This window comes from Hibiscus syriacus, unplaced genomic scaffold, assembly GCF_006381635.1.
Source record: "Hibiscus syriacus cultivar Baekdansim isolate YM2019G1 unplaced genomic scaffold, ASM638163v2 tig00003721_pilon, whole genome shotgun sequence".
Lineage (NCBI taxonomy): Eukaryota > Viridiplantae > Streptophyta > Magnoliopsida > Malvales > Malvaceae > Hibiscus > Hibiscus syriacus.
In genome coordinates this window covers 1032605-1104693 of record NW_024061981.1, presented here as the reverse complement: position 1 = coordinate 1104693, position 72089 = coordinate 1032605, and the positions used below count along the sequence as shown (strand labels likewise).

General features: G+C 35.2%; 1 protein-coding gene, 1 long non-coding RNA gene and 1 pseudogene across 2 annotated transcripts; 2 read left to right on the top strand and 1 right to left on the bottom strand.

The window, feature by feature from the left end:
* Positions 1–16585: 16585 nt before the first annotated feature.
* Positions 16586–52896, top strand: LOC120182413 (annotated as a pseudogene).
* On the bottom strand, positions 17795–18903 carry LOC120181396. The gene is made up of 2 exons (XR_005521753.1): positions 18755–18903; positions 17795–18314 (listed from the first exon to the last, which is right to left on the bottom strand). It is a non-coding gene; the product is annotated as an uncharacterized LOC120181396 (long non-coding RNA).
* A 9581-nt stretch (positions 52897–62477) lies between the features above and the next one.
* Positions 62478–63097, top strand: LOC120182402. Its single transcript, XM_039187393.1, has 2 exons — positions 62478–62715; positions 62832–63097. Exons 1-2 carry the CDS (start codon positions 62478–62480, stop codon positions 63095–63097), a joined length of 504 nt encoding a protein of 167 aa, XP_039043324.1.
* Positions 63098–72089: the final 8992 nt, after the last annotated feature.

The following is a 72089-nucleotide window of genomic DNA, read 5'->3' as shown; positions in this document are numbered from 1 at the left end:
TTTTGCATAGGAAGGCATATGCACGATGGCTTCAAGTAGAGGTACATTGATATACAACTGATCCAAAACATTCAAAAATTTCTTGAACTGGATTTCCTCATTATTTTTCTTCAATCGTTAAGGAAAGGGTGGTGGAGATCTCACGTCATTTGCTATAAGTGGTGAGGAAACTCTGGCCTTGACTATAAGTTTCTCATTATCTGCTTGACGAGATTCTGAACCTTCATCATTTTCCTTCTCCTCATGCAATCCCTCTTGTTTAATAGTTTCAGCTTGATCCTCAGGTTGTGTAATGTCGTGGCTAGAATCTTCCGATTTCGTCCCCCTAAACTTGTTATTCTGGTTAATCTGGGCACCACTCCTCAGTGTAAGTATATTGCACTGCTTCTTTCCAATATGTTTAATGACTTATGTATCACTAGGGAGACTTCCTTTTGGGCGAGAGTGTAATGTCGTGGCGATTTGACCCACTTGGTTTTCCAATGCTCTCAAGGATGAACGATGGATTTGCAAAAGAGCTGCTTGACTTTGTAACAAAGTACCTTGGTTTTTAATTATTGATGAGTGTTCATGCATCAAAGTCTTTGTAGAAGCCATAAAATCTTTTGTCGAGGCCATAAATTCCTGAGTGAAACTTCCAAGGAGTTAGAATTAGAGTTTATATTAGAGGAAGATGTTATACCTTTAGTGTGTTGCCAGGGCATATGCTGATGTTGATTTTGAAAATATTGATGTTCCAAATTACTCTGCTTTTGCCTATTGTAATTTCCTGCCTGATTGTTGTTGGTTTTACCTTGATTACCCCATGAAAAATTTGGATGTTGTCGCCATCCAGGATTATATGTATTCGAGTAGGGGTTGTTATTGCTTCGGTTGCAGTTGCCCATAAAATTAATGGACTCCTAGTTTTCTAGACATTCAATCTCATGAGGGTTGTCGTGACAGAAAATGCATGCATTACTAGTTGCTTTGACGTGCCTCACCTCATTAGGACACTACAAATTTTTCAACATATTAGTATCGGAAGAAAGTTGACCAGCTATTGAATCCTTACCCACAATTTCATATGCTCCAGACAATTTTCTACCAATTCCCAACCTTGTAGTCAGGAATTGATAGTTATTATTTGCTATAATGTCGAGGTTATCAAAGGCTTCCTCGGGTGATTTATCAAGCAAAGTACCATTTGCTGAGGCATTCAAAATCATTCAAGTAGGCGCATTAACTCCATTGTAAAACATCACGACTTGAGTCCAGTCATGAAATTTATGGTTTACACACTTGCGAAGCAGACTTTTATATCTATCCCAACACTCGTACATGGATTCATCGTCGCCTTGGCGAAAACTTGCAATGTCATTACGTAGTTGTGTGTTCATATTGGGTGGATTGTATCAAAGTAAGAAGCTTTTACATAAATCCGCCCAAGATTCCATTGATCCCGAAGGAACTCCACTAGCATGTTAAACATCACCAGTTTAAGCTCAAAATGGGTTGCCTGTATTTCAAGTTCCTTGATGCCTGGATTGAAATGATTAAGAATTGGGTTATTGCTCGTGGTCTTGCAACTTCTCGAGGAAAATTATTTGCTGCTACGTCAGGATCTGCCTGATCTCCCATATTGTTGTTGCCTTGAAACTGTAGTTGGTTCATATACTCTCTGGCTCGTTGGTTACGTAGCCTTTGTCTAAACGATTGTTCAATTTCAGGACCAATTGGCTCTAATGATTTACCAGTAGATCTCAGGGTCAAGCAACGATAAAAACCTTCAAAAGAAAATAAAAATTAATAATTAAACGAGTTAAACTAACTAAGTAAAAGGTGACAAGAAAAAAATTTTATGGAAAAATTTAAAAATTTCGTCAGTTGCCAATCCTCGACAACGGCGCCAAAAACTTGATTGCTTGGAAATGTATATGTAAAGGAAAGAAAATCCGTGCAAGTATACACAGTCGAATCAAGTAATAAAGGGTAAGTGAGTTATCGTCTCCTCAAGGATTAGTAAAACTTTTGATATTTAACCACAACTAGAACTAGTTGTCACGAGCTAGTTCCTGAAGTCTTATCAAACTAGAAAACTATTAGTAATAGATTAAACAAAATAAAGCAAGAAAATATTATAAAGTACGGTTATAGAAAGGTTTGGTCGAGCCAAAGTAAATATGCAAAACTATCGAATTAAAATAAACAAGGAATAGACAAGCGTTGATTCAAATATATTCAAAACAACCTCACATATTCAAACTTTTCACAAAGCACTCATGTTAGCCTTTTGCTATGATAAGCAATTATTCTAAGTCTGGAATGATTTGTTATGATATGCTTAAGCTGCCCGACAGGATTATTTAGTATTCTTAGACGGTTGTTATGGCAGTACTACTCAGCGTTAACTACAACCCTTGGTTTATCATATTATTGTTGTAGCAATACCTCTTAGCGTGAACTATAATCATTGTCTATCATACTATAGCGTCTATCCCTTTTAGTTGATTGAAACCCTCTTCTTATCTCTAAGGTAGGCATGTTAGAACATCACCATCCCAGATCTATTCCATTGTTCATGTAGATCTATCTTAATTATATTGAATCTAAGAACCAATGTCAAGACAAACGTCAATCTCTCGAAGCTCTTACAATGTCAAGATGTGTTTCACCTAGACCCCACGCAATCTCTCGAAGCTCTTACAGTGTCAAGGAAAAAAATATTTATACAATGAACAAAACATATTTAAACAATGAACAAAACAATCATGAGCAAAATCATAATTCGTCATTCATAGAACATAAAATAATTATCTTGGCAAAACAAAGACTAACACCAAGTAAAGCAGTTCATGGTGTTGTCAAGAAGTCATCCAAAGTTATCATCGTTTAATACAACCTTAAAGTAAAGTAAAGAAATTAAGAACAAGGGAAGAACGACTCCCAAACAGGGGGCTATGTCCAGACATCTCTGACCAGCAACGCGTCTGCCCTGGTGGCCAGCCTCTCTTGAGGCCTAACCGCTGCTCTACTATAGCCTGGCTATGGAGAACACCAAGGACAGTCGGGTGGGAGAATGGTGGAAAAGCACTGCAGTTGCTCGCTTCATGCTTTAGTTAAAGTTTTTCTTGCTTCCTTGTCTCTATTTTTTTGCGGCTATGACTGGGTATTTATAAAGGGAGATCTCTTAGGGTTTCACATAATTAAAGATTCCCTAAATACTCATGTTTTCTTGTCCATGCTAAACAAGAAAAGGCAGCAAGCTGTTGTTAGAATCTTGGGGGCTTGGTTGCACGTGAGGGTAGTCGTACTGCTGGCAAGTGACATAAACAATTCGTCAGATCCGCTTCAGACTTGCAAGATAACCCTTGCCTTGGCGAGATAAATCTGCTCCTCATTGTCTTTGTCTTCTGTGTTCCACTAGCCCTTGCGAATTACATTGTCACGACTGAATTGTTCCTCCTTAGTTAATTTCCTGCATACATACAATCCACACAAGCCCTTTCTCCTTAGCAACACCAGTTAAACCAAATAAATATTGCCTAGGCAAAACTTATCCACCATATGCAATTATAACCTAAATGCAACTAAATACGACTAATATGCTATGAACACTTTGTTTAGATGAGCAATAACTTAAGTAAAAAGACAAGAAATAGTGTCTTTTTATGGAGTTATCAATACATAAGATAAACAACAAGATATTAGGTATTATAAGAATCAAATAAAACCTACCCTCATAGGTTGACTACCCATACATGGTATGATAAATCCTACCCAAACATGCTTTCTACCCACATGCTTTGTTATTCACAATAAAATCATAACCGCGTGATATCTAATCCGCATGTTTGTTTGAAAAAAAAATAAACCTAACCACATGATTTCTAGTTCTCATATATTTATTCGAAAAACAAAATTAAACTAGAGAAATCAAAAGACTCAAAAGAGCTTTTCCTTGTGTACCCTCCTCACCGGATTCTTAAGGTTCAGGTTAAGCTCTAACTAGGCTCGGATTTATAAGTTTACTATTTGTTGGGTTTGGCTCTAAAGTAATAGGTTCTTGAATTATCCTTGCCAGTGCCCCCTTGGGCTGCTAGACCCTCAATCCTAACCCATCACAAGCTTTCAGATCGAGTTCAATTCGAGGGAACACATCTACTTAAGTCCATGCGGAGGTGAATACCATCATGAGAACCATAAGGCATGAGCTCCAGGAGCGATTCACTATCCCATGCGATGGTGAAAACCACACGATGGAGTAGTTTCTCACTCCTACTTAAAATAAAAGAAGCAGAATTTTAGCTCATGTTATGATAATGTAATTGTGCAGTGCGTGAGGAAAAGCGAAAAACAATATATAACACACAAACTCGTTCCTCAAGTCCAAAAACACACAATTAATCTAAAAACATTAGCAAAAAAGTCAGTAAAACTATTTACTGGTTAATCAAATGGCAAACTAAAATCTATTTAAAACCAAACAAGGGATCAAAAACCAAATTAGAACGAACTTGTGATTTTTATTTGCAAAGACAATTAATTAATCAACTATCGGCCTGACTCTCCTAAAAAATCCCCAGTGGAGTCGCCAAGCTGTCGAAACGGTTTTTTTCTTTTCGAGATTTTAAAAATGCCACATTTTTTAATTATCACTTTATGATTAATTTTTAATTAAAGAATAATGTGATTTTTAAAAAATCTCTCGTTTCGAAAAAAAATTGAGATTCCCTTTAAAATAGAAAACGTATGGTTCGATGAGTCGTCACTAATCTTTGATTAGGGTGTGTTGGGCATCCAAAAACATATTTTGTTATTTTAATAAAAATATTAATTTTAAGTAAAACAACAAATTTAAGGTGTGTTACCAAAATTTGAGTTCAGGAGTCGGTTAAGTGTGGGAAAGGATTAGAACCCCCACAGCGCCCTAAATCGGTATCTAATCAATTAATTAATTGTCTTTGCAATGAAAATTACAAATTCGAACCTTAGATAAGTTTTAACAATATTTTCTCGAAGAATTTAAATGAATGAACATTTTTTGTTCTCTCATTTCCCAATTTTTAGGTATGGAATCATTTTTTTTGGGTTTCACTGTTGGGATACACTTTCAGTTTAAAATCATCGGAATCGACTTTCTAATAAGTTAAGACAATCACCTCACAATGATTTTAAAATGGAAGAGTATTACCCTTAATTCAATTATTTGATATGGGTCGAGTTATGCTTGTGAGTATATCATACAAATTATGCAATACTCTACCTATTAAGTAAATGATATGAAAATGCCAAAACTTATATGCATTCTAATAAAAAGGTAAATACCAATGTCCATAACACTAATTTGTTAAACAAATTGAATAAAATAAAGCAAACCACAATACTTATCCTATATCAATTAGTATATACATATATATATGCATGCAAATGACCATATTAACATCAACAATTAAATTATGCTTAATATTTATACATATGATTTAACATGGACATAGGGGAAACCCACTTAATCGAACCTAGAATTTTGTATACGAATATATGTTATCATAAAAAGGACATGGCATAATAAAGACTCACACGAATATATATATATACATCGCACGCGTGAAGCCCTAAAAGGACTATCTAACGGCAAACATCTAGTAGTCGACCCATTAATCAAGCAAGCAATGAAACCTGATAATCTATAAATGTTTATACACACATAAATATAAATAAAAAGAAAACAGAGTGATGGCCAAAATGAATGGGCATACGAGCCTAACGCTAAAACCATAGAATGAACAAAGATCAAGTCATAAAGTGCGAATGATCGCATATCATGTACTAAAATTGAAATAAACCCATAACTACATGTGGGGTTAAATTGCAACTTAATAAAAATTACATGTAAAAAACAAAGACAAGTGAAAATTTAAAATAACTCAACTTAAGTATGAAAAATATAAAACGCGGAAACAAAGAGATAAAATCATCAACACATACATCATAAAAGAGGACCAAAATGGAAAAGGGAAAACACCAACGTGGTTTACACAATAAATATCCCATCCCCAGGCACTGAATCGGTTTACCCTAACCCCTAAAATGCAGCCATTTTGGCGAGCATATATATAGGATACATCATGTAAAAACTTACCATAGCCTCATTTTGTTTTCTTTCTTTTCTTCTTCAGTCGTTTCTTTCTTCTCTCTCCCTTATTGAATCCAGTCGCGAAGAAAACCCTACATGGCCTCCTCTCTACAGCCTAGAGCTCTGACGAGGAGACTAATCAGTGTAAAACTAACCCCATAAATGAGTCCCAACTGAAACTCCCTCTGAAAAATCACAACCCTAACCCGAGACTTAAACCTAACCTCTTCCCCTCTCATCTATGGCTCCAATGAGGAGCCAAAACGATACCGACCTTTCCTTTTCGTAAACCAAACCCTAAAGCTAACCTAACCACCCAAACACAAGACCCTTAAGCTAAGATCTCTATGAGAATAACCACCATGACCCTAAAAATAATTGGAAACAAACAAGAGATTAAGGGTTTACTTTCGACTCGACGGGGTATTTGTTCCTAGCGACGACAGTGAAGACCTTTGGATCAGGAAGGTAAGCTTTTGTCTCCTTTGATTTCTTTTTTGGTGGATTGATGATTTGGTCATAAAAAGGAAACATCTTTTTTTTTTTGTTTTTCCCTTGCTATATTGGTACTGATGATAAAAAAGGATGGATTTTTTCTATTTCGTCCCTCTGGTTCCTTGCTCTGTTGTTGCTAATCTCCCCATTACTGATTTTTTCCCTTTATGTTGATCCAAAATTATGCCTTTTCTCTTTATTTTTTACTTTCTGTTTTGGCATGTACTGCTGGCATCTCTGTGTGGCCATGGGAATCTTCTCTCCCTTCGTCCTGGTTTTTTTATTGCAGGTACAAACGAGGTCGTTAAGCGGGTTCGACAGCTGGCCTGTGGGGAAGATTTGGAGGGGCACGCGTGCATCTTACGCGTGGGATCTGAACGGTCTACGTCCTCAGGTGAATATGGGTCGTTGGATCACTGATCGGATCTAACGGTTGGGCTCTTCAGGAGACAGCGGTTAATATCCTTTAGGGTAAAACCTTAAGGTTCACTGCATCTTGGCCGTCGATTCTTTTCAAATCCAATGGTGGATCTCTAGGCAGTGACGATTACTAAGGTTTGAGAACCCTAACTATGGTTCATGATCTGGGCCATTAGATTGGCAATAGATTGGAAGGCTCAAATCACTTGGTGGCACTGGATATAATCAATAGAAACCCTAATGGGTTTTGGGGTTTCTCTCGGCTCTTGATTTGATGTGCTTGCTCCAGCTCGGGTTTGACCAAAGTTTGGATCTCTCAACTGAACTCCCTCAACCGAGTTGGCACTGTTGGGTAAGGCTCTTGAGCCTGGTTGGGCCTGGACCCCTACTGGACTATTGACTTATTACCTTCTACCTGGAATTTGGACTTGGACCATTCGATCTTGATTTTGGACCCCAACCTGCAATTTGAACATATAATATAAATAAAATGAAAAATAATAACAATAATAATGATAATAATGATAATAAAACGTATATAACTACTATTATAATATAAATTTATAAACTTCGAAACCATGTACTATATTATCTTTATATTTTTAAATACTATACTACATATTATTCATATATATGTATACTTATATTTTAAAACTATATTTAAAAAACTAATATAATATAACCAAAATAAAAAAAAGCAAAATCCTCGGATAAAAACACGTGTCTATAGTTAAATTTAGCCAAATATTGGATGATCCTTCTATTATTAGAGAGGATGAGGTAAATGTTGTTATCACATTTTATATTGTTAAAGCTTGAGAGTATTTTGACTTCATGTACTAGAACTATATCTCGAATAGATTGTCAAATACACTGTATAAAGTAAATCGTATCCATAAGATTGATAAAGAATTATAGATAACATTGGACCATAGATACAAAATAGAAGATGTTGGTACTAGAGAAATTTTAATGACCAAGTTCTTAAAATTCGTAATGATAACACAACACTTGGAAGTTCTGAGTTGTCACAGAACTTATGGGGAGGGAGAAGTTGTTATGTTAACTAATTATCTTTTAAAAGAAAATTCCACGAAAAAAAGAAAATAAATCGTATGAGTTATAGAAAGGTCAAAAACCTTACTATAAACACTTAGAAATGAGGGGATGTCTTGCAAAGGTAATGACCATATTACCCAACAAATGAAAATATGCCTTGAATGATGGTGTAACCCCTAGACCCGACCTAGGTGTTACAACTGAATTAAGGTAGCCTTGTTGATCACTTAAATGGTTTACGAATGATCTTAGTTTAATAAATCGTCGTAAAAACATTTACTGATTATAAAATAAAAAATAAACTTATGCCTCAATTTAAAGAGGTTGAAAGAAAAAAAATTTAACCTCACACAATACGAAATCGAAACTACTCATCTGATAGCCAAACTGGTTATACATCTGAAAATAAAAACAAAAATAGAGTGAGCTACAAAGCTCATTATGCTCTCTAAATACAAATAATAATTCATATATCTCATGCATATTATAAAAGAAATAAAATAATCAAGTAACGATATAACCAAATATTTATTACCAGATAATCATGCAAAGTTTCTCACAACTTGACCTCTCGTTATAGACGAATAAAACGAGAAATATACTTGTTGAGAGGAACCTGAGATCTCCAAATTGGATCCAGCGCAGGAACATAAATCATGATAGGGATGTTACCCTTCGAAGAGGAGCCCGAGTTAACCTTAAAGGAGGAACTCGTCAGAAATCAACAACAGAATTGGGATGCCCTCCAAAAGGATCACAAATAGAACCAAGTTAGAGATTATGTCATCCGTAGAGGATCCAATGTATAAATAGGAATACATCAATACGCAAACTTAAAATTATGCAACAATAATAAGAAACCAGTCATAAATTAAATACACGTAACTAGAATACGTACATGTGCATAAATAATATCATATATCATAATAGGAAAAATAATAAAGGTAACAAATAGATCAAAGGGACACACATATATGATTTAACCTATATCGACTAAGCTTTATATTCCCGCAAACAATAGTACTAGGTCATACGGAACGAAAATACGTATCTCAAATTGAACGTGCAGAGTCAAGTGAGCTGGACATAGACACTTTAGACTTACTGAGGAACGATACTTAGACATGTGAATACCTTTAGAATATAATATCAGAAAATCAGTCCATAAATTACAGAATTTACTTAACATAACTATATTTTAAACTAATAAAATATGAAAAAAAAACAAGGCTTTTAGGTCAGAATTTGGCAAAACGGATTACGAAAATAAACTCAGGACATCAAAAAATTTCAAGATAAAGGTTTTCAAAAAAGGTCAACGATCAAAAGTCAAAGTCAACAATCAAAGTCAATGGTCAATGAGTAAACTGGTATGGTTCGATCAACCAGTTCAGGGCCGATTCAATCAAGCCAATTCAGGTAGACTGGTCTAGAACTGTTTCAGTTAGACTAGTTCAATAGCTTGAATATATAGTTGCAAAAACAACTCCCACACAAATAGCTGCGATGCGTATGGCGCGTGGGATTACCTTTGATGGTCGAAAAACTCCCAAAAGATTCCAGATTTGATATTTACGGCATAAAAAGTCTCATACAAATCTTATTTTATTATGATGAGTAGCAAACAATGATGAAAAAGGTTACACCTATACGACTACCATTGTAATACCCCAAATAGTAGGTCGGTGACTAATTTGAAAGGAATTAAAATTTGGAGGACTAAATTGAATAAAAGGTCAAGTATAAGAAATGACTTAAGTAAGACCAATGTGTAAGAGATGGATTAATGGAAGGGCATTTTGGTTTTTTTTTAAGTGAAATGAATTTAAAACCTATTTAAATTCTAGGGATTTAATAAAAAGTGAAAGAAAGCCAAATGAGCTATTTTTCTTCTTCTTTCTTCTTTCCTGTGGGTATTGCTCTCCTCCATAGCTCCCAAAGTAAACTTTAATTAATCAGTTTTTCCTTTCGATTATGGGTAGTTCTTGTAACCTTAAGTGCTATATAAGCTTAAATAAAGGTTATATATGATTAAAATTATGAGATGTAAAAAATAATAGAGAATTAAGAAAATGGGTTTTGAAATGACATGTTAAAATATGAGTGTTTATTTAGGTTTATTAGTAGAATTGACTTGTCATATAGGTAAATGAAAGATTAGAAGCATTGGATGAGTGTAAAAACAAGCTAGAGATTTTGGTGTGATTCTTAGAATCAAATGCTCTTGAGGGATACTAGATGTTTTAAGTAATTAAATAAAGGAAAATTAGTATGGATAAGTAGAGAAGAGTTAAATATCATTGTTGGGTGTAAATAGAAAGAAATTTGGCCCCATTTCATTGGGTTAAGAATTGGAAAATCTGGGCAAGGGTATCGGTACTGATAGAACAATACTAATACTATAGACTAAAACAGGATGCATTAGCTAAGTAGTATTGATACAGATTCAATCAATATCAATACTGATTCAATCAGTATCGATATCAAAAAGGTAGTATCGATACCATGGTAAGGGTATCGATACCAAGTATCGTCGACGCTAAAATTGGTATCGATACCAGAAGGGGGTATATGTACCATAGTATGGTAGTATCGATACCATGGTAAGGGTATCGATACCAGGTAACATCAAACCTAAAATTGGTATTGATACCGGAAGGGGGTATCAATACCATAGTATAGAAGTATCGGTACCAGGGTAGTAGTATCGATACTATTGAGCTTGGAACGACCAATTAGGTTGAAATTGTTATATAAATTTGAAATAATGATATTTTGAATATTCTTAAAGTACAAGGTTAAGGAGTATACTAACATTGGTATGTTATGTGTACTTAATGGATACTTGTGTAGATCGGAATCAAGCTCTTGAATCTAGCAAGAAAAGGGAGAAAGATAAAGATGCTGATTAATCAGAAGTCTCCACACTTTATTAGCGGGGATTACCAGGTGAGTATCTTGTTGTAAGTATGTAAGAGGAAGAACATTCAAATTAGAATGTTTAAATTTATATATGTTTTATAATAATGATTATGTTATTTTTATATGCATGAAAAGAATATTATGAATACGTTTTAAATTATGAACGGGTCTAGAACGAATGAATAAAAGAATAATGCATATGGGTGCATTATTGACATGAAATGATGCCATAGCTGAAATACATATGGGTGCATTATCAGCATAAAAGAACAATGCATATGGGTGAATTATTAGCATGAAAGGATGCCATAGCTAAAATGCATATGGGTGCATTATCATCATAAAAGAATAATGCATATGGGTACATTATTGGCATGAAAGGATGTCATAGCTGAAATGCATATGGGTACATTATCAGCATAAAAGAATAATGCATATGGGTGCATTATCGGCATAAAAGGATGTCATAGCCGAAATGCATATGGGTGTATTATAAGCATAAAAGAATAATGCATATGGGTGCATTATTGGCTTGAAAAGATGACATAATAAAAAAAAATGCATGAAATGATGCATTAAGGCATGAAAAGATGCCATAACTAAAAATGCATGAAATGGTGCATTAAGGCATGAAAGGATGCCATAACTAAAAATGCATGAAAGAATGTATTAAGACATGAAAGGATGCCATAAATAAAATTAACGAGTAATTACTAAAGAAAAATGAAAAGAAGGGTATGTTGGATAGACTAAGGATTTTTATGATAAGAATTATGAAAGAAGTTTGGTTTCAATAATAGAGATTTATTTAATCCTTATGGATGATACAAACTATCTCAAAAACTAAGAAATTTATAATAAGTTGATGAATTTTAATATTAGTAGTGGGTATGCAACTTATCTAAATTATAGTAAGGGTTAATAAATGACGGTATTAACACTACCAATGTAAACTATAGAATTTATAATGAGTTGAGAGATTTCGTTGGTATTATGAATAATTATTATAGTATAAACTATTTTAAAATACAAGATTATGGTCTAATTGTGCAATTGGCTGAAAGGTGGCAATTATGCCAGTTAGATAAACGGTTAAATATTGTTGAGTAAAAGATGAACGATTAAACACTGTTGAGTAAAAGAATAATGGACTAGCAGTAGGTTTGACTGAAAAGTGTCAAATATGTAAGTTAGATGAAGGGCTAAATACCTTTGGGTAAAAGAATAAAGGAATTATAATGTATTGTGATATGAATGGTGCATAAGTGATATGAAAGGATGATATATATATAATGTGCAACAATGCATAACTATTATGAATGGATGATATAAAGGAAAACGTAAACAAGACATAATGGGCATGAAAGAGTGCCCAAATGAAATTACAAAATGGTGTATTAATAGTATTTAAGGTTCCTCCATGTTGATTATAACATATACATGATCAATTGGTACCTTGGTGAAATACATGTATAGTACTTTCACATTTGATGTACACTTGGCCAATAAAGAATAAAGGGGGAAATTATAAAGAAGGATCAGTGTGATGGACATATTAAGAATAATTTCCATGATGGTATGAAAGAATTATGGTTTAACTGATGAGGTTTTAACTGGTCCTTATGAATGACAAAATTAAATTATTCATTTAGTAATTATAAGATATTGTCGTATAATTGTAATATCCTTGCAGTATTATGTCTCACTAAGTAAATACTTAACGTGTGTTTCTTTCACGCGTAGGTAAAGACAAAGATTAGTTGTGTAAAGGAGTGTAGCAGCAGTAACAACTTTCATCAATTAAAGGTTGACTCCTCAGTAACATTATGACAATCTTATTCATTTTGAGAACATAGTCGGTATGTAATCAGACTCTAGTGAATAATTTGTAATGTATTTAAGTGATAGTTTTAGTAGGTTGCTTTTACAAATATCATATTTTATAGTTGATCAAATTGAAACTAATTTTTATGGGATTTCAAATGAAAACAAATTTATAGCGTGATGTGACCTCTGTATCTCGTGTATGGAAAGGTATACGGGATATGGTTGTTAGAACCATCCTCATACAAACTCATCCGAGCAAATAGGCGCTCAAATCCGCGATAGCATTACGGCTCAATGCATCGGTAACCACATTATTTATCGGTTGATACTTAATCTCACAGTCATAATCCTTAAGTAATTCCAAATACCGACGTTGTCTCAAGTTAAGCTCCTTCTGAGTAAGGAAGTACTTCAAACTCTTGTAATCAGTGTAAATATAACACTTCTCACTATAAAGATAGTGTGGCCAAATCTTAAGAGCGAAGATCACGGCTGCCAACTCAAGATCATGGGTAGGATAGTTACATTCATGTGTTTTCAACTACCGATATATATACACCACAACCTTCCCATATTGCATGAGTACACATCCCAATCCTGTGTGAGACGTGTCACTGTACATTGTAAGACTTACCAGGATTGGGCTGAATCAAGACTGGTCCTTCAGTTAAGACGGTTTTCAACTTCCCAAAAATGGACTGTTGGTTCTCTGACAAGACAAAAGGAACATTCTTTCAAAGAAGCTTTGTTAAAAGAGCAGCAATGATGGAAAAACCCTCAACAAATCTCTGATAATATCTTGTTAAGCCCAATAACTCCAAACATATGATACATTCTTCAGCTGTTTCCAACTCATAATAGCCTCAACCTTCCTTGGATCCACCTGAATACCCTTTGTATAAACTATATGACCTAAAAATGTTACATATGAGAGTCAAAACTCACACTTACTAAACTTTGCTTATAATTGATTCTCTATTATAGTTTGCAGTACAATCCGCAGATGTTCCTCATGCTCATTTTTAAACTTAGAATAAACTAGTATATTGTCAATGAAGACAACAACAAATTATCCAAATATGGGTGGAACACCCGATTCATCATATCCATGAATGTGGTAGGAGCATTAGTCAGTCCGAAGGGCATCACAAGAAACTCATAATAGCCATAACGAGTTTGGAAAGTCATCTTAGGTACATCAGAATTCTTAACTTTGAGTTGGTAATAATTGGATCTCAAGTCTATCTAAAAAAATATTGGACCTCCACGAAATTGATTGAAAAGATCATCAATACAAGGTAACATATACTTGTTCTTATTCGTCATTTTATTCAACTTTCAATTATCAATGCACAACTATAGTGTCTCGTCATTCTTCTTAACAAACAGAACCATTGCTCCCCATAGAGAGACACTCGATTGAATAAAACCCCGATCCAATAACTCCTATAACTGAACCTTTAATTCTTTAAGCTACTTAGGTGTCATTCGACAGGGTGCCAAAGACACCGGAGTTGAACTCGGGTATACCTTGATACCGAATTTAATATCATGACGTTTAGGTGGTACACCAGGTAATTCTTTCAGAAAAACATCTATAAATTCCCTCACAACTCTGATCTTGTCAATACCCTCATCAGATTGCCTTGGATCCAAGATATAAGCAAGATAAGAAACTGCCCCTTCTTAATCATCTTTTTAGCCTTCATAACCGACACAATGTTAGTTAAGAAACCACGACGTTCCTTGATAAGGACAACTTCACGATCACCAGGATTTTTTAAGGTTGTCTTTTTCAGATCACAATCCAAATTAGCTTGATGAGCGGTTAATCAGTCTATCCTTAGAATAAGATCAAAATCCCCAAAAGGCAACTCCATCAGATTAGCTGGAAAATTTTCACCGTGAAGTTCTAGTAGATAATTTTTATAAATTTTGTTAAATTCCCCCAGAGCACCCGCATGAAAATGAAAAGAGAACACTGCCTCGGTATTCTCAATAGGAATTTTGAGACTCCCACCTACCACACTCGCCATATAGGAGTGAGTAGAACTTTTATCGAGCAAAGCAAAATATGGAATAGAATTGATAGAGAATGCACCCGCTATAACATCTGGCTCATCTTACCTCCGAGTAACATAAACCAACCCAGACTGTCTTGTTATAAATCTACCAGAACCCCTATTCTAAGTCGATCTACCCCTACTAGCCGATCTAGAACTAGAACCAGACGGTCTACTCTGATCCCTACCTCGAGTCAGTACCCGAATAGAAGCCTGTGACTGACTAGGACCATAAGAACCAGTAGCTAGAAGAGGGCAATCTATAAAGCGATGCTCCTATGACCCATATCGGAAACACCCTCCAGTCTTCCTCTAGCACTCCCCAGGATGCCTCTCGTTGCAGTACGAACACAACGGTACTTCATAACCTCCAGTCGAACACAACAATACTTAAATCTTGGTGACTTGAACTTGCTTCTACTGTAACAAGCATTAATATTGCGATAATGAATCCAAGCAACATTATAACTGTAAATTTTAACTATTGTTCTTTTGATCGAGCTGCCAACATGTTCCTTAATCTTAATACCCTTTATTATGTGTTTAAAATATCCAATTTTCTCGAACTCGACATGAATCCAAAACATAAAACAGACAGAATATACGATGTTTGAACACAAATTTAGACATTATATGCCCCATGTTTAGTACAACCAACACAAAATCATTAACTTCAGTGTTCTCTATAATATTCACAATCAGAACTATCTCAAGTAGAGATATTTATGGAAGCAGTTGGCACGATCATAGGCCAACAAATAAAGCTTGCTCTTGATTGGTTTTATTTATAAAAAAACATAAAAGAAAATGAAAAAAATGGATTTAGCTTTTCACCAATTTATTACTTTTAAAACTTAATAAGAAAAATAAAAAAATTTACTCATAAATTAGTACCCAAGTGTCCTTTTTAATTTTATGTATTCATTGTGTCACGTCACCAATCTATTAAAGGTCTAACGGCAATTAACCTTCAGTGATTACAACTTAAATAAAAATGAAAGTAACCAAATATTATATGTTCTTGAATTCATTGAGAAAAATATACAAAACTTAAACAAAAATGATCAACCATATAATTTACTCGAATTTTAAATAGATAACATTTTATGCAATCTTATTTAAATTGCTGGTTACAACCCTTATTTCCTGGGAAAGAACAAAAAAATAATGATGTATTATCAACGAAGGTTGGTATAAGTGGTTGAGATTTAGGAATTTAAACTTGTAAGGTTAAGTTTGAACCCTACCACCATCACTCTTGGTGGGCAATCTGTAAATTCCTATGTAAATCCCAATTAAGTCTTAGGTATACTCTAACCCAAGTTTAGGAAATCATCCCTTACCTAAATTTTTCTAGAAAAAAATAAATACAATATATTTATAGCAATCTATATAAGGCCTATGAATATGATATGTCCTATAAAATATAATTTATATTAATTTTTATAAGCTTTTTTGATATTATAATTTTATTTATTTATAAAAATAGCCCCTTAGTTAAAAAAAGAGCATATGAATGACAAAAAAGATATATATGTACAGCTAGCTTCCCTTTCTTGTACAATGTGTACATCAAAATCCAGATTGCTCTCAATCTTCCAATATTTAACCTCCATTGTCGTAATGCGAATTGTGATTATGTAAAGCAAACAGACCGCATAAAAAATATTTGCAGGATCCAACTCATCTATACAACACGAGAAAAAAACATTCATTCTAGCTGCCTCCAATCTTGTTTCATTGTACTGCTGTCGGACATGGCTGTTATGAAAGGACATGTTCTGGTTTTTGTATTAGCTTTGACCTTTGCTGGATTCATTGACCGTGTTGTTTCCTACGATAGTCCTCCTGCTCGCAGCGACATTTCCATTCCTCAACCAAAGAAATTGTCCTCAACAGGTAATCATTTTCATTTATCCATGTACATACATTTCATTTTTAAGTTAGTTGTTGTTTTGCATGGTGGATTACGATGTTCATTTGCTTGGAAAAAAGAAGATGAAAACGTGACCTGCAAGGGATTGCTTACTCTCCCTTCTTTTTCCCTAAAGCAAACCTTTTTTACTTGTACACAAATATATCCGATCCGATCAATGAAATTACATAATTGAAAATATGAGGGAATGATGCAAGGTTGCTTTTGAGTGGGGATTTAGGATTGTTAGGAACTGGTCCCTGTTAATCAGATGACCAAATGTGCATCTTTTTCGGATTTCCCAAACCTAATTTCCATTAATATAATTTTATGGGTTGGAATTTCTTGCCGTGTATAACTTATTCGGCAACCAAATTAATGAGGATAAGAGTTGGTTAAGTCAAAGTAGTTGGCCAGAGTCATTATAATTTGGACTAATATTACTTAATAACATGTTTCTTGGACTACTTGAGTTCATGGGGTTTTTATTTTTAATTTAAAATTATTATATTTCCTCGTAATCTTCTTCACACCTCATACTTTTATTGTCATTCTTTCGTCTATAAGGCTTTAAAATATGAACAAAAAAATTAAAACGTTTGTAACCCCTTTAAAACTTTTGTAACCCCTTTGCCCGACTTAAGTGGGTTAGGCCAGATCCAGGAGGCCCATTAAAATAAATGAAATAATAATTTAACATCAATAAAACGAATATCAAATCTCAAACTTTAAATCCATAATCCAAACCAGAATTTATGTCCAATGTCCAAAATATTTAAACACATAAAATTATATCCAATAAAATATAAAATAGAATATCTGAGAAAATTTTGCATACTATGAAATAATGAAATTTGAATATTATTGAACCCCAAATACCAAGTCTCCTACTTTTGAGTATATGAAAGAAGAGATTAAGGGGAATAATCAACAAGGTTTAGTGTGTTCTTAAAGTGCATATATAAGCATGTTCAAGCATAATCCAAAACAATCACAGATAATATTCACATACCGAATTATCAATAAACATGATAGTTAAGATGTTATGCAGACACACATACACTCACCCATACACCAATCTCACCCAGAAGAGTGGTTCCCCAGAACCACACTATATACCAACCAATCTCATCTCGTGTTTGGGGTTAATCACAAAGACAGACCACTTGTAGACATCCCATTTCGTCCCATTACATAGCCCAAATACAAATCTGGCAACCCACAAGCAAACAAAAGCCAAACAAATTTCAAAATACAAGTTGCCCAGAAGCCTAGATACAACACTCAGCAGCCCAGAGCCATTACACAAGACCCAAATAGTGGGTGGCCCAGCAACAAACAAGCAACCTGGCTGGAGCGACCCGAACCGGCCCGCAACCCAAACTGTGGTAGTTAGGGTTTACAAACCCTAACTCTCACCCCTTCCCTCCTCAGCGCTGCAGGCACATGGAGCAGTCAAACCAGCCGCTTCCAACAATCCGATTTTCCCGGTGATTTCCTCGGCAACAACACCACCAAATCAACAAAAAACAAATTAGTCACATGGGACTCTCAACAAATTAGGAACAATGGAGTTTTAGCACAGGAGTCTAAAATTAGCATAGTTTTTTCCTATAAATAAATGTAATATTTACATTTGAGGGGGAGATTTTCGCTAGTTTTTTTTAGGAGAAGTACATGCAATATTCTCAAGGTTATTTGTTTTTTTACATTTAAATTTATTTTTCTTTTCATACATTTATTTTCTATTTAAGTTCAGTATTTATTTATTTTTATTTTTTCACAACAAAGATATGATTTTTATTTTTTCCTTTAAAAGAAAAAAACACTAAAATACTCATGTATATCGAATATAAATAACCACCATGTTTTCTAATATCGAACGATCTCAGTTGCAGTAAATAATAAAAAATATAAAGGGGTAGATCGAAACCTTACCTGTGTCGAGGGAGCGTCGTCGGAGTTGGGGTGTCGTCGTCGTCGGATTTAGAGTCATCGGTGAGCCGTCTACCGTGGGGGTTTGAGTGTTGAACGAAAAAGAAAGGGAAAATGTTAGGGTTTCACGCGCATAATGAAGATAAAAAGTGGGAAAGGGAATTGGTTCACGTGTTCTGGAATTTAATAAGGAAGGAATTGCTTTTATTTTAACTTTAGGAAAACCACACGTTAACTCCTCCTTATTTCATAGCTTTTTGCGTTCTAGTCACTGATTTTAGTTTAATCCTATTTAGATCCCTTTCTTTCCCATGTGTTACATTTAAGCCATTAGATATAAGGTCAAATCACCCCTAAGTTCCCCTAGTCTAGCCATGTTTTAATATTATGGTCATTATACTTTCAAATACTTTATTTTAGTCATTAATTTACATTTGTCTTAATTATTGTTTGGTCTTTTAATTTTCTGTTTCGATATTTTAATACTTTAAATTTCTATTTTTTATTTAATCCCTTAATTTTATATTTTTTTCTTGCATCTCATTCCTAGAATTAATTTGATCCATAAATTTTAATTATTTCCAATTTAATTTTTAATTTGAATTTTCTTTCATTCCTTTTATTTACTCTTTTTTATTTCGATTTTAATACTAACTCTTTGTGTTTGTTTGTTTTTTTAACTTTATTTATGATCTTTTTTTAGGATAATTTTAATCAATCAAAGGTAAGTAATTTGAATCGAATCTCTAAATTTTAATTTTAATTTCAATTTTCGCAATTAAGACAACCGATGAATTAAACGATACCGAAAGGGCAGTTCAAGGGTGTTAATCCTTCATTGACTGTAACTGATTCCCGAATCCGAATATTTCTAGTAAAACGTAGATCAGGTAAGATGGTATCCGATTAACCAAATTTTTTTACGAAAAATAAATGATCGGTGGCGACTCTAATATTTTATTCAAGTCGAAGCCCAATTCCGGGCCCATCCAAAAGACGTCCGCGACAGCTTGGCGACTCTCTGAGGACTAGGTAAGTGAGTCAGGCCGAAATTAATTTTCGGTTGTCTTTTTGAGCGAAAATTACAAGTTTAAATTTTATTTTATTTATTCGATTCTTATTGTTTACTTTTGATTATCTTTTCAAATAAATAGTTGTACTGAACCCTGTTTAAATGGGGTGAAAACGACGCATTCGTGAAAATTTATTCTCCGTACAGGCCTAGCAAGTAGCATTCGGGATTCATATACCTTATGTCTTCGTGTGAATTTATTCACCGTGCGAGCATAAGGGAATGGATCCTCCCGAGTTTAACTTAGTCCACATGAGCTTGTAATGGGCTTAGGACTAAGGGTCTGGCCAGCCCAAGGGGCACCAGCAAGGAGAACTCGGGTACCACCTTCTTTAGAACTAAACCAGGAGACTACAGGAAATTAGAGCCTACCCCAAAACCTCATTTCAAACACTAGGTTGCTTTGAAATTATTTTCTACTTTATTTTCTGTTCAAAGCATGTGAACTAGAAATTTATGCGGTTAGGACTTGTTTAAAACCAACTTGCGGGATAGAGATCATGTCCGGGTAAAAAATAACAAGCATGTGGGGTAGATATCATGTGGGGTGGGATTTTTTATTTTCATTATTGTTTTGATTATTATCATTACCTCACTAACTCTTTCCTTTCATTTTTGATCTCTTTTATCTTATTTTTTAGAGAAAATAACATCAGTGACCAAAAATGCCTTATAATATACGATTTTAACCAACTTTTTTTGGATTTGCCAAAATGACCAACTAAATCGCAATGCGATCGATAATTCGCAACGCGATCTCCGGTATCGTAAATCAGTTTCCAGATTCGCAACGTGATTCTGACTATCGCATTGCGATTTCCCAAATTCGCATTGCGATTTTCCTAAATCGCAATGCGATTACGTAAATCGCAATGTGAATTAGGAAAATCGCAATGCGATTACGTAAATCGCAATGGAAAATCGCAATGCGATTACGTATTCGCATTGTGATTTACGTAATCGCATTGCGATTTTCCTAATTCGCATTACGATTTACGTAATCGCATTGCGATTTACGTAATCGCATTGCGATTTAGTAAATCGCAACGAGATTCTAACTATCGCAATACTGAATTTCAAATTCGCAACTCGATTTCTGAATTCGCAACAGGTTTTAATTTCGCAACACAAATGTTTTGGGTATATAACTACGCAGCAGCAGCAACTCATAACCTAAATCCCTAAATCACAACTCATTCCATCTCCATCTATCACTCTCTCTGGCGACATCCGTTCCTATATCCAACGACATCCTTCCCCATCCGGCAACAGGTTTTAGTTTCGCAGCTCGTTTGTTTAGTAAATTAATTTACAATAATGAAATGATCTAATGTTGATCATGTTTGGATAGATTTGTGTTTTGGAGGGTCATGGGAGAATGTTCATGGTGTTTTACAATATATGCTTTTACCCTTGAATCTTCAACTAAAACTGTCATTAAAAAAGTTAACTTATGAAACTCTAATGTTACGTGTTGCAAATAAATTAAATTTAGAGCCCCTAAGTGGATTTAGGCTATCTTATCAGAGAAATGGTAAAGTTTATTTGTTAACCGACAATGAAGATGTTGAACGATTCATTGCTTACATTAGTGTTTCAAGTGATGATGTTACATTGTATGTTGTTGAACCTAGAAGTAGTGAAGTTGGGTCAGTAGCGGGTAGTAATCAACTAAGTTTTTCAACCCCAGTTTATGGTGCTCAAAATTTAATGGTTCCACCACAATTTCATCACCAAGCAAATATTGTTTCACCACATTTCCAATACCAAACACAATCTCAAAACCCACAACCTTTCCCTAATCCAAATCCCAATCAACTTTCAACACCAAATTCCGGTTTTCGTATTGACCAGTTAGACGATGATGAGCCAACAAAAATAATTGTGAGTACTAGTCAGTATTCGAAATTTGATCTTGGTCAATACCCGGACTTTGATCTTGGTCAATACTCGGATTTTGATGATTTTTCAGAAGAAGAAATAGACCCTGCGTGTAATGATTTTGATATTGGTCAATACCCGAATTTTGATGATGAAACAGCCGTTGCCGAGGAAGATGTTGTTGATGATAATGAGGAGGAAGTTACGACTGTAAAGGAACATGTTGAACATCCATTCTGTAATTCATATAACACTGAAGAAGAAAAAGAAGAAGAAGAAATCCCCAAAGAAAAGTCCCCAAAGAAAATGCCACGGGAGTATAACTGGAATATGCCAGAATTACTTCAGATACCGGAAGAAGAGTTGGTAAAGATAGCAGTTGATTGTTACACAAAAATTATTCGTATCAAGAAAGATGATTGTTTTGATACAAAGGAAGACTTGAAGATAACTTTGTATATGAAATGTGTGGAAGATGGCTATCAACTAAAAGTTAACAAATCAAGCAAAGATCGTTTCGAAACAAGGTGTATGATTGACAAAAACTGTATGTGGCGTATGATTGCAAAGAGGATAAAAGATTGCGAAATGTTTCAAGTTAGGACTTTTATTGATAAACTTACATGTTCAAGAACCCAAGTTTTTCCTCACCATAGACAGGCAAACAAAAAGGTGTTGGGTGGTTTTCTGGCTGAGTTAATGTTTTTGAATGGTAGGGTATATCGGGGACATGAAATTATGACTGACATGAATGCTCGGTTCAAGATTAGTATCTCATATTCTCAAGCTTGGAGAGCCAAATGTTATGCCTTGGAATTGTTGAGGGGGTCGCCAGAAGCATCGTTTGCCCAACTGCCGGCTTATTGTCACAATTTAAAGCTGAAAAATCCTGGGTCGGTAACTCATATCAAAACAGATAGAGATGGACGCTTTGAGTTGCTGTTTATCGCCATTGGTGCTGCGGTTAGTAAATCAATATAATTTTGTTGACTCATTTTTGTTAGTTACATGCATTTCACATTTAAATGATTATATTTCTTGTGTATATGATTTTGTAGATTCGTTCGTTTATTAATTGCATGCGCCCATTTATTATAGTTGACGGAGCACATTTAAAAGGTCGATACATTGGAGTAAACTTATTAGCAGTAGCCATGGATGCTAACAATGGGATACTGCCAATAGCTTACGGGGTTGGCAAATCTGAAACCTCTGATTCATGGACATGGTTTATGGGGCATCTTAGGGATTACATAGGTCCTATTAGCAATCTGACAATCATATCCGATAGGGAAAACTCAATTGACAACGCTGTTAGAAGGTGTTTCCCAGATGCTTTTCATGGACTTTGTGGTGTTCATTTGTATAGGAATCTAAAATCAAGGTCTGCTAGTATAAAAAATCACAAATGGACATACTGGAAGGCTGTAAAAGCTTATCGGGAAGTGGATTTTAATAAGAATATAAACTGTTTAAGACGTGTTTTGCCTCAGTGTGCTCAAACACTAGAAGATGTCAGGTTTGAAAGATGGTCAAGAGTACATCAACTTGGAGCAAGATATGGTTTCATGACGTCTAATAGTGCAGAATCAATCAACGCTCTAAGTCGTCATTCCCGGAAATTACCCATTACTATGTTAATGGAGTTTTTTCGAGCCTCTATTCAACAGTGGTACTACAAGAAAAGAAACCATGCATGTATTATTTCTTTAAATTCGTAACTTATCATATATTTTACTAAGTATTATTTATTTAAATTTACAGGAACATTGGAACATCGTGTTACACCATGGACAGAAAAAAAGATAACGAAACGTGTTGTGAAGTCAACGTCATGGAGAGTTGAACCATGTTCAAACACTTTGTTTGAAGTACTGGATAATAACTTAAATGGCCTTGTCGATCTAAATGCAAAGACGTATAGTTGTATGAAATGGCAAACATCTGGTTATCCGTGTGGCCATGTTATAAAAGTTTCTCTTCATCTAAACCAAGATGATTCAAGTACATACGCTATAGATTGCTACACTACAGAAGTATATCGAAAGAATTATGGCGAGATTGTCTACCCTATTCCACATCCTTCTGAGTGAGATATACCAGATGACTTACAAACAGTTTTGCCACCAGCCATGGACAGAAGGCTACCTGGCCGACCAAAAAGTCATGATCGTATACCGTCTAAGGGTTAAGAGAAGAAGAGATCGACATGTAGTCGGTGCAAGGAAAGTGGTCATACAAGGTTGACATATGGATCACCAGTGCCATCACAATCATCTTTTCCTCTACCAAAATATGGATCCTCATCAAAATCCAAAGCTCATATGGTGTCAAGCAAAAGGCAATCAAAATCGCAATCATCTTTAAAATCCCAATCACAACCGGCTTCACCTTTTGGGACTGTTAACTTAGGTGATTTTTAAATGCAAACGTTGTATTATGTGGATTTTATGTGTGAACTTTTAACATTTTCAGTTAGGCATGTATTAGTAACTTGAGTTTGAAAATTGCTATGATCTGTTCAGTTGTTATCACTTATTAGGCATTCATTTGATTATCGCAACACATAAATGACGTTCGCAATCATCTTAATGTCTATCGCAACGCGGAAATTACTATCGTAATGCGAAATGAAAATCACAACGAGAGAATCGCAATGCGAAATGAAAATCGCAATGAGAGAATCGTAATGCGAAATGAAAATCGCAACGAGGGAATCGCAAAGCGAAATGAAAATCGCAACGCGAATTTAGTTTCGCGTTGCGATTTTGTCGTTGCGATTTTCATTTCGCATTGCGATTCTCTCGTTGCGATTTTCATTTCGCATTGCGATAGTCATTTTTGCCTTCAACATAATGCAGATTGAAATCAACAAAATCAACCATTACATTTCAATCAATTAAACAAGCACAAATAAGAATTATGTTTACATCAATTAAACAAATCAACTTTTACAAATCATATTTTACAAATCAATTAAACAATCAAAAAATAAGCAATAATTCTTATTTCCTCATCTACTATTGAATCAACTTTTGCAGCCATACATCATTTTCACGCAACTCACTTCTGAGATTAATCTGCAGAAACCAAACATTTGCTCAAACAACATTTTCTACACATCTAAAACCTACAAACAACAAATTATTGAATTCTAGGTACTTAACCAAACATTTTCAAACCAAAAGCCTATAAACTTACCAATTGTTTATGGACATTTTTATAACGCGGATGCAGGTAGGCAGCGTCTCATATATATCGATCTAGCCATATAATGCCGAAACCACAAGCCTACTGCAGCTCTATCTCTATCGGTGGGAGGTAGATACTTTATACTTATTGTGATCAAACTCTCCAACGCCAAGCATACGAGAGGACCACAATCCCCTCTGGGTCCATTCGTTTGTTGTGGTGCGGTCTCGTCTCTACTAACTGTAATATTGAGCTTCTTTGGCTTCTTGTTTCCAGAACGAGCCCAATAATTTATCGCATCCAAGAATTTAGCCAAATGAGAGCTCCATCCCTTAATAATATCTCTTAAATCAGCCAATGATATGTAATTTATCATGCTGTCATATACTATTACCTTAAGGGATGGGAGCTGAAGCTCGACGAGAAGCCAATGTTTATGTTCCAAAATAGGGATAAACACCTGCAATCATAAGTAATAATTCATTCATTTGCGCACTTATTTATGAATACCTTTAAACTCAATCTAAAATAAATACTAACCTTATCGACCTCCCACCATGTAGGATAAAGTTTAGCTTGTCCATTGCCCAACGCAAATGATTCATCTCGTTGATTCTTCAAGTGAACGGCGTTAAAAGTAGTCGGCATAATTGTATATCGTGTATTTCTTTTATTTTCCTTAAGTTTCCTAATTATTAGAAGACGTGACACCCACGCATCGATATGCTGTTTTACAAAAAAAGACATATTAGTAACTTACATAAATTTTAAAAAAAAATAATCAAATTGAAATATAAGAAAAATATAAGACTTACCCCTCCATCGAAATAGCCATTGTCTTCGACCCCTAATAATACGCCCAACCAAGACCGATCAAGCAACAAATAGATATCATCGTTGAGCTTGCATATGTCAGTGAAACACCCCTGGCTCCGCTCATATAGATAAAAATCAACTGCGGTCTTAGCCCAAAGGGTGTTATCCAGAATTGTGTCCGGTAGTTGTCTCCTCTCCACTTCAGTACCGAAATGGTACTGGCCGGTAACTCATACGAGAGCCAACTATCATCCATCATGTCCGGTACGTCAGAGGGTTTCTCAAGAATCTTACATATGACGCCATGTGAATCGGGCGCTTGAATGGTGGGAGGGACCTCTTCAACGATGACAGTGGCCTCTTGAACGGTGAGAGGGGACTCTCGAGGAATGATAGGGGCCTCTTCAACGATAGGAGTGGACTCTTGAGGGATGACAGGCGAGTCGGGCTTCTTCTTGTGGTGTCTTCGCACTATTGGGGTGTACGGAGACTTAATAGCACGTGCACGTCGTCTGATGCGTGAACTCTGTCGTGCAAGAAAAACCCGACGTAAAGCATCCACCTTATCGGGCCGCTAAATAATTAAATACAAAAATCAGTAAATAAACAGACATGATATTTAAATAGTGAAAACAAAGACAAATATGTTTCAAACTTGCATTGAATTCACCCAAGTCATTATTCTATCATAGTTCACAAAATGCATCAGATAACAAAGACAAATATGTTTCAAACTTGCAACACTGTCAACTTAGTATTTGTCTTTGTCTATTGGTTGAAGTAATGCAATTCATTCAAGTTTCAATTTGCAGAAGAAGAATAGTTTATGGAACTTAAAATCGCAACGTGAAAAATGACTATCGCAACGCGAAATGAAAATCGCAACGAGAGAATGAAAATCGCAACGCGAAACGAAAATCGCAACGCGAAATGAAAATCACAACGAGAGAATCGCAATGCGGAATGAAAATCGCAACGCGATTATAGTTTCGCGTTGCGATTTTTGGTTTTGCGTTGCGATTTTTGGTTTCGCGTTACGATTCTCTCGTTGCGATTTTCGTTTCGCGTTGCGATTTTCATTCTCTCGTTGCGATTTTCATTTCAACCAAAAGACAAAACAGTGTTGCTAAAATATAGTTTCAAGAATAAACTATTTCTTCTTCTTCTGCAAATTGAAACTTGAATGGATTGCATTACTTCAACCAAAAGACAAAACAAAGACAAATACTAACTTCAGAGTATTAAAGAATACACAGTTTAGCAGAATTGGCAGCAAATGAACAAATTTACTTTCAACCAAAGGACAAAACAAAGACAAATACTAACTTCACAGTGTTAAAGAATACACAGTTTAGCAGAATTGGCAGCAACCGAACAAATTTACTTTCAACCAAAAGATAAAACAAAGACAAATACTAACTTCACAGTGTTAAAGAATACACAGTTTAGCAGAATTGGCAGCAACCGAATAAATTTACTTCAACCAAAACACAACAAAAGACAAATACTAACTTCACAGTGTTAATAAACAGTTTAGCAGTATTGGCAGCAACCGAATAAATTTACTAAGCAATCTAAGTGAAATGGTTAATCTGAGTGAAGTTACGAGTAAATTTATCATCAAGTTAAATATGGAAACTTAAACTTACCTCGTTGCGTAGAGTATGAACTGCATTCTGCAACGATACTACCATCTCACGTAGAGCGGCAACCTCACCACGTAAAGTAGACACCTCCACACGCCATGCACCATCGTTATCACGTAGAGTACCGATCTCCTCACGCAAGGCATTGACCTCATCACGTAATTCCCTTGACTCATCCCGTGGAGGTGGAGAACAGAGAGATAGAAGTCGTGGCATCTTTGCTGGTCGCCTATCATGAGGTGATGGTGGAGAAGAGGCTCGATGATGTGACGGGATATGTGATGGTTCTCATTGTAGAGGTGTATAGTCGGGTCGATCAGGTGATGGCTCTGGGTGAGGTGATGGCTCTCGAAGTGGAGGAAGTGGAGGTTGCTCATCATTCGTGCCATCAAGAAAACGTTGACTAGCTTGCCACCAATCAGTGGCAAGCTCAGCCTTCGTGGGTGTCAGTCTCATTAATAGAGTGTTGGCCTCCTAAAAATATAAAAACTCAAACAAAGTTAAACGTCTACTATTAATAACTTATTTATATATGATAGTATTTGTGTTAACTTACATTATTTATTGTCGCATATGGTATTAAGTCTTCCCAATCCAACATACGTTTCCTCTTCCAGGAAATAGCCCTAGGAATATCATTTGAAGTTTTTAATGCATATGTCTGTATGCTGAGGAAAGCCTCGAATATCCAAATCTACAAACAATATAATAACAAACATTAGTAATTGTTAAATAATTAATTATAATTTTGAAAACATTATATAGAAATTCTTACCTTAAAGGCCCAAACAAAGCCTGACAAAGTGTATTTCGACCCATCGCCGTGCAAACTTTTGCGGTCATCAAAGGCAGACGACAACTTAGTCCAGGTAGCTTTTCATATATACGAACCCCACAGAAACAGATTCCATGCATTTAGGTCCTCTACCAATAATATTAGCTCCTGAGGAATAGGTTGTCTGGCCTCTCTGCCTAAAAAGACGGCAAAAAGAAAAGTACTAGAAGGCATACTCGGACAACATCGACGTCATTCATCCGAGTAAAACCATCTTTCTTATTAAACAATTTATTCAGGTCGTCGACGTGTAAGTTCGGCTTCTTTATTGACTCATCAGGAAAAACCCTGGATAACCATGATGGGCGGGTGATATGACGAGTGTACCGGCCTACATTATCGTGTCCGAATCGTAGACCAGTGATTAAGCAGAACTCCTTCCGCCCAAAACAAGTATACGCCGGTGGAAAATGAAACCATATCTCTTCCTCACCACGTTGTATACTGTCGGGTAGATCGCTAGTCATGGTCTGAAGCCACAAATGGGTCAAATTAGCATCTCCACCCGGATGTTGTACTCTCAGCCATGGCCCGAAGCAGGTTTCCTCAAACAATTTTCTTTGTGCAGGTGAAAGCTTCGAAAGAATTGTAGTGGCTAGGCTAACTTTATTCCTTAATGTCAATGAAGCCGAAAAAGAATTCTAAAAAAACAATAAACATACCAAGTTAGATATACCAAAAACTACACTGTGAAGATATACCAAAAACAATAAACATAAATAGTAGTTTATTCTTGAAACTAAAATTTGCAACACTGTTTTGTCTTTTGGTTGAAATGAAAATCGCAACGAGAGAATGAAAATCGCAACGAGAGAATGAAAATCGCAACGCGGAAATGACTATCGCAACGAGAGAATCGCAACGCGAAATGAAAATCGCAACGAGAGAATCGCAACGCGAAATGAAAATCGTAACGAGAGAATCGCAACGCGAAATGAAAATCGCAATGCGATTTTTGGTTTCGCGTTGCGATTCTCTCGTTGCGATAGTCATTTTCGTGTTGCGATTTTCATTTTCATGTTGCGATTTTATGTTTAGAAACTATTCTTCTTCTGCATTACTTCAACCAAAAGACAAAACAAAGACAAATACTAACTTCACAGGGTTAAAGACTAAATAGTTTAGCAGTATTGGCAGCAATCGAATGAATTTAATAAGAAATCTAAGTGAAATGGTTAATCTATTATTGAAATTACCAGTAAACTTATCATCAATTTCAATATGAAAAACCTAAAATAATGCAAAAATTTCAAAATAAAAATAATTAAAAAAACTAACCCTCGGAGGTTGATTTTCCATTTCTGAATGATTGTGAGGGATTTCTGACCGTGAATGGTTGTGAGGGATTTCGCTGGAGATGGGGACGGAAATCTTCGGAGATGGGGACGGATTTCACCGTAGAGAGTGAGAGATGGAGATGGGACTGAGTTGTGATTTTAGGTTTGAGGTTATGAGTTGTGATTACGGGATACACTGTGGACGGTTCAGTTTCCAATATATTAATATATTCGTGTTTGGAATTTGAAAAAAAATACGCGTTAATACGAATGGCGCTATGTAAATCGCAATGCGAATTAGGAAAATCGCAACGCAAATTTGGGAAATCGCAATTTTATAGTCAGAATCGCATTGCGAATCTGGAAACTGATTTGCGATACCGGAGATCGCGTTGCGAATTATCGATCGCATTGCGATTTAGTTGGTCATTTGGGCAAATCCAAAAAAAGTTGGTTAAAATCGTATATTATAAGGCATTTTTGTTCACTGAGGTTATTTTCTCTTTTTTTATTATCATTTACATCATTCAAAAGAGGTGTTGATCCACTAAAACGTGTTCGTTAAACCTAAATAATTGGTTTTAATAGACAAAGGGGTTGTAATACAAGAGGTGAAAAATGCAGAGGTCCGGCTATGGTCAGGAGACAATCTACAAGAAAATTCAACCAAGAAGGCGTGGTACCCGCAATAAAAAAATATGTCACTCTACTACATTGTAAAAGACTCAGAACAGACCGAGATTTACACCGAACACATCAAAAATCCACCTTTTGTTGGTAAAATTTACAGGGGAAAGATAAGAAAAATGCTACTGACCTGGAGAGTCCTTTCAAAGACAACAAGAGTAGGATAGCAAAACGATAGCTGAAATTGGAGGCCATTGCTGACGAACTCAAGAAGCAAGCAAGTGAACTTCAGATATTTCCTTTCTATGGAGGGCTCCAATGACGTATTCGTCGGGAACATGTTCAACAATAGATGAAAGCCAGAGATGCAGTCATTCGAGACTTCTTGGAACAAGTACAAAAAGTAGCTCAACACTTGCACGGTTCAGCAAGAGAAGCCGGAGCTGTTCAACAGGGTATTCAACTGACGAAAGACAAAGGCAGAGGACTAGTCAACCCGTTAGAAGTTGTTCAGGGTCTAGAGGATTTAGTCAGAATATACCTTTGATATTTTTGTCTCTTCAATGATAAAACGCTTTTGTCTCAATAAAGATTATTTATAATAAGAGACATGTTTTCGGATCAATGCCTCGAATGTTTCATGCATTTTTGCAATTTGCATCTACATTTTATTTTTAAGCATTTTCATAAACATGAAATTTCTTCATGGAGGATTCGATGAAGTGATCTTAACCACATGACACCACATAGGAAGCTTCAGACATTCCTCTGAGAATTGTAAGGCACTGAAGCGCAGGATCCAAAACTTGATGGGTTTAAGGGTATGGAAAATCGAAGAAGGGGGCATTGCATCTACTATTTGCACTGAGAGCATTGATTTGTTTGAACACGTTGTTGATCTTTCATGTTTGCTTAATCTTTTAAACGACTGAATTTATGATACCTTCTAAGGTGGAATAATAGAACGAGTTTTAATCTTTAGTTTTTTTAATATTAAATGAATTAAATATTCTTTTAATTCTTCAAGAATTATAGATTTTTGACATATGGCAAGATGAGACCTCTCTTATCCTATCTAAAATCCCGAAATAAAATACATTGATTCTTTACCCAAAATAACTCATGGTCATTATCAAAAGACCAGATTTGGACGTTACCTCCCCTTGAAACTTTTGAACATTACCTTTATCTTTTAGATACACAAAGAGTCATACCTATACCTTTTTCTGAGTCAATAAAGTCACATTATTGTCTTTTTAGAAGCAAAATTGACATTTTTATACCAATAAAACCTAAGGCATTGAGTTGTTCATTTGAACATGAGCATTCTTTTAAGACACAACTTGGGGCATCTCGCAGGGAGCCTGAACATTGAGACATGTTGGGGGCAAGAAACAGAAAGAAGAATTCATTATATCATGCATTAATTATACTATTTTCATGTGAATAAAATTAATCCTGAAAATCTATCTCCCTGTGGATACCTCTTCTGTGAGGACTTTTGTGTATGATATGATGAACGACTTTGTTTCATTTATCTATATATGTATGTATATATATATATATATATATATCCCTTGTTGTCCCCTTTTGAGCCTATAGTATTTTTCCTCTGATTCAACCCTAACCAATGATCACCCTCTACACTGGGGGGCTAGGTGAAAGAAATCTGCTCACATGAGTGAAGACATCAATCCAGAGGAGATACCAAAAGGTGAACCAAATGCCAAATATGAAGATCCAATCAGAACAAAAAGAGAAAAGAAGAAAAAAGAGAAAAATAAAGGAAAAAGTAAAGTAAAAAAGAAGACAAGACGCATATGCAAAGATTCTCTCGATTCAAATGACACGTCGAGATTCAAATTATGAGATTGATCAAGCACAACCATTCCAGAATCACTTCACTCGAAGATCATGGAGCATCCATAGAAAATCAAGAGAAACACATATGAGCAGATTCAAATTGAGCAAGATAGAATTGAAGGCATCAGAATGAATTGATCCTTGGTTCAATACCCTAAAACACTTGTTTGGGCCTATTTATCCTTTTCTTTCATAACCACGAACCATGGCCTACGTTACATGCCTTAAAAGTCCCTTCTAATCATACATGGATTTCTAAACAGAAGAAACTATCTTCAGATTTCATCCCGCCCATCAGGATTAATCTTTATTTGCAAAAAGTTCTCTAAAATCTTTAATGCATGATAGAGAAAAATAATAAAGGGGGTTCAAGACATAAATTCTGATTACACCTTGAAACCAAAGGAGGATTTGAGTGGAAAACCTAAAAAGGCAGCTCGAATATAAAAATTGTGCGGCTGAGGCGATCGCAAAAATTCCTTGATAAGGCTCGAGTGTGACCATGAAAGTTGCGAGTCAGAGAACACTTCCAGTAGAGGAGCATACAAGCTACCCCATCAAACCTTTGAGCATCCAATAAACAAAAATGCCAAACCGGTGACCAAACACAATAACTTGAGACTTTTTTCCTTACTTAACCATTTCCCAAAGATAGCTTTGATCTTGACACTTGTCAAATAGCTATAATTTATTGAAGGATTAACAATGTAATTAATTCTTTGATATCCAAGGAACTCTAGTTTTATGATTCGTCTCAATTATGAAACCAAGAAAGGGGAAATATTTTCAAAACTTTTGATCAAACATTTTTCAAAAACTCTTTTAATTGATATATTCAGAACTTTGAAAATAAAAGAGAAAGAAAAACATTTTTCAAATAAGACAATCTCTCTACAGTGGATCTTGGTAAATGACAGGTGGCTCTCAGACACAAATCTCATGCTTAGAATCAATACTGAAGCAAGAAATGAGGAACAATAGGGGCATCTTTAAAGGTTCAACATCAAATGTTGGGGCATTTTTAAAGGTTCAACATCAAATGTTGGGATATTTTTGGAGATTCAACATCGAATATTGGGGATTCTTTAGGGATTCAACATCCTGATGCGAATTATCAGATCTTCTGAAGGCTTTTCCTCCACATGCAGGAACAAGTTAACAATGAATGAGGCTCCATAATAAAAACAGAACTAGTTCATGTTGTATGCATCTTAGACATAATTAAGAGTATCACATTTACCATTTTTTTCATACAGAATTTTTTGCAGCTTTTAGAGTCAAGTTTTAACTTCAAGACGAAATATACTCGATTCAAAAGCACATTCAAAAATTGATGGTGGTTGCTCAACTTCACAGCGAATGAGCGTCTGTCAACAAACAACTTTCCAAGTTTCATTCAGAGTCAATTTCAACTTCACAGCGAAGGATATTGGACTCAACAAACAACTTTCCAAGTTTCATTCACAGTCAATTTCAACTTCACAACGAAGGATATTAGACTCAACAAACAACTTTCCAGTTTCATTCAGAGTCAATTTTAACTTCACAATGAAGGATATTGGACTCGAGGCGACATCATTTACTCGAGATTGGATTTCAACTTCACAACGAAGGATATCCAATTCAAGGCTCAACTTCACAACGAAGGAGTCATCCACGATTTCAACTTCACGACGAAGGATATCGTGACATTCATCTTTAGATTGGATTTCAACTTCATGACGAAAGATATCTAATTCAAGGCTCAACTTCACAACGAAGGGGCCATCCACAATTTCAACTTCACGAAGGATATCGTGCCATTCATCTTTAGCTTGGATTTCAACTTCACGACGAAGGATATCTAATTTAAAGCTCAACTTCACAACGAAGGAGCCATCCACGATTTTAACTTCACAACGAAGGATATCGTGCATACAAGCGGTAATGTAACCCTTGGATTTCATCTTCATGATGAAGGATATCTAATTCAAAGCTCAACTTCACAACGAATGAGCCATCCACGATTTCAACTTCACAAAGAAGGATATCGTGCCCAACGGATCGACTTGATTTCACAACAAATAAGTCATCTGCAACAACATGGGTTTATTCCCCAGCCAAGTGCAACATAGCTCAAGGCAAGAAGGGTTATCTGTCAACAAAGACCTTCGAGTTCGATTACATTCATCTCAAAGGCATATCAAATTTACATCATAACTCAAGGGTTATCTGCCAAAAAAGACCTTCGAGTTTGATTACACTCAGCTCAAAGGCACGACATAGCTCAAGGCGAGAAGGGTTATCTGCCAACAAAAGACCTTCGAGTTCGATTAACACTCAGCTCAAAGGCACATCATTTGCAACATAGCTCAAGGTGAGAAGGGCTACTTGTTAACAGGAAACTATCGAGTTTGATTCCATTCAGCTCGATGACATATCGACTACTTTCCGGTCAGATTTTCACACCAATGTCTTTAAGTCGAGAAGAAGACCAAAGTCTAGAATGGTAACAAGAAGCCACTTTTCGATCTTTCTACGATTTCAACTTCACAGCGAAGGATATCGTACCCAAAAGATTAACCCAACTTCACGACAAATGAGTGATTTATGACACAACAATACCGAAGTCTTCAGGTTAAGTCTCAACTTCATGACAAAGCATCTTGAAGATGATTCAGGAGCTGCTTGCCAAAGCTTTGAGTTCGGCTTCAACTTCACAATGAAGAATATCGTGTTCAGGATTTTCCAGTTTAACTCAATCTCACGACGAGAGGGTTATTTCGTGGTTCAATCCAAATTGACAAACCAGTATTAACATCGAATTTTAACTCTACGGTAGAGGACATTCGATCTGGACGAAATTTGTGTCTTTTAATATTTGCCCTATTTTTTGTTACACGATAATGAGCAAAGAGGGGCAGCTCTAGATACCCAATTCGTCCTATTACATAGCCCAGATACAAATATGGCAACCCACAAGCAAACAAAAACCAAACAAGTTTCAAAATACAAGTGGCCCAGAAGCACAGATACATCACTCATCAGTCTAGAGCCATTACACAAGACCCAAATAGTGGGTGACCCAGCAATAAACAAGCAACCCGGCTGGAGCGACCCGAACCGGCCCGTAACTCGAACCGCGGCAGTTAGGGTTTACAAACCCTAACTCTTACCACTTCCCTCCTCAATGCCACATGCACATGGAGTAGTCAAACCAACCGCTTCCAACAACCCGATTTTCCCGACGGTTTCATATGCAACAACACCACCAAGTCAACAAAAAACAAATTAGTCACATGAGACTCTCAACAAACCGGGAAAAAAGGTGCGCAAATAGGAGTCTAAAATTAGCATAATTTTTTCTTATAAATAAATGTAATATTTACATTTGAGAGGGGGATTTTCGCTAGTTTTTTTCAAGAGAAGTACAACAATATTCTATAGGTTATTTGTTTTTTTTACATTCGAACATATTTTCTTTTTCATACATTTATTTTCTATTTAATTTCGGTATTATTGTTTTTCACAACAAAGATATGATTTTTATTTTTTCCTTTAAAAGAAAAAAACACTAAAATGCTCAGGTATATCGAATATAAATAACCACCATGTTTTTTAATATCGAACGAACTCAGTTGCAGCAAATAATTAAAAATATAATGGGGTAGATCGAAACCTTACTTGTGTCGAGGGAGCGTCGCCCGAGTTGAGGTGTCATCGTCGTCAGGTTTAGAGTCATCGGTGAGCCGTCTGCCATAGGGGGTTTGAGTGTTGAACGAAAAAGAAAGAGAAAATGTTAAGGTTTCATCACTATTGGTGTTCATTTGGTTAATTCGGTTAATTTTCGAATTAACCGAAATTTTTTAGAATTTTTGAATTTAATATTTTTTTAATTAAAAATAACAATTTACAATTAATTTAAATAAAGTATAGTAATGGTCACTGAACATTTCTGAAGCTTGCATTTAGGTCCCCCAACTTTTAAAACTTGCAATACAGTCCCCCAACATTTATTCTGTTTGCAATATGGTCCCCCAACTTAAATCACTGTTAGAAAATTAGGGTAAATTATATAAACGGTCATTGAACTTTTCAGGCACTTGAATTTAGGTCCCCAACTTTTAAAACTTGCAAAACAGTCCCCCAATAATTTTATTTTCTTATTAAATATAGATGTATAGAAAAATATAAATGATTCAATTTATATTTAAATGTATGAATCATTTATATTTTTGATATATTTTATTTTTCTTGTATAAACTAGTATTTAAAATATGTTTATATTTTAATCAAAATATTTCAATATACGAATAAAAATATATTTATATAAATGTATATTTATATTTAGATGTATAAATAAAAAAATATATTCATATATTAATGTATGAATCATTTATATTTTTTGAATATTTTATTTTTAATAAGAAATTAAAATTATTAATTATATTAGAAATACTCAACTTAAGATTATATATATAATCATGAATTATAAATATCAAAAAATATAATTATTAAATTTAGTTTAAAAATATATAAATCTTAAATTTATTCTTTTAAAATATTGTATCAACTAATATTTAAAAAATATATTAAATCTATCAAACAATTTATCAAATATAATATTTTTTTATTGTAAAAAAATATAATATTTTCCCATCATTTATTGCTTTCAAATTTTTTGCCGAAGTTCAAATCTCATTATTTCCATTTTCCATTATATTCTTTTTTTTTCTGGCATTGGTCATACTATTAGTATATGTATTATTGTATATCTCTTAACACAAACGATGGTGTTAGCTTAGTGGTTCCACCCTGTATCTTTCACTTGCGTGACTCAGGTTTGAGTTTGCCCAAGACCCAAATTTTACTTCTTTGTAACTTAATTTTCTTCTAATTAGGTGGTGACATGTGTCACCAATAACACATATCATGATCATGTGTTAACACATGTCAAATCCTGGTTAAATGATTAATTTATTAAATTTTATTTAATTTAGGACAAAATTGATAGCATATATAAATAATTAGGTGGTGACATGTGTCACCAATGACACGTGTCATGATCATGTGCTAACACATGTCAGATCCTAATTAAATGATTAATTTATTAAATTCTATTTAATTTAGGACCAAATTGATTATATAAATAATAAAGACTGAATGTATAAAAATGTCAATTCCTTTTAACTGCCACATCATCATTTTTATCAATTGGTAACGACTGGTGGCTTAGTTGAAACAGTTAAATAATTATGTTGTATGATTGATAAATTTAAAAGATCGATGACAAAAGTAAAAAGGGCTAGATAGTTAAGTTGTCAACCTAGTAGTTTACACTTTTATTTATACGTCAAAATAACATTTTATAAATTTAAAATTCGAATTATTTTCAACCTCTTCTATATCCTAACTACTTTTTTTAATTAAAAAAATTCTTCAACAGATAAGAATTATACTATTATATTTATATAAAAAATACGTATCACATGAAATAAGATGAAATTAAATAATAATAAATCTGACATAATTGAATTTAATTGAATTCTTTTGGAATTTAGGGTTTAGAATGAAATTGAATTACTTTGGAAATTGGGGTTTAGAATGAAATTGAGGACTGTTTTGTAAGTTTTAAAAGTTGGGGGACCTAAATTCAAGTATCTAAAAAGTTCAATAACCTTTTATATAATTTACCCTAATTTCTAACGGTGGTTTAAGTTGGGGGACCATATTGCAAACGGAATAAATGTTGGGGGACTGTATTGCAAGTTTTAAAAGTTGGGGGACCTAAATGCAAGCTTCAGAAATGTTCAGTGACCATTACTATACTTTACCCTTATATTTAAAGGTTAATTCGGTTAATTTGGTTAATTAACCGATTTCGAACCGAATTAACCGTTAACCGAATTCCAAAAAAATCCTTAACCGTTCCCTGACCGAATTAATTCGGTGACCGACCGAATTAATTCGATGGCCGATCAAATTATCCAAACTAATTCGGCTCGATATATTAATTCGGTTAAAACCGAATTTTGAACACCTCTATTCATAAGCATAATGAAGATAAAAAGTGGGAAAGGGAATTGGTTAAGGTGTTCTGGAATTTAATAAGGAATTGCTTTTATTTTAACTTTGGGAAAACCACACGTTAACTCATCCTTATTTCATAGTTTTTTGCGTTCTAGTCACTAATTTTAGTTTAATCCTATTTAGATCCCTTTCTTTCCCATGTGTTACATTTAAGTCATTAGATATAGAGTCAAATCACCCCTAAGTTCCCCTAATCTAGCCATGTTTCAATATTATGGTCATTATACTTTCAAATACTTTATTTTAGTCATTAATTTACATTTGGCTTAATTATTGTTTGGTCTTTTAATTTTCTGTTTCGCTATTTTAATACTTTAAATTTATATTTTTTATTTAATCTCTTAATTTTATATTTTTTTCTTGCAACTCATTCCTAGAATTAATTTGATCCATAAATTTTAATTATTTCCAATTTAATTTTTAATTTGAATTTTCTTTCATTCATTTTATTTACTCTTTTTTATATTTCAATTTTAATTCTAACTCTTTGTGTTTGTTTGCTTTATTTTTTAACTTTATTTATGATCTTCTTTTAGGATAATTTTAATCAATTAAAGGTAAGTAATTTGAATCGAATCTCTAAATTTTAATTTAAATTTCAATTTTTGCAATTAAGACAACCGATGAATTAAACGGTACCGAAAGGGCAATTCAAGGATGCTAATCCTTCCTTAACTGTAACTGATTCCCGAATCCAACATATTTCTGGTAACGCAGATCAAGTAAGATGGTATCCGATCAACCAAATTTTTTTACGAAAAATAAATGATCGGTAGTGACTAATATTTTATTCAAGTTGAAACCCAATTCCTGACTCGTCCGAAAGACGGCCGCGATACCAATACATTTGAAAAGTGACATTCACCCCGTCTACGAATGCATGGCACTTCTCCTATAAGAAAATCATCCAAATATGAATACATAATGATAGAATAATCTAAGTCCAATCTGATCTGAATTTTAATATTTTTGAGGCATTTTTTAAATCCAATATATATATATATATATTATGAATTCATAATTGTAATTCCGACGGGCTGACAAACTCACAAGTCATAATTTTGAAATACTAATATGCAATCAATTTCACAACAATTTTATCAGTCATTCAAATAATTCAAGCATTTCAAACAATAAATTTAGCACGAATAAGGAACATACCTCGACTACGCTACTGATGGTAATATCCACCATATTTTCTAAATTAAACTAGAATTTAACAAAAATAAATGCGCTAAAATAACAATAATTATGCTCACGGTCAACACTTGCAAGTCGAGTCGGTTGGAAGATTGCAAGTAACGAATGCGGTGGCAGTAACTCGGTTTGCTAGTTCGGAATGTCCTGCAAAATTATCGCTCATATCATTAACCATATGACCCAATATTTCAGGCAAAAAATTAATGATGACAGAAATAAATTTTTCTATTCGAAAAGAGGCTGCCCGGGAGTAATTGATTTGAATATTAAATCTGTTGGTATAGAAAATAGGGCTGCCGGTGTTAATGGTACACTGGCGATGGTCCAAGAGGGTCGGGGATGTCACAGTCGGTCGTCCCGAGGCCTTAAACGACCGGTGGCGGCGCTAAAGGTTGGGGAAACAAAACTACAGTAACTTCAATGACTCCCCCACTACCGGCGAATGTAACACCGGAAAATCAAAGACCGACCGATCGAGAGGCACCAATGGCTAGCAAAAAGCCGCGGCAGCGGTGGCATGAGCTTGATCGCTCACGGGTTTCTCACAAGCCCTATCTCGATTCGATGACGACGGGCGATGTGGCGACAGAAGCAGTTGTTGATGACCGGTAACCTACCTTGGCAACTAACGGCGACAGAATGGTGAGCGACAGTGAAAAGAGATGGGAGCTACAGCAAGGGTTCTTTAAAGAAAAAGGGCGGGATGCCGCTTGAAGGTGTTATAATCGCCCCGGGGTTATTTTTAAGAAAATAAGTAAATCACAAAACAGACCATTAGACTTTTCTAGGGTTTAAGGAACTGCTCCAAAGTTTTCCAGATTTATGATTTAGTCATTGAAGTTCAATTTAGGAATTAGGTCAAAATTTCCCAAATTTTTGGGTTTTTAATTTGGGGAAAAAATTTGGGAAATTTTAGGGTGTTACAATTCTCCCTTTAAGAAAAATCTAATCTTGAAATTTACCTGGAGGAAAAAGATACGGATACTGAGCTCTCATGACTTTTTCGGCCTCCCACATGGATTCATCACGACCTCAGTTACGCCACAAGACTTTCACCATCTTAACGGTTTTTCTCCAAAGAACTTTTTCATCCCTCTCAAGAATTTTAATTGATTTTTCTCGAATCTCAAGTCGGGTCGAATCTCAAGAATTTTAACCATCTTAACGTTTCAACACAGAAACATAGAAAACATTGTGAATGCAGGCAAGCTCAGGTGGCAACTCAAGTTGGTAGGAAACAAGTCCAACACATCGTACAATCCGATAAGGCCCAATAAAACGTGGACTCAACTTACCCTTTCGACTAAAACAAAGTACCTTCCTCCACGGAGATACTTTAAAGAAAACCTCATCACCTACATCATACTCAATGTCCTGACGTTTCAAATCAACATAGGATTTTTGTCTGTTAAAAGCAGTTTTCAGCCTATCCTGAATTATCCTTAATGTTTGTTCCGCCTCAAAAACAAAATCTAGGTCGTGCAGCCTATGCTCAACCAACTCAGTCCAACCAATCGAAGTCTAACACTTATGTCCATGCAGAGCCTCATATGGAGCCATCTTAATACTAGCCTGAAAGTTTTTATTGTAGGCAAACTCGGCCAACGGTAGGAACTTTAACACAACCTCTTAACATGTCTTCAAGGATCTAAATTATCTGCTCTGACTGACCATCTATTTGCAGATGATAAGTAAGCTGAAAATCAATCGAGTAACCAATACACTATGTAAAGACTTCCAGAACTTCAAAGTGAACCTTGGATCATGATTTGAGATGATAGAAAATGGTATCCCATGTAAACGGATAATCTTATCAATGTAAAGTTATACCAGCTTATTCAAAGAGTAATCAACTCAGACCAGAATAAAGTGAGTAGATTTTGTAAGACGATCAACAATGACCCAAATAGAATCCTTTTTTGATGAAGTTAGAGGAAAACTCGATACGAAGTCCATAGTTACACGTTCTCACTTCCACTATATAATCTTAATTTATTTAAGTAACACATATGGACATTGATGCTTCGCTTTCACTTTCTGACAAGTCAAACATCGAGACACATAACCAATTATATCCCCTTAAGTCCTTTCCAATAGTACATCTCTCGAAGATTTATATACTCATCCCCACCAGGGTGCATAGAATTTGGACTGTCATGAGCTTCACGGAGAATAACTTATTGTAGACCATAATTCCTCGGAATACAGTACCCGCCTCTTAAACACAGAAAACCATATCGATCAATTGTAAAATCCTAATATGAACCACTCTCAACCTCTCTAATTCGGTGAATAGAAAAGGGATCTTTGCGCTACTCTGCACGAATCTTGGATACAAGAGTAGGAACCACACGTAATTCAACCAAGAGACTACCATCCTCATACAAACTCATCCGAGCAAATAGGACCCTAAAATACGCGATAGCATTATGGCTCAGTGCATCGGCAACCATATTATTTCTCAGGTGATACTTAATCTAGAACCAGAACCAATCGGTTTACTCTGATCCCTACCCTGAATTGGTGCCTGAACAGAAGCCTATGACTGACTAGGATCATAAGAACCAGTAACGGGAATAGGACAATCTATAAAGCGATTCTCCTGTGACCCACATCGGAAAAAACCTCAAGCCTTCCTCCAGGCACTCCCCAGGATACCTCTTGTTACAGTGCGAACACAACGGTGCTTAATAACCTCTAGTCGAACCTCCAACACTAACAGTCTGAGCATCAGATGTAACCGGTCTAGCACTAGAATAACCTTGAGAACATGAATCATCCCTTGATCTCTTGCCAAACTAATTCATATATCCCGACTGTATAAGTAGCCCTGATTGCCGTTGATTTTTGTAGTTATTTTGAAGTCTATAACCTGCCGGTGTTACCTCACTCTTCAACAGTCTTGTCTCGAGCAGCTAACTCATTAAATACCATGTCAAGGTGTAAGGCAACAGCTGAACGAATCGAAAGACCGTGACCCTTCAGAAACCATTCGCATCTCTCCTTCTCATTCGAAACCAGTCCCAGAGAATACTTAACCAACCCTAGAAACTCAATCTCATAGTTGTTCACAGTCATGTCGTTTTGTTTCAGATTTAAGAAGTCCTCCCGGTATTCATCCATGTACTTAGCCCCCATATAATGATCCTAAAACGCCTGACGAAAATGCTCTCAAGTGACCTGCCTTGTCAAAATGGTACCATACTCAGATTCCTACCAGTCTCGAGCCTCACCTCCTAGCAGTGACACTGCAACTCTCAACCTACGACCAACCGGATAATCTGTCTCCTCAAATAAATGTTGTAGCTTCTTCAGCCAATACTCAGCATCAATAGGGTTTACCCCAGTCTTACCCTCAAACGCTATCATCCCAGTAACCAAGAATTTAGTCGATACAGGTTTCCTAACACTCTGTCTGGCAAAGGTAGCGAAGTAACTCCCGATTCACCGCAGTATTATCAACCTCAATTGTCTCGCTATCCTCTGATTCCCAAGATCCCTCACTCTAAGTTTGGGGTACAGGTGTATCCTCATTAACAACCTGATGAACGTCCATTTTATTCACATGTTCATCAACCTCAGTCTCATCCATCTGATTCAGGTTTTGAGTCTGGCCCACAGTAGAAGGATGATCAACTCTAGCTTGAGTGGTTCGACCACATTTGTTTGCTAAACGAGAACTCTTACACAGTGCCATAAGGACTAACTACAAAAGTCAACACCTAAAGTTATTATCGATACTTGGAATCTTCGAATATAAAAGTATAATAAAAATCAAGAAATAATAACACAAATTTACTTCGAAAATTCCCTCTTTAAATAAAAAATATCTTGTTTCCGTTAATAATTATTTTTCGGTTAAAAATTTTTACGGTCGAGCCCCACAAACGATGATTGAACCTGACTCTGATACCACTAAATGCAACCCCCTTTAACCGACCTAAGGCAGGTTAGGCCAGATCTAGGAGGCCCACTAACTTGACGTCGAAAAACTCACCCAAATAATATTTATAAATAATTTAACATAAACTCTCATATTTATTAAGTTCAAATACTTTAAGTAATTAAAATAAATGAAATAATAATTTAACATCAATAAAACGTATATCAAATCCCAAAGTTTAAATTTGTAATCTAAAACATAATTTATGTCCAATATCCAAAATATTTAAACACATAAAATTTTATCCAATAAAATATAAATAAAACATAAAATAGAATATCCGAGAAAATTTTTCATACTATGAAATAATAAAATATGAATAATGTAGAACACAAGTATCGAGTCTCCTAATTTTGAGTATCTGAAAGAAGAGACTAAGGGAAATTAAGTAACGATGCTTAGTGTGTCCTTAAAGTGCATATATATATAAGCATGTTCAAGCCTAATCCAAAACAATCATAGATAATATTCACATATTGAATCATCAATAAACATGACAGTTAAAATGTTATGCACATGTATATGTACCCACCCATACACCAATCTCACTTAGAGGAGTGAGTTTCCCAGAATCACACTATATACCAGTCAAACTCACCATGTGTGTGGGGTCTGCCACAAAGACAGAGGCCACTGAATATGAAAAGTGACATTCACCCGTCGAGTGAATGCACTACACTTCCCCTATCAGGAAATCATCTCAATATGAATGCAAAATGACATAATAACCAAAGTCCAACCTGATCTAAATATTAATATTGGCATTTATTAATTTTGAAACATATATATATATATATATTGAAGCATTCAATTCCAACAGATCATCACAATCAGACAATTATTATGAATTCATAATTGCAATTATGATAGACTCACAAGTCATAATTTCCTAATATTAATATGCAATCAATTTCACAATCAACATGTTCACAACAATTTTATTAGTCATTCAAATAATTCACGAATTTCAACCAATAAACTTAGCACGAATAAGGAATAAACCTCGACTACACTATTGAAGTTAATATCCTCTACCACAGTCAGTCCGAGTAGAAGAACGACCTGAATTATAACCTACAAAATAATAATAATTTCTAAATTAAACTATAATTTAACAAAACTAAATGCGTTAAAATAACAATAATTATGCTCACGTTCAACACTTACAACTCGAGTCGATTCGAAGTTTGCGAGTAATGGAGGCGGTGGTGATAACTTGGTTTGTCTGTTCGAAATGTCCTGCAAATTATCGTTCATATCAATAACCGAATGACTTAATGTTTCATGTTAAAAATTAACGATGACAGAAATAAATTTTTCGATTAAAAAAAGGGTAGCCCGGGAGTAATTGATTCGAATATTAAATATGTCGGTACAAAAAATAGGACTACCGGCCAAGCCTTCCCCATGTGATGACCGACTGATCGAGAGACACCAACGGCCAACACAAAGCCGCGACAACGGTGTCGTGAGCTTGGATGCTCATGAACCCTATCCTGAGTCCACGACGACGAACGGGGTGGCGATAAAAGCAGTTGAAGATGATCAGCAACCTACCTTGGTGACTAACGATGGCAGAGTGGTGAGCGACAGTGTGAAGAGAGGGGAACGGTGAGTTCTATATCTTCCAAAATTTTGTAGTTCTAACCACTAACATGTTTATAGGTTTGATATTAGCACTAAGAACTTGTATATAAGTTTTTTGCAAAGATCATGCAAGACTAAAGCAAAGAAGATTTCCCATCTCTTTCAGCCGATTTCTTTAACTCGTCTACTATCTCCTAAATAATCATATGTGTTTCTAATCTCAAATGAAAAATAAATAAATGGTGATAAACCACCACAACACTATTTTTCTCATCAACAAAAAGAAAATTGAATTTTTGTACTAAATTACCCATCATAAAATGTCATTTGTCACTTTTCACTTATAATTGACTTGCTCTATTTTCATGTCATTTGTACTTGGACTTTTCATGTACATCGAAAAACAATTAGACATAAATTTTATTGCAGATAAATCCTAATGTATGTGTAAAATATTAAGATTAACATATTCAACTTGTTTTAACTATGCTACTGTAATTCAATGATGATGACTAACCCCTTTTAAAAAAATCAAAATTGATATTTTTGTGTTGCAGGTGCATATATCTGTAGTTGGTCCTGATAAAATGAGGATATCTTGGATTACCCAAACCTCAACTCCAATAGTAGTGGAATACAGTACATCTCCAAAGGCATACACCAACTCTGTAACTGAGACTTCTTCTTCCAAGCGTTATCTTCTATACACATCAGGTCAAATTCATGTTGCGGTCATCGACCCCTTGAACCCAAACATCGTCTATTACTACCGTTGTAGCTCCAATTCTACCCATGAATTTAGTTTCAAAACCCCTCCGGCTCAACTTCCAATTAAATTCGCTGCTGTTGGTATGTGAGTTTTATGTTCCTCGCTTGTTTTCTTTTTTGTAAAACCTTAATTTAGTTATGCAAATGTGTATAAGGTGAACTTGGACAGACAGAATGGACAAACTCAACTCTTCAACATGTTAGACAATTGAATTACGACGTGCTATTACTGTCGGGAGACTTGGCATATGCTGATTTTGTACAACCTCTATAGGATTCATTTGGCTGCCTGGTCGAACCACTGGCTAGTCAACGACCCTGGATGGTTACACAAGGGAACCACGAAGTCGAAAAGATCACTTCCATCCATAAGATATGATGTGATCCGATTCAGCATAAAAAATGGACTTGCATCTCCAACCTTTCTCAATGTTCAAAGGGGGATTTTCTTTAACTTAATCTTTCTTTATACCATAGTTATGATAATGGCTTACATACATTATATTTATAGTTATGATGATGATATTATGAATGTATGAAGTTATTATTATGAACCACATATTTATATCTTATATTACTTAGCTTATAAATGCTTTCTTTTGTAGGTACATGTTCGGCCACATCATGGGAGCTGATTTAAAGCTAGAATTGAGGTCAATAAGCTAGGAAACCTTACATAGGATGACTTGGGAGATCATGAAGGACAAATGGTGAAAATTTGTCAGCTGACCCCCGAGCTCATAGCTCACTTGAGCTGGACTTTTGAGCTAGCTAGAGACTTCATTTCAGCTGGAGAGTTGCACCATCATCTTCACCACACAGAGCACTACAAATATGGTCTAGGTCAAATTTTTGTGAATTCGTACCTTTTCGCGAAGAGTTGCCAATCCGAGAAGTGACCTTTCACAAGGAGCTGTCCTATGACTCATCTTCATGCAATTCATCTATGGCCAGCTCATCTTCAGCTCAAACTCATGGGAAGTAGTTCGAATAATGAAAGGTTGTTTCACACAAATGTGACCTTTCATAATTAGTTGCTGCCCCATTAATGCCAAGTCACCTAGACACATGTTTGATGCCAAGTCACGCCTAAGTTGTTGTTCATCTACACACCATGGAAGAGTCCACGCCTTAAGCATTCAACACCAACCATGTGAGTGCCACATGACCAGCCACCCATGTGTTTTGCATGTGAATGAATTAGGCGCCAAGATGAATAGGCTTCTCTCTATTCGGCCTAAACATCATCATGCTTCAAATTGGCGCCAAGATGAAGAGTTATGGGAACCATTCGGCCAAAGACATCTCCCCTCATCCAAGCATCATTTATTTTCATTTTAAGACATGTACTTTGCCGAAAAGGCATCTAGTTATTCGGCCAAGCCTTTACAAAACTATAAATAGGCTTTGGCATTCATTTGTAAACTTAACCCTTTGATAATTAAAATCCTTTTGTGAGATTATTCTCTCTTCAAGTTCTTTTTAGAACTATATCGATTAAGCAAGCCTTTTCTAAAGCTTGTGGCGTCATTCCCTCATTGATACTTCTGGTTCCTAGTTTAAATAACTAGAGGGTCAAAGTCCTTTCATACCATCCCTTATAGAACTTATAAGAAACGGGTCTTTGCTCCTTTATAGCATTGGTTCCTTCTTAGTTTTATAAGATACAATCTGTCCATCACCATTATCACGCCTATATCATCACCATATTCCATCACCATATCACGCCAATAACATCATCCTTCCATTACCATTTCATCACCATTAAATCATCCTTCATTCATCAACAAGGTATACTTCATCATCACCATTGGAGGCCGAAGTCAACATCACTTGAAGGAGATTTATTCAACATTTCCGCAGCCCAACTTTGATAACTATTCTATCCATTTCAAATCTTTCCATTTCTATTTACTTTTCATTTCTTAATTATCATATTACTTAATCAATTCTTCTTCTTTTGTGCAGATTACTTTCAATCCAAGGTGTAGCATTTGGTGTCTCTCCTAGATCGGGAAACAACAAGGTTGCCAACTTCTCCATAATTGAAGAAGCCTGGTTAGCCTCACATCAAGCGGTAATCAGAGCCTTGGTGGATTGACATAAAAAGTGCTACAACAAAAAAAAAAGCAACAAGAAAGAAGAAAACAAAAGAGAAAAGAAAAAGACTCCTACATCAAATTTGGAGTGCAAAAGAAAGAAAAGAAAAAGAAGAATAAAAAAAAAACAAAGAAAAAGTGAAGCAAAGCTGCAAATACCCTCAAAGAGAAGCACAATACAATCTGCCCCAACATCAAACTTGAAGGAGGTATCCTTGTTGTTTCTTGTGAAGGAAGATAGTAAGTGTTGCAACTTGAGTTGTAAGTTATCTTCACTTTCTTACTATTTTATTTCCTTTTCTTTCATCTTTTCTTATTTCATTACTTTATCCTTTTTCTTAACCTTTTTCTAGCCTATCCTTTATCCTATACCTTAACCATTTCTAAACCGACGCACAAACTAAAGAAACTTGCTCAATCTTGAGTTAGTTCTTTAAAAGGACCCACAAGAGAGAATTGAGCGGTAAAAGGCAAACGAGAGGGTGAGATCAGAAGGGGGATCAGAAAAAGCCAAGGATCATATCCCCGAGTGCAAACACGAGAGTGAGTGGAGTGCAATCTGAAATTTTCTTTGGAGTGACCACGTGAGGTTTTTGTGAGTGTGCTGGTAAGGTTTTTAAATTACTTTATTTCACTAACCATGTCTCAAAGTCCCCAAGGAAATGCAGGAACACCAAACTTACAAATGCAGGCACTCATTGGTGAAATGATGAGAATGTTTCGTGAAGAGTTCGATGCTCTTCATGAGAAGATAGATCAACGCCATGATTTACCACCAACCCGACATAATGGAGCCAATAGAAGGCAACAACAACCACCCCCTCCAGAAGAAGATGTTCAAGAAAATTTTGATGAGGGTGAACAAGCAGCATTCCAAGGGCCTAGACGTGCCATTATTGATGACAATTTGAGCAACATTAAGATCAAAATTCCTCAATTCCAAGGAAAGACTGATCCTGAAGCCTATCTTGAATGGGAAAGCAAAGTGGAACATGTTTTTAGTTGCCATAACTATTCCGAGATGAAGAAAGTAAGATTGGCAGCCATGGAGTTTATAGACTATGCCTTAATATGGTGGGATCAACTTACCCTTAACCGAAGGAGGAATGAAGAACGACCGGTCTCAACTTGGCATGAAATGAAAGGTATTATGAGAAAACGATTCATTCCTGTTCACTATCACCGTGACTTGTTTCAAAAGTTACAGAATCTTAAACAAGGCCATAGGAGTGTGGAGGACTACTACAAAGAGATGGAAGTGGCTATGATCCGAGTCAACATTGAGGAGGATCGTGAAGCAACTATGGCAAGATTCCTTGCTGGACTTAATCCCGAAATTGCCAATACCTTAGAGTTGTATCATTACATCGAATTAGATGAGATGGTACAAATGGCAATGAAGATTGAAAGGCAACTGAAGAAGAGACATACATCTCGTAATGTTGCGCCAACACCATCAAAATGGAGTCCAAACGTAAAGAAACCTACTCCTCCTGTTAAAGAACAAGCTGAATCTTCAAAGACTCAACAAGTAAGTAAAGACCCCAACCGAGGAAAGCAAACCACTGAACGATCAAGAGACATTAGATGTTTTAAATGTCTTGGAAGGGGCCATATAGCTACACAATGTCCTAACCGGAATACCATGCTCTTACTTGGAAATGGTGAAATAGAATCAGAACCAGAAGAGGAAGAAGAGGCACCCCTTGAAGTCAATGAAGAAATAACTCTTGCTGATCCCGTTGATCAAGGAGAAGCCTTGGTAATTAGAAGGAGTTTGAATCTTCAAGTTGCGGAAGACAATGCACAACGAGAGAACATATTCCATACCCGATGTCATATAAATGAAAAGGTATGTTTTGTTATCATAGACGGTGGAAGTTGTACTAATGTGGCTAGTACAATAATGGTGGAAAAACTTGGTTTGAAAACAATGAAGCACCCAAATCCATATAAGTTGCAGTGGCTCAATGAACGAGGAGAACTCAACGTTAGCAAACAGGTGATAGTTCCTTTTTCCATTGGCAAATACAAAGATGAGGTTATGTGTGATGTTGTCCCTATGCACGCTAGCCATCTACTTCTTGGAAGGCCATGGCAATATGACAAAAGGACTATTCATGATTGTTTTACCAATCAATACTCGTTCAGCCATAAAGGAAAGAAGTTTATCCTAACTCCTTTAACGCCTAAACAAGTTCAGAATGATCAAGTCAGAATGAAACAGAGTGTTGAGGCTATGAGGAAAGGAAAAGCAACAACTGTGGGAGAAACTGATCCAAAAACAAGTGCTTATTCTTCAAAGTGCTTGATTCGAGAATGCCTATTGACAAAATGCAAGGTTAAAGATGATTATTCTAACTTTGAACATGCAGATTTTTCCTTTGACTTGCAGGATTTACCAAGAGGCACCAATTGCCAAAAGGAAGATTTAGGAGACGTGACCTTTGGGAACCCAAAAGATGTGTCCATTGAAAAGCAAAAGGACATCAATTTTCATTCAAAGAATGTGTCTTTAGAAGAACCAATGGACGTGACCTATGAGAATCCAATGATCATGCCTATTGGAGTATTAAAAGACACCACTTTTGGGATATCAAGGGACCACAATATCAAAGCAAAATTACATGGGCATATCTCACTCAAGAGCCTAAAGAAGGAATCCCAATTTCTGACGAAACAGCAACTATGGAATGGAGGAATGTTGAAAAGAAACCACCCTTCGATTTGATGACAAATCGCTTTAAAGAAGGGGGGGATGATGTGATCCGATTCAGCATAAAAAAATGGACTTGCATCTCCAACCTTTCTCAATGTTCAAAGGGGGATTTTCTTTAACTTAATCTTTCTTTATACCATAGTTATGATAATGGCTTACATACATTATATTTATAGTTATGATGATGATATTATGAATGTATGAAGTTATTATTATGAACCACATATTTATATCTTATATTACTTAGCTTATAAATGCTTTCTTTTGTAGGTACATGTTCGGCCACATCATGGGAGCTGATTTAAAGCTAGAATTGAGGTCAATAAGCTAGGAAACCTTACATAGGATGACTTGGGAGATCATGAAGGACAAATGGTGAAAAGTTGTCAGCTGACCCCCGAGCTCATAGCTCACTTGAGCTGGACTTTTGAGCTAGCTAGAGACTTCATTTCAGCTGGAGAGTTGCACCATCATCTTCACCACACAGAGCACTACAAATATGGTCTAGGTCAAATTTTTGTGAATTCGTACCTTTTCGCGAAGAGTTGCCAATCCGAGAAGTGACCTTTCACAAGGAGCTGTCCTATGACTCATCTTCATGCAATTCATCTATGGCCAGCTCATCTTCAGCTCAAACTCATGGGAAGTAGTTCGAATAATGAAAGGTTGTTTCACACAAATGTGACCTTTCATAATTAGTTGCTGCCCCATTAATGCCAAGTCACCTAGACACATGTTTGATGCCAAGTCACGCCTAAGTTGCTGTTCATCTACACACCATGGAAGAGTCCACGCCTTAAGCATTCAACACCAACCATGTGAGTGCCACATGACCAGCCACCCATGTGTTTTGCATGTGAATGAATTAGGCGCCAAGATGAATAGGCTTCTCTCTATTCGGCCTAAACATCATCATGCTTCAAATTGGCGCCAAGATGAAGAGTTATGGGAACCATTCGGCCAAAGACATCTCCCCTCATCCAAGCATCATTTATTTTCATTTTAAGACATGTACTTTGCCGAAAAGGCATCTAGTTATTCGGCCAAGCCTTTACAAAACTATAAATAGGCTTTGGCATTCATTTGTAAACTTAACCCTTTGATAATTAAAATCCTTTTGTGAGATTATTCTCTCTTCAAGTTCTTTTTAGAACTATATCGATTAAGCAAGCCTTTTCTAAAGCTTGTGGCGTCATTCCCTCATTGATACTTCTGGTTCCTAGTTTAAATAACTAGAGGGTCAAAGTCCTTTCATACCATCCCTTATAGAACTTATAAGAAACGGGTCTTTGCTCCTTTATAGCATTGGTTCCTTCTTAGTTTTATAAGATACAATCTGTCCATCACCATTATCACGCCTATATCATCACCATATTCCATCACCATATCACGCCAATAACATCATCCTTCCATTACCATTTCATCACCATTAAATCATCCTTCATTCATCAACAAGGTATACTTCATCATCACCATTGGAGGCCGAAGTCAACATCACTTGAAGGAGATTTATTCAACATTTCCGCAGCCCAACTTTGATAACTATTCTATCCATTTCAAATCTTTCCATTTCTATTTACTTTTCATTTCTTAATTATCATATTACTTAATCAATTCTTCTTCTTTTGTGCAGATTACTTTCAATCCAAGGTGTAGCATTTGGTGTCTCTCCTAGATCGGGAAACAACAAGGTTGCCAACTTCTCCATAATTGAAGAAGCCTGGTTAGCCTCACATCAAGATACCCTTCACGGCATTCAACGTGCGATGGCATATGCCATTCGAGGAAAGTGAATCCGCTTCCAACCTGTATTACTCTTTCAATGTGGCTGGTGTCCATGTTATCATGCTCAGCTCCTACACCGATTTCGATCAATTCAAATGGCTACAAGCTGATTTAGGGAATATCGATAGGGAAAAAACTCCATGGATTATTACGGTAGTCCATGCACCATGGTACAATACCAATTGTGCTCATCAAGCAGAGCCTGAATCAGATCTTATGAAGAAATACATGGAAGAATTACTATATAAAGCTCGGTAGATATCATTTTTGCTGGCCATGTTCATGGTTATGAACGATTTGTAATCTTTCTTTTTCTTCAACATCTTTTTTCCATGTATTCAAGTTTGCTTATATTGCATCTTTGTCTCTTTCAATGTGTAGAATCAAGTTTACAATGGAAAAATCGACAATTGTGGTCCGACCTACATCACGATCAACGACGGTGGAAATCGCGAAGGTCTAGCAAACAAGTGAGTCGGGTTTTTAGATAACAATCGACTGTTAAAATGATGAGAAGATGGAGATAATGGTAATTGCATTGTGTTGTGATATGTTTAGGTATATAGATTCGAAACCGGAGATATCAGAATTCAGAGAAGCAAGCTTCGGGTATGTGAAACTCGAGGTGGTAAATACGAGCCATGTCGTGTTGACGTGGCACATAAACCACGATGATGTTTCAGTTGCTTCATATACACTTTGGTTCACTACCATGTTGTCTCATTCTGCTTGCACTATAGCAGAACTAGTCTATAGCAACGTTTAAAAACGTAGCTAAAAATGCTGTCGACGTAAAAAAATGCCGCTAATACAAATGCCACAACTGTTAGTGGCGTTTTCTACTAATAAACGTCGTTAAAATTCAGGTTATGTAACGGCGTTTGTATACTAAAATGCCACTAAATGTCAAGTTATATAGCGGCGTTTTAGTATACAAACGCCGCAAACAAGTTTGCCATATAGCGGTGTTTTTTTGGCACAAATTTTGCAATAGGTTTGATATTTATAGGCATTTCCCACAATAGGTTCGCTATTTAGCGGCGCTTTTAGTCACAAACGCTGCAACATATTTGATATTTAACGGCATTTCGGGAACAAACGCCGCAATAAGTTGGTCATTTAGCGATATTTTCCCCTGAAAACGCCACCAAATATGCACTTCGTTAGCAGCATTTTGCCCCTAAAACGCCGCTAATCGAAATTAATTTTCAACACATCTTCTTCCTATTTTGTATTACCCAAATTTAAACTATAACAATATCCAATAACCATCTTAAATTTAATTACAATTAAAATTAAGTAATAATACATAAAACATAAATAAATCAAAAGTTTACAAACATCCAAGTTAAATATAATGTAGTTCATTATTTTTAATAACATAAACAAAGCATTAACCTAAGAAACACCTAGGATGATGAATTATTTGTTTGATTCTGCTGCATCATCTGCTTCATAGCTTCAATTTGATTTTGAAGTTCTGCATATTTTTTCTGAAATGATGTTTCTCTCTCTGCTTCTCTCCCTGCTTCTCTCGCTGCTCTCACTTCTTCTCTCACTTCTATCTCTACTTCTCTTGCTTCGGCTTTTATTTGAGCAATTTTTTCATCAACTTGACTCAACTCTTGTTTTAATCGATTAACTTCTTGTTGAGAAGACTGGCTTTGTGATGGCATGTACTGAGACGAGCTGGATCCAAAATATTTGGTTGGAGTAACGAATGATCCCTGACAGCGAACTCGACCATATCTTTCAAGACTGAAAACTTCAGCAATAACGTGATTTTTCAATCTTGTTTGCATTAATAGAAGCATGGGATGAAGCCGTAGCTTCATACTCTACACTTTTATCGTTCAATTTTTCCTGATAATCAGTTAAGAATTTAGAACAAATTTAAACATTATTTAAAATAAAAATGTTACATGCTGAAGTTACAGTTCATATCAAGTTGCGAGTTTAAATGGTTGATCAACATACATACATGTGTCAAATGTAAATCTCTCCTTGGTAAATTGGAATATGTTGATGACAGAAACAAGTTGTCATCTCAAATAACAACTAGTAGGGTGTCAACTATATCCAACTTAAACTTCATAAAATCAACTCCATTAGTTAACCAAAAACAAAGATTCGAACTTTGTTTCCTATGTTAACTAAAAATAAAGAGAACTAATCACACAAAAAGAGGGTTATTACTTTTGTTGATTCGACACTTTATTTTTATCAAGGTACCCTGTTTCCAGCACTTGTATTAGACACGCATATACGACCTTCAAAATTCCTCCAAATGCAACATAACAAGTATACCATGCTTTCATGTTGCAAAATCAGAATCAAGATGCACGTACAGATCAAGTTTACTTCAGAAACATACACACAAAGATTAGACATATGACAAAATCATTCATACAATTTAGAAGATAGACCATAAAAATAGAAACAAAAACAGTCAAACTTGTGTGTATGGATAAAGAGGAAAAGAAGCAGAGCGTGTTACCCGGTAGAATGATGAACGGCGATGAAACTGGCAACGGTGGCTTTATGCTTTGCTGCTGGTGGTGGCTGCGCGATGGTGGTTGGCGCTAGTGGAGACGCACAGTAGGAAAATCACAAATTTATATTGTCATTGCAGTCACCAATTTAAATCAACATCAGATAACTAAAATTTGGGGAAAATCAAAGAGGTGGATTTTTTTCATAGAAACTGTAGCATAGACTGCCATTTTGCCATTTGTTAGACAATGTTATCCTTTAAAATCCTCAAGTTGAGAAAATCGATAGAAAATGAACATATGATATTCTAATTAATTGCTTGTGTGCCAAAATTATCAAACTATAAAACAATCTGCTGAAGGTTCGATATGAAGGAATTGCTTCATATCATTAGCAATATTTGCAAATGTGAACTAATTTGGAACAAGCATGTGCAAAGAATGGACCCTAAATATACTTAATTGATTTTCTTCTTATCTAAATACCCTTTTAGCAACTGAGGCCTAAACTTGAATATTTTACCAATACTTTTATTTCCCTCCATGAAATAGACTATAACATGCTGATAATACAGTAAGAACTTGCAGTTTTGCTAATTACAAACCAAAAACGCATAAAACCAAATATACAACATCCATGATGACCTTAGTTAGTTTGCTATGTACAAACAAACACTTCTACAAGTGTTATCATTTACCACAACATCAAAGAAAAATAATTTCAATCAAAAGCATGTCTTTTGTATTTTTAGACAACCAACAGTTAAACAAGTATGAGCTTTCGAGTTTCAATGCAATGATGATTCCAAGGTGAAGATTCCATGTTATGATATCTGCAAGCTAAAGGGAATGCATACAAAATTATCAATCTATGGATCAAGTGAAACCAAAACAAAAGAAGCAAAGTTCATGGATTTCCCAATTCATTCATTTCATCATCTTCTTCTCCACCCAACAAGGCCAAAAGAAAATGCCTAGTGGTTGCTTATGAAAAACAGAGAAATGTCCAAAATTTTCGCTTATGAAAAACAGAGAAACGCCCAAAGTTTTCGCATATCAAAAACATAGAAACGCCCTCAAAAAGAAGTGTGTGGCGAAGAAGAAAGGCAAACCTGGTGGTTGGCCGAAAGAGTGCGACGACGACGATGGTAGCTTCTACTAGTGGTTGCGGTACGGTGGTTGTGTTGGGTTAGGGATTAGAAATGTGTAAAGGAGAAAAATAGCAGAGATCGGGAGTGAAGCCCCCAAAACATGTAAAGGAGAAAAATTAAAAAGGGATAAAGGTTAGGGGACTAATAGTGGTGTTTGTTAGCAAAAACGCCACTATTTCCAGACAAGTAGCGACGTTTATTTAATAAACACTGCTAAAATATGAGTATGTTGCGGCGTTTGTTAAAAAACGCCACTAAAGTATTAGTTTTTTAACGGCGTTTGTCTACAAATGCCACTATAGTATGGTTCTGTAGCGGTTTGTCGAAAAATGCCATTAAAATATGGCTCTGTAGCGGCGACTCTAATAAAAACGCCACTTCATTGTGAGTCTGTAGCGGCATTTTTTTACAAACGCCATTAATGTTTACCATTTTGTGGCGTTTTGCCTAAAAACACCGTAATATCTATAAATTTAGTGGTGTTTACATTCAAAACGCCACTATAGATCAATTTTGTTGTAGTGTTGATCTCTAAATCCTATAATACCATTCAATAATTAGCCACATTACTCAAATCACATCCATTTTCAAAAGCTTTGCCCCTAAACATTATCTTTAATAAAAAAAAGGGCACACCAAAATCATAACACACATCAGAACAACATATCAAGAAATCATAATAACGTCTTAAGGATGCTAAAAAAATGTTGTATCCCACAAATATTAATCTTATCTAATACGATTAAAATATATTTCTATGAAATTTAAGTTTTGAGCCGAGTTTATGGAGAATTTATCCTAAGATAATTATGAAAATATCTTTTTATATATTTATATGCTAGTAGTTAGGTTATGATAAAAGTATATGTGAAAAATAACATATGAAGTACTAGAATAATGGGATTTAAATTATTTTACTTTTATATTGTTAAATTGAATAAATTAATATTTTATTAAATTATATTTTTTATTTTGAAAAAATAGGTGAAGAAAATAAAAACTATATAAGTTAACTAAAAATTTAACTGTAAAAAAAAGAAAAAGTTAAAATATTTAATAGATAACTAAAACGACATTAAAATAACATAAATTAAAATGCAAATCTTATACATTAAAATAACATAAATTATTAGATTAGTATCTAATCATTAGTTTTGGTCCATTTTAGTATCTAAACTTTCAAATTTTTATCATACATAATGTTTGATTTTTGTTTCATTTTAATATATTGTCGTTAAAAATTTAGTGGAATTATTTTTGTTTCATTTTAGTATTTTGTCGTTACAAATTTAGCGGAATTATTGCAACTTGACACTTTTTTATGGATAAATAATATCATTCATTACTCAACTATCTTCTCACTCTTATTTTGTTCAGTGAAGTTTAATTTTTTTTAATTTAATTGTTTAACTTTTAAATGACTCCTAATTTAATCACTATGACTTTTAAATTTAATTTTTTTATTTTAATTATATATTGATAAAAATAATAAAAATATCATGTCACAAAAATATTATTAATAAATAAATTAGATTGATTAAATCATGAATATTTTGAAAGATGAGTACTTAAATTAAAAAATTTAAACTTTAATGACCAAAATAGGAGTGAGAAGATAGTCAAGGGATGAATAATATAATTTACCCATAAAAATATCACTGTAATAGTTTTGTTAAATTTTTAACCCGGTGTAAAATAGACAAAAACTAAACGTTAAAATATAATTTTAAAAAGATGCAAAATTTAGGTATTAAAACGGATCAAAACTGATAATTTAAACATTAAATACATAATTTACCCTATATCATATTAAAAGAATTCAAATAAACTCAGCTTTTGAATAGTTAAAGTATTATAATTATGAGTGTAAATGACCAATATACCCATATTAGCTTAAGACTGAAAATGGAGATGAAATTATATACATAAGCACAGACTAAGCCTGGCAATAATTTCACTTCTTTGAGTTTGAGGCCCACTATAATATCCCATTTATTTAAGTTTAGATACTTATTTTGTCACTCATCTATCACTTTGATTCTGTTTTATTCATTTAATTATTATTAGATTTTAAATTTTATTTAATATTATATTTTGATTTTGTTTTAGACATTTATCATTAAAAAATTAACGATTGTGCTTACATAGTATTACGTGTCAATCTTTTTATTTTTTATGTCCACATCATCATGAATTGTTATGTTTAAAAATGGATTTTATACGTCCAATCAAACAGTGATATGTACTAAAAGCATGATTTTTAAACTTGTAGCACTTAGCCATTTTTTTCTTTCTCACTACTTGTCTGCTTCTGGCTCAGCATATAATGGAAGTATATAGTCTGGCTCATCTGAATAACTCATTAATTATTCTAGTATTACCATATTCTTCGGAGAGCCTGTTGAGTGGGGTGATATTTTTTTGAACCATAAACAAACCTATGGCAACCATCATCCATGGGCTTCTTCATGTTAATATCTCTTCAACTAGTGTTTGGATTAATTCTTTAACAAGAATACACACATAGTCAACTTATTTAATTGAAAATAAGCATAATTATTAGTTGAAAACGTGACACCGTATCATGCAACACAAAGACAACATTGATAGACGCATCTAATAAAGAATGTGAAACTATACAAGTCTCTATGTATGATCTTTCGTCGATTTCTGATAGAGTTGGGACTGATGCAATCAAATTCTCAGTCGCTGTTATAATTTAATAATCCAATGTTAGAGTTTTGGTGAATCCAATTAATGACTCGGAATTAGCGTTTGATTTAATTAATTGATACGAATGGTGAGTTAACTATTAAACCTGATTATCCCCCAAATGGTCGCTTATAATTGTACCTGACCAAGCTGTCTTTTGTGCTAGCAAAACTCTGCCATCAAAATTGACTTTCACCATAGGAGCGATAGGGGGTTTCCACTGCACAAGAGGCACAGACGGGGCGGCCTGAATGCGAGATTTCAAATTGTGGAACTTCGAACAATGAGCCAAAATGAAGGTAACCAATTCCTCACTCAAAGTTAATTTTCTCTCATGGTAATATTTGTTCTGAGCGAACCAAATTGCCCGTATTGCAGTTAGAATTCTTCCATGCAACACTGCTGAGCAATTATCAACTAGCTAGCTTAGCCAATGGTTAATACACCATTGCCAAGTCACATTAGTCCAATGGTAGCCTAATTTTCCCCACACCTCAAGTGCTACAGGACATTCACAAATCACTTGCTCAGTAGTTTCAATTAAAGTAGGGTATATAGGACACTGAGGGTTACCCATTACACACTTCTGATATAAATTGCACATTGTAGGCACTAGATTATTAACAAATCGCCAACCATTGATCTTTATCTTGTTCTGACAATCGCTTGCTCATATTCGCTGGTAAACATTCGAAGTCTTGGACGAAGAACCAGCACTATTACCTAAGAGTAACCGATAGCCACTCCGCACCGTGTATAAGCTCGTATTTTCGTCACACCAAACCAATCGATCATCCAGATTCCCCACAGGAAGTGGAATATCCAGTATCTTCTCAGCTTCATCCATGGAAAAATGCTTCGAATTAAATCTTCCTTCCACTCCTTCCTAGTTTCATCAATAAGATCTGACACAATGTGAACAAAGTTTGATATTGGGGAAGAGATTTTAACCGGGGGAGAATTCGGGAGCCAAAAATCATTCCAAATGGAAATGGAGAACCCGAATCCAACGCGCCATCGTAATCCTTTCTCCAATAAACCTATAGTACTTTGCTTGCATGATTCTACCTGCTAGTGATGAGGAATCCCTAAGAAGCCGCCACCCTTACTTGGCTAACAGTGCGATATTAAATTTGGTAAGATCCCTAAAGCCAATTCCTCCTTCAACTTTCAGATCAAATAGCTTTTTCCAAGAGCAACAATGGATACCTCTTTCTTCTATTGACTTCTTCCACAAAAAACCAGCCATCACACTTTCAAGTTCAGAACACAAACTCTTAGGAAGAATGAAGTAGGTTATTGCATAAAGAGGCAACGCTTGGAGAACAGACTTAATAAATACCTTATTCCCTCCTTGAGACAAAAATCTAGTACTCCAGGAATGAATACGGGCCGTAAACTTCTCTTTAAAGTGAACAAAACCGACCAATTATAGCAGGTAAACCAAGGTAACGCTCAGGATTTAACGAACTACCAACCTCAAGAATTGGAAGAACATCTGATTGATTTTCCTCCACAACATTCGAACTGAAGAAACCTGATTTATCAAAGTTTATTTGTTGCCCTGAGCTTTGGCCATAAACCCTGATAATATTATTTATTACGCTCACTGCACGGCCACTGGCTTCACTAAAGATAAGGATGTCATCTGCAAAGAGTAGGCGAGTGACATGGGGAGCATACCTATTGATCGATACACCCTTCAGTCTTTCATAGCTCACAGATTGATGAATAAGGGATGGGAGACTCTTACTAAAAATGAGAAACAAATAAGGTCTCAAAGGATCCCCTTGCTGAAGCCCTCGTTGTGGATAAAACACTTCGCCCGCCCTGCCATTCTAAATAACCAAGTGTGATACCAAGCTCACACAACACCGTATAATCTCAATCCAACCTGAGGCAAAACCCATACGATTCATAACAGCCTAGAGAAATCCCCATTCCACCCTATCATATGCTTTGCTCATGTCCATCATGAGTGCAAAGTAACCCACATGACCCATACGCTTGTTCACAAACGAGTGTATTTTAAATTTGTTTATGTATTTTTTATTAAAATTTATTTTCGTCCCTTAAAATTTTATAACTTAAAGTTCGTTTTCCCTAAAGTTTTATAAATTCAAATTTAACCTGACATAAAATCATATGTTCGTCTCTGCGTGTGTGGTTAAAGCATTTTAATACTGCCCCAATCATATTTGTACAGTTCTAAAATATTATAGCAAAATATTATCAAAAAAATATTATAGCAAAATAATCTCTCCACTCTTTTCTAATCCATTCAAATTAATCTTTTTAATCAGCATTTGAATTACATCAATCAGCCTATTTGATTTTTGTAAAAAATGAAAGAAAAAGAAAGAAATGAAGTTAGAATATATTTTAAGATTAATTAATGTATTATTTAGAAAAAAAATCAATATCACTGTAGGCATGCAAAATCTCTTGAGCATTGCCATAGAAATGTTTAAATCTATGAACCCAAGTTTCATTTTTTTACCCTTTCATCAAGGGTAAAAAATAAATATTTAACGTTTTAAAAAGTCGTAAAATGAGGGTAACATTGTAAATAAAAAAATTAAGAAATTATAGACTATGAGAAATTATTTAGAGAAATGGACGACTATTACGGTAATTAATAAAGTTGTCGTAATGAAGAATTATTTTGATAAAAGCTGCCAATGATTTTATTCTATTTTTCTATAATTAAGAACTATATAATAAAAATAAAATTATAAAGATTAAAATAAAAATTAAGAAACGCTCGACTAGCTCTCGTAGCATTTCCATTAAGACTGCCTATTTTTCAAAAGAACCAAGGTTGGCTAGATAACATGTTCCGGGTGTATTTATTTATAAGAAATAATTAAATTGTTTTATTATAAAAATAAATTAATTTTAATATAAGCATAGTGATAGAATTACATAAGCAATGAGAGGGTCTCTGTTGCTGAGCTATGTACAATTAGGACTTGTTAGAAAGTTAGTTAGGTAGTTATTTTCGGACATGTTTTCACTTTTTAGGGGTTTGGAGCAGGGTATCAAATAGTGTTTCGAAAACATGATAGCGATCATGATATTATGATCGCGTCACCGTCCGAAGCCGATTTTTATGATTTTGCAGTGGGTCATGAATTCACACTAATCTCGGTTGATTGCGCCCGTAATTTAACGAAAAATGAACAATTGTACGAACAACGAGACGCAACATCTGTTATTCAACAATGGCACAGTTTTTTTTTTCAAGACAATGATGGGGAAGGAGGAAGGGGTAGGCAGAACTATTTTTGTTTAAGACAATAATGGGAGAAGGAGGAATGAGAGGAGGAATGGGAGCAGGAAGGGGGAGGCAGAACCAGAAAGATCAGGGAAGGGAGGAAAAAAGGTCGGGGAATGAGAGATTTATTTATTTTCTTTTTTAATAATTTTTAAAATATAATTTTAAAGGATATATTAATTTGAGATATCTCTCACTTTTAGAATTTATAATTTAATCCCTAGTTTAAAATGTAAATTTTAATTTTTATTTAATTTAGTCTTAATTTCAGTAATTTAAATTTATATAATTTAAATTTTTTAATTTTATTTTAATTATATTTATTTTAGTAATTTTAGGGTAAGTTGTGCGACATTTTAAAAAATTCACGATCGCGATACATGCAATAACGGCAATGACATCCGTTATGTCCGTAATCATAATAAACACGACGCGACAAAAAACGTAACCGCGAACGTAATTTAAAGCCCTCGTTTGGAGTTGTTTTGCAATCGTCTTTTCTGTAGGGTTTTCTTCCTCTTTTTCTTTGTTCTGTCGTTGGTTTCTTTCCTAATTCTTTGATATAGAGGCTTTGGATTTCAATCATGTGTTGTATCTACGTCCTTCAAATACTCTTGGGACAATGCTTTTCTAACACCAGCTCGTGGGATTTGAAAATTATAGTGTCTGGAGCCACTTGATGAAGATTGATTTGTTAACCAAAATCAAATTAGGGATGGTAGATGGCACCGGCACTTGCGATGACTATGATGCTTACTTATACTCTCAATGGGATATGTGTAATGCTGCTGTTCTTTCGTGGATTTTGAACACTGTGAGCATAGAGCTTTCGACGGGTATCATGTTTGCTTCTAGCGCGGAGGTGGTTTGGAAGGATATGAAGGAGTGGTTTGATAAGGTTGACGGGTCACGAATCTATTTCTTGCATCGAGAAATAGCAACGCTGAGTCAATGTGAATCGATTGTCTTCGGTTATTATACTTGTTTGAAGATGTTGTGGGATGAGTATGATACACTAGTGCCCTTTGAGTGTGATATTTCGCAATAGAACTCTATTCATTTGGTGCAGCAACGTCTCTTTCAATTTCTTACGGGATTGAACGAGACCTTCTCGGTGGTCGTAGTCAGATATTGTTGATGCAACATTTGCCTTCGGTGAATAAGGCCTATTCAATGATAACTCAGGAGGAATCGCAGCGTATTCATTTTTCTTTTACACCTGGTTCTGATTCGACGATTTTTTATTCTGTCTGCTCTTCTGATCGACGGTGTTTCACTAGCATCTGTGACTACTACAAGAAGAAGGGCATAAGCATGAAACTTGTTATAGGTTGATTTGGTTTCCTGCTGATTTTAAATTCACAAATGGACGAGGAGCTCAGGGAGATCGCATGGTTGCAGTTCAGACTTCGGTTTCTGATGAGGTTCAGCTGTAGAATGGTTCAGGAGGTGCTCCAGTTTTTACTCCAGTTCAGTATCAGTAGAGTTTTTACTGCTCCTCCGGTGACCTCATCTTTAAATGAAACTTTATCTACTTCTCGTAGTGATCTTTATCGGATTATTGACACTGGAGCTATTGATCACGTGCTTTGTGATTTTAATAGCCTGAGTTCACCTGTTGCTTGTCCTAGTTCTCGTATAATTCATTTGCCTAATGGAAAAATGACCCCCCGTAACCTTCCTTGGTACATATCGTTTGTCTTCTACAGAAATGCTTGAGAATGTGTTATTTGTTCCTCATTTTAACCATAATTTGATGTCAGTTTCTAAGATTACCCTAGAGTTACATTATCCTGATTTTTGTATTTTTCAGGATCTTTGCATTGGAATGACGAAGGTGATTGGTAGGGAATCTAAGGGATTGTATTACTTTCAGTCTGTTGGTACAAATTCTTCATCCAACTTGTTTTTATTTTTTAATGACAAGTGTATGCCTGCATCTAGAGTTGAGTCTGTAAAAAAGCCTTTGCTTACTAATACTTCTTCTCATACTTGTATTTCTAATACTTCTACAATCAATTATCTGTTCTTCGTCATGTCAGGTTGGGCATGCCTCCCTTCCTAAATTGAATAAGCTTGATTGTTTGAAAGATATGTCGTTTAATTCTTTACTATTCCAGCTTTTTATGTTTGTCCTCTTACCAAGCAGACTAGGTTACCTTTTCCTTCGAGTCATATCTAGTCTAAACAACCTTTTATTCTCTTACATCTTCATTTGTGGGGACCTTATGGAGTCTTAACCCATTGTGTTCATCGGTTTTTTTTACCATGGTTGAAGATTTTACGAGAATGAGCTGGATTTTTCTATTGAAGCATAAGGATGAAACGATCATTTATTTGAAATAATTTTTTACCTGCCAAAACTCAACTTTCTGCTATTGTTCAAACTATTTGCAGTGATAATGAGGGTGAATTTTTTAGTACTCACTATTCTTCTTTCTTTTCTTCTTTGAGAATAGTTCATCAGACTTTTTGTGTTCAAACCCCACAGTAAAATGGTGTGGCTGAGCGTAAGAACAAACACATTCTTGAGGTTGCTCGTCCTTTACGATTTAATTATGTTGTCCTTGTTAAATTATGGGGAGAGTGTGTTTCCACTGCATGCTATCTCACCAATTGGTTGCCCACGGTGTTTTGAAATGGAAGACTTCTTTTGAGCTTTTATATGCTAAATCTTCTAATTTGTCTTATTTACGTGCTTGTGGGTGCTTATGTTATGCAACCAAGCCTAATAATAGAGATAAGTTTACATCAAGAGTCATACATGATTTTCTTGGTTATTCCGCTACACAAAAAGGATATTTGTTGTTTAGTCTTGAGACTATTCTTTTTTTGTTAATCGGGATGTTGTTGCGGAATACGACTATCGTATAGAGCAAAATCGTAATTAATAATTTGAGAAAATAAAAATGAAGATAAAGAAGACACAAATTTTACGTGGAAAACCCCTAAATTATATAGGATAAAAACCACGGACAAAAGTAGAAGAATTTCACTATAAGAAAATAGGAATTACAACTTCTTTCGATCTAACAAGGAGAAAACAATAACAATTCTCTCTTGATAAAAAGAAGAAAACAACTCTCAAGAAAACTCTCTAAATTCTCTAGTATTGGGAGAAAGCTATAATGATTTGAGATTATTTTAAAGCTAAATGAGTTAGGATATTTATAGTTGAAGCTTAAAGACTAATCTTGTAAATACTCTAAAGTACATGACCAAATGAGCAATTTTCCCATGTCACTTTTTCAACCAAATCATGCTGCCAACTTTCAACTATTATTGCTGCCAACTTATTGCACCGAAAGTTTGGCCAAGTCGGCCACTTGACTTTTCAACAATCTCCCACTTGAAGATTTGATTGGAACAATCATATCTTCACACCATTTTTTCTACCTTGTAACATTCATGTTGCTTATGTCTCTGACAAGCCACAAGAGGATTGACACTAAGTAAATTTCTCAGTATTGACCGCATTCGTCATGAAATCTGCTATGTTGTCTTTGGTATGGATTTTCTGCATATCTATCGTCCCTTCTTCCACCTTTTCACAAATAAAGTGGTACTGAACTCGTATGTGTTTTGTCCTTGAATGAAATGTTGGATTCCTTGATAGATGCAAGGCACTTTGACTGTCATAAAACAGAGAGACATACTCTTGATTGTGCCCAAGATCCTCCAATAGCATCTTCAACCAGATTGCTTCTTTACTAGCTTGTGTAGCTGCTACATATTCTGCCTCTGTTGTGGACGTAGTCACAACTAACTACAATTTTGAAACCCAGCTTACAGCTCCACCAGCAACTTTGAACACATATCTTGTAGTAGATTTGTTTTTATTCAAATCTTGTGCATAGTCAGAATCAACATATCCATTGATAAGTAAATTTGATCCTCCGTAACATAGTGCAACATTTGAGGTCCCTTTGATGTATCTCAAGATCCTCTTTACTGTATTTCAATGCTCTTTGTTTGGATTCGACATGTACTGACTAACCATTACCATTGCTTGTGCAATGTCTGGTCTTGTGCATATCATAGTGAACATTAAACTTCTCACTGCCGATGTATACGGTACTCGAGACATCCATCCTCTCTTCTTCACTGCTAAGACTCATACTGGAGGATAATTTGAAGTTAATATGAAGATATGTAGAAATTGGCTTACAATCTTACATGTTGAATAGTGACAAGATCTTATTCAAGTAATTCTTTTGTGAAAGCTAAATCTTCCTATTACTTCTGTCTCGGTGAATTTGCATCCCCAGAATCTTGTTTGCTTATCCCAAGTCCTTCATTTTAAATTCCCTAGCTAGTTGTGCCTTCAATTCTTCAATATTATCTTTGTTGGGTTCTGCAACCAACATGTCATCCACATACAACAACAATATAACAAAATCGTTATCACCAAACCTCTTGAAATAAACACAAGGGTCTGCATTAAGTTTGTCATATCCAAGGCACATAATGAAGGAATCAAATCTTTTATACCAACACCTCGGCGCCTACTTTAGACTGTACAGAGATTTGTTCAACCTGAAAGTCAAGTTCTTCTTTTCTTTTTCTTCAAAACCTTCAGGTTGGAGCATGTAAATCTCTTCTTCAAGATTTCCATGAAGAAAAGTTGTTTTAACATCTAGCTGCTCTAGATGTAAGTTCAATGTAGCACACATTACCAAGACTACTCGAACTATTGTTAGTCGAAACACAGGAGAAAAGATTTTATTGAAATCAATACCTTCTTTTTTAGCATATCCTTTGACCACCAGTCTTGCACGATACCTCTAAACTTAATCGTTACCATTTCGCTTGATTTTAAAGACCCATTTGTTACCAAATGGATTCCTTCCTTGTGGTAGTTGCACAAGGTCCCATGTATTATTTTTATGAAGGGCTTCAATTTCTTCTTGCATCGCCATCATCCACTGTGAAGCATCTGAACTATTTTTTTACCTCCTGGAATGTTAATGGCTCACCGTCCTCTATTAAAAGGCAGTATGCAATATTTCTTTCTATAACATAATCTGAGTGTCAATTGGGACGTCTTTTCACACGATCTGATTAACGAGTTGTTGGAGCTTTAGAACTCTCTGGTTCTTGTTAATCATGTGCTGGTTCTGCTTCAGAAGAATCTCCTTGTTCAAACTTAGTTTCTACATGTATCTGTGTAGTCTCTAACTTTTCAATGCTATCATCTTCTTCTTTTCTTTGTAGTTTATCTTCTACAATGATATCTTCTACAATGATAACATCCATGCTGTTGATCACTTTGCGGGCAGTAGGATCCCACAAGAGATACATCTTTACTCCATCAGCATACCCCCAAGAATTTGCATTTCCTGGATTTCGGATCCAACTTTGAAATTTCTTGGGAATTGTACATCATGTACACAATACTTCCAAATACATGGAGGTTTGAATAATCAGCTGGTTTACCAGTCCACATCTTCATTGGTGTCTTCAGCTCTATTGCAGTTGATGGAGCTCGATTCACCAAATAACAGGCGGTATTGACTACTTCTGCCCAAAATGATTTTTCTAGGCCTCCAGCCTTCAACATTGTTCTTGTTCTTTCTAACAAGGTTTTGTTCATCCGCTCTGCCACTCCATTTTGTTGAGTTGTGTTCGCCACTGTGAACTATCTTTTGATGCCTTCTTTCATGTTGTTGAGTTAATCGATTGACGGAATTGGCCAAGAGGGGGGTGAATTGGCAATTAAAAATTTGATGGAAGCTTTTGCAGAAAATTGAAAGTAATTGCACAACGATTTAGAGTGGTTCAACTTTCTCAATCAAAGTCTACGTCCACTACCTTAGCTATCCACACTAAGGATTTTCCAACAAATTCACTAATTTGTTCTTTCTTTTGAGGCCAAAGAGATAACCTTACAACACCCTCAAGAATATACCCCAATTCTTTAGAACACTCTTTCCCAAAGAAAAGATTACAAATTTGCAAACTTACAAGGAAAACCTCACAAGGTAAGATGTTTGCACAATTCTAGAACAAGAAAAGAACACTCAAAGATAATTACAAATGAGCACAAATGGTGTTCTTGAAAGCAAAATGAATATTGAAAGGAAAATTGGCTTGATTTGCACAAACTTGGTGTTTGATGCTTTCTCTCTTGTTTCTCTATAATTTCTTGTTGATCAAGGGCTTCAGAACTTGTTTAAATACACCTTGAATCACTTCTGAACGTTGGGGATGATTAGTGAAGATCATATAGCCGTTTTAGTGTGAAAACAATTAATAAAACAGCTTGGAGCGTGGGGGGAATCGGTACCCCCTATGGGGAATCGGTTCCCTAAGTGTAAAATTCAAATATTTCGACCGTTATACAGGGGGGAATCGGTACCCCCTGGGGGGAATCGGTTCCCTCCGAGCATACTGGAATTCTCGGAGCCAAACCATTCAGGGGGGAATCGGTTCCCTCTAAGCAATCTGGAATTTTTGGTTTTGAAATGGTTCGAAATACTTTGTAAAATTATTTTGAAGTTGTTTTAAGATTAAAACTTAATTTTACACTTTGAGTAAGGATTAAAAATGATCTTTGAAAGATTTGGAGTAATGTTTTGATATTCGAATAATTCTATCGAATATACTTAGAAAATCAATTGGAAAATCTTAAAATTCATTTAACTTAATTTGTTATATCAAAATATCAAAATGTTTTCAACAATCTCCCTCTTTTTGATATAACAAAAACATTTTGGTAATTTTAAGATTTTGAAATCAATCAAGTTTTGAAATTACTCCCCCTTACTTTAACACTTCTCCCATTTATCATTTAAAAACACCTTTAACACTTCTCCCCCTTTTTGTTAAATCAAAAAGACATTTTAAAGAATTTAAACAAGGTTTTGAAATCATTTAGCCAATTGATTATATATAATATAAGCTGCTAAGATCACAAGCAAGAGAAACGTTAGCCATTAGTTTCATAATCAATATTCATAATTAATGTGAAATGGCAAAATTGGTCATATATCTAATCATGAAGTAAATAATGCAATAATGAATAAATTTAATCACACCAAATAGATAATTTCTAACCATTCATAAATCCAAACAAATTCAAAGTCAATCAATCCACAAATTCAAACATTCTAAAATATTCAAAATGTTAAAACAATAAGTTTGGAGTTCAAAGCAAAACATTGAATCACATATCCGGATCAGGAGGAGGAAAACGAGCTCGCATAGCGTCCATTTCGTTAGTGAGGTCATTAATACGTGCGTTGGTTGCTTCATTATTTACACGTATTTCCCAAAGAATTTCTAATTGTTGAGCTCCCATTGTGGATAAATGGGACTCTATAGAAGTAAAGCGCGAATCCATAGTAGCGTATCGAAAATCGAATGTCTCCATAAAGGATTGGAAATATGGAGGCATTGGATGCGTTTGTTGTGTTTGCTCTTCGGGCTACTCCTCGGGCTGCTCAGGTTAATCTTCGGCTTCATCGATGTCTCGCATTAATTGCTCAAGCTCGAGATCTTCGTCAGCTCGGGTGGAGCTTGTGAAGAACTAGCTCCCGGAGTATTTGCAGAAATCGAACCCATTCACCGGTTTCCTTATCCTTAATCCATCACGCTCTCGTTAAGGAAAGAAGGTTAATTTGTTTCTTAAGGGGAAAACGACATCTAGACCGACTCTAAGCCCAGCTTTGGAAAACAGATTACTCAAAATGCAACCGTAAACAAGAGATGAACAGAGTTTTTTGTTAGGAACAAGATTTACGGTTTCAACAATTTCAGCAAAAATAATCTGAGGTAGGTTGATTTTAATATTGTTTTCGAAACAATGTAACCACCAAAGATCTAAGGCTCTAAGAGTAAAATAACGACCTCCAGATGGTCGAAACCACCAAGAAATCATTAGATGAAGAAAACGTTCATGAAGGTCTAGGACACTTGCACTATCCCTTCTTTTATAATGAGATCCTAAAACCTGTTTTTCATTTGAAATCCCATCATTATCTAATACGAATATATTGGCTATGTAAGCCAAGTCAATATATAAGAATTGTCCTAGAAGGTAGGAACGAATTCCTATGGTTTCAGTTTGGTTTTTAACACAAACGGTATTAGAATAGAAAATACGAACAAGTTGATAGTAAACGATGGGTTCAAGGTCAAAGAGTTTATCAAATTTCCACTCTTGTAAAAGAGGAAGATATTTAAAATTGATAGCTAACATAGCTTGACGAGAAGGAATACGTTCTTCCCGGATTTTGTAAGAGTCGAAATATTGATAATACCAAAAACGATGATTTCTAGGACCAGGATGATTGAAACACGAATTTTGAATAGTCAAATTAGGATCAATAGGATTAGGATTAGAAATTGGAATAGGTGGAGGATTTGGAGGTAGATTTGGTTGACGGTGTGAACGACTAGATGAAGACCTAGCACGTTTAGGATTGGACATGGTTTAGGAAATCAGAATAGAATTGATAACCTGCAATTTAGAAAACACATGTATGCAATTCAATCAATCCCAAAACTCAATTGAGTTCTCAATATTTCAAGGTTCTCTAAATCAATCCTAATGGGCAAAGTTTTTGAAAAACTTTAGAAAAATATGGTTTTGAGAAACAATATATGTATAGTTTTCATAACAACAACATAATTTAATCAAAACACAATAATTTGAAAATTAACATTTTTTTTAATTTCGAAAATTTTAAAAAATTTTGGAAAATTCTTGTGTTTTTGATGAAATTGGTTGTAATATCTAGTTTCTAATCACTAAACAATCAATGCCCGATCTAAAGTTCATCCTAGAACTAATTAAAACAAGTCTTATGTTCAAAATCAATAAAATAGGGAGTTTAGAAAATTTTACCTTGAAGGATGAGATTGAGTGGATTTTGATGTTGTTTGCACGATTTTAATGATGATTGCAAGTTTAGGAGATGATATTTGAAGTGAATTTCGATTAAAATCGATGATTTGAGGCAAGAATGGAGATAGGGAGAGAGTTGAGAGGGAATGGCGGAAGAGAGAAAAATAAGAGAGGTTTGAGCAAATATTGGGTTCTGCCTGTGTTGAAACCATAACCTCAGGGGGTATCGATTCCCCTGTGGGGGGAATCGGTTCCCCTTCAAAGGGGGAATTGATTCCCTTAAGGGGGAATCGATTCCCTCTGCACCAAAATGCTAAAATCCGATTTTAAACACCCAAAATGCTAAATTAATTTCCTCTAGTGGTATTGGCAACTCATATATTGAAAATTAATCATGTTCAAACAATTCAATTAATCTTTAAACGATATTTGAACATAAAATTAATTTTTTATCAAGAATCATAAACTCCCCCTAACTAATAGCAATGAATGCAATCAAAAATTACTATTATAAGCTTTTTTCATTTATTATTAAAAGTGCTAAAATTATTTTAAACACTCAGTGAAGATAGATTGGTCAAACCTAATTCTCTCCAAAGTGTCCAAAATCGTTCCTTGTCTAAAGGTTTTGTAAAGATATCTGCTAATTGGTGCAAAGTATCAACAAATTCTAGAACTACATCTTCCTTAGTGACATGGTCTCTAATGAAGTGATGTCTTATTTCAATGTGCTTAGTTCTAGAGTGTTGGATGGGATTTTTAGTGAGACAAATAGCACTAGTATTGTCACACTTGATAGGAATGGTACCTACTTCAATTCCATAATCAAAAAGTTGTTGTTTCATCCATAAAACTTGTGCACAGCAACTACCAGCTGAAATGTATTCGGCTTCAGTGGTAGATAATGCAACACAATTTTGTTTCTTTGAAAACCAGGAAATTAGCATATTTCCAAGGAATTGGCAAGTACCGGAGGTGCTTTTCCTATCTAATTTGCATCCTCCATAATCCGCATCAGAAAAAGCATGCAAGCTAAAGCTAGAGTCTCTAGGATACCAAAGTCCTAAACTAGGAGTGTCCTTAAGGTATCTAAAGATTCTCTTAACAGCTAGTAAATGTGATTCCTTAGGGCATAATTGAAATCTAGCACATAAACAAACACTAAACATAATGTCCGGTCTACTTGCAGTTAGATAAAGTAGAGATCCAATCATTGACCTATATAATTTAACATCTACACATTTACCTCCTTCATCTAAGTCAAGCTTTGTTGAAGAGCTCATTGGAGTGTCATGAGGTTTCCCATTTTCCAGTCCAAACTTCTTGAGCATATCTTTGACGTACTTAGCTTGATTGATGAAGATGCCATCTTTTCTTTGCTTGATTTGGAGTCCCAAGAAAAATGAGAGCTCCCCCATCATACTCATCTCAAACTCACTTTGCATTAGCTTAGAAAATTCTTGGCAAAGAACATCATTA

Excerpts from the sequence above, each read along its gene's own strand:
- LOC120182402 (XM_039187393.1), top strand. The coding sequence starts at position 62,478 with ATGGTAGATGGCACCGGCACTTGCGATGACTATGATGCTTACTTATAC. Across the intron at positions 62,716-62,831 it reads AATAGCAACGCTGAGTCAAT|CAACGTCTCTTTCAATTTCT; the intron begins GTGAATCGATTG and ends CATTTGGTGCAG.